General features: G+C 44.7%; 4 protein-coding genes across 7 annotated transcripts; 3 read left to right on the top strand and 1 right to left on the bottom strand.

The window, feature by feature from the left end:
• The first annotated feature begins 27,075 nt into the window (after window positions 1–27,075).
• Window positions 27,076–31,958, top strand: LOC123071257 (sorting nexin 2A). Its single transcript, XM_044494787.1, has 6 exons — window positions 27,076–28,072; window positions 28,365–28,574; window positions 28,683–28,943; window positions 30,062–30,148; window positions 31,471–31,569; window positions 31,668–31,958. The coding sequence occupies exons 1-5, from the start codon at window positions 27,176–27,178 to the stop codon at window positions 31,549–31,551; spliced, it is 1,536 nt and encodes a 511-aa protein (XP_044350722.1). The 5' UTR covers window positions 27,076–27,175; the 3' UTR covers window positions 31,552–31,569; window positions 31,668–31,958.
• A 427-nt stretch (window positions 31,959–32,385) lies between these two features.
• On the top strand, window positions 32,386–38,725 carry LOC123071256 (protein RETICULATA-RELATED 6, chloroplastic). The gene is made up of 7 exons (XM_044494786.1): window positions 32,386–33,197; window positions 33,709–33,838; window positions 34,170–34,700; window positions 34,924–35,031; window positions 35,435–35,977; window positions 36,352–36,474; window positions 38,100–38,725. Exons 1-7 carry the CDS (start codon window positions 32,632–32,634, stop codon window positions 38,262–38,264), a joined length of 2,166 nt encoding a protein of 721 aa, XP_044350721.1. The 5' UTR covers window positions 32,386–32,631; the 3' UTR covers window positions 38,265–38,725.
• A 5,315-nt stretch (window positions 38,726–44,040) lies between these two features.
• Window positions 44,041–44,878, top strand: LOC123065862 (uncharacterized). Its single transcript, XM_044489065.1, has one exon. The coding sequence runs from the start codon at window positions 44,136–44,138 to the stop codon at window positions 44,625–44,627; it is 492 nt and encodes a 163-aa protein (XP_044345000.1). The 5' UTR covers window positions 44,041–44,135; the 3' UTR covers window positions 44,628–44,878.
• A 6,229-nt stretch (window positions 44,879–51,107) lies between these two features.
• LOC123071254 (glutamyl-tRNA(Gln) amidotransferase subunit A) lies at window positions 51,108–55,786 on the bottom strand. 4 transcript variants are annotated; one of them, XM_044494783.1, is made up of 13 exons: window positions 55,404–55,786; window positions 54,457–54,558; window positions 54,255–54,362; window positions 53,913–54,137; window positions 53,749–53,831; window positions 53,542–53,642; window positions 53,117–53,240; window positions 52,798–52,952; window positions 52,581–52,717; window positions 52,326–52,496; window positions 51,996–52,220; window positions 51,716–51,917; window positions 51,108–51,547 (listed from the first exon to the last, which is right to left on the bottom strand). In XM_044494783.1, exons 1-13 carry the CDS (start codon window positions 55,569–55,571, stop codon window positions 51,483–51,485), a joined length of 1,866 nt encoding a protein of 621 aa, XP_044350718.1. In that variant the 5' UTR covers window positions 55,572–55,786; the 3' UTR covers window positions 51,108–51,482. The 4 variants fall into 4 exon arrangements, with proteins under 4 accessions (XP_044350718.1, XP_044350717.1, XP_044350719.1 ...); XM_044494782.1 differs by having other exon boundaries at window positions 51,684–51,917; window positions 55,404–55,782; XM_044494784.1 differs by lacking the exon at window positions 54,457–54,558 and having other exon boundaries at window positions 51,684–51,917; window positions 55,404–55,781.
• Window positions 55,787–71,158: the final 15,372 nt, after the last annotated feature.

Here is a 71,158-nt window from a genome sequence, read left to right as displayed (position 1 = left end):
GCCGGCACTCTGCCGAAGGGGGAATCGATCACGGAGGGCTTCTACATCAACATCATAGCCTCTCCGATGAGTTGTGAGTAGTTTACCACAAACCTACGGGTCCATAGTTATTAGCTAGATGGCTTCTTCTCTCTTTTTGGATCTCAATACAATGTTCTCCACCTCTCTTGTGGAGATCTATTCGATGTAATCTCTTTTTGCGGTGTGTTTGTCGAGATCCGATGAATTGTGGGTTTATGATCAAGTTTATCTATGAATAATATTGGAATCTTCTCTGAATTCTTTTATGTATGATTGAGTTGTCTTTACAAGTCTCTTCGAATTATCAGTTTGGTTTGGCCTACTAGATTGATCTTTCTTGCCATGGGAGAAGTGTTTAGCTTTGGGTTCTACCTTGTGGTGATCTGATACGTCTCCAATGTATCTATAATTTTTGATTGTTCCATGCTATTATATTACCTGTTTTAGATGCTTATGGGCTTTATTTTACATATTTATATCATTTTTGGGACTAACCTACTAACCGGAGGCCCAGCCCATATTGCTCTTTTTTTGCCTATTTTAGTATTTCGAAGAAAAGGAATATCAAACGGAGTCCAAACGGAATGAAACCTTCGGGAGCATTATTTTTGGAACAAATATGATCCGGGGAGCCTGGAGTGCAAGTCAAGAAAGCTCCGAGGGCCCCACGAGATAGGAGGGCGCCCCCCCATGTAGGGCGCGCCCCCCTGTCTCGTGGGCCCATCGGGCGTCCACCGACGTACTTCTTCCTCCTATATATACCTACGGACCCCGAAAACATCCAGGGGCACCACGAAACATAATTTCCACCACCATAACCTTTTGTATCCGCGAGATCCCATCTTGGAGCCTTCGCCGGCACTCTGCCGGAGGGGGAATCGACCACGGAGGGCCTCTACATCAACATCCTTGCCCCTCCTATGAGTTGTGAGTAGTTTACCACAGACCTACGGGTCCATACTTGTTAGCTAGATGGCTTCTTCTCTCTTTTTGTATCTCAATACAATGATCTCCCCCTCTCTTGTGGAGATCTATTCGATGTAATCTCTTTTTGCGGTGTGTTTGTCAAGATCCGATGAATTGTGACTTTATGTTCAGATTTATCTATGGTTATTAATTGAATCTTCTCTGAATTCTTTTATGTACGATTGAGTTATCTTTGCAAGTCTCTTCGAATTATCGGTTTGGTTTGGCCTACTAGATTGTTCTTTCTTGCCATGGGAGAAGTGCTTAGCTTTGGGTTCAATCTTGCGGTGATCTTACCCAGTGACAGAAAGGGTTGCAAGACACGTATTATATTGTTGCCATCGAGGATAACAAGATGGGGTTTATATCATATTGCATGAGTTTATCCCTCTACATCATATCATCTTGCTTAATGCATTACTCCGTTCTTATGAACTTAATACTCTAGATGCATGCTGGATAGCGGTCGATGTGTGGAGTAATAGTAGTAGATGCAGGCAGGAGTCGTTCTACTTGTTTTGGATGTGATGACTATATACATGATCATGCCTAGATAACGTCATAATTGTTCTCTTTTCTATCAATTGCTTGACTGTAATTTGTTCACCCACCGTAATACTTATGCTCTCGAGAGAAGCCTCTAGTGAAACCTATGGCCCCCGGGTCTATCTCTTATCATATTTGCTTTCAATCTACTTTTATTTGCATCTTTACTTTTCTTGCATCTATATCATAAAATACCAAAAATATATTTATCTTATCATACTATCTCTATTAGATCTCACTTTCGCAAGTGGCCGTGAAGGGATTGACAACCACTTTATTGTGTTGGCTGCGAGTTCTCAGTTTGTTTGTGTAGGTGCGTGGGACTTTTGAGGAGCCTCCTACTGTATTGATACCTTGGTTCTCAAAAACTGAGGGAAATACTTACTCTACACTTGCTGCATCACCCTCTCCTCTTCGGGGAAAACAAATGCTAGCTCAAGACGTAGCAAGAAGGATTTCTGGCGCCGTTGCCGGGGAGGTCTTCGCTCAAGTCAAGACATACCAAGTACCCATCACAAACTCATCTCCCTCGCATTTACATTATTTTCCATTTGCCTCTCGTTTTCCTCTCCTCCACTTCACCTTTGCCATTTTATTCGCCCTCTCTTTCCCGTTCTCCTCTCCGCCTTTTTGTTTGCCTTCCGTTGCCATGGCCGAATCAAAAATAACTAAGGGATTACTCCCGAGTTCTAGTGCCTTGGATAACCCCTCTATCCTTTCTAAGCTCATAACAATGATGCTATGGAAAGACCCACCGGGATCACCAATGAGAATTTAGATGATTTTGATGATGATGACTCCGGAATCTTTTGCTATTTACTTGATGAATCTTTAAAAGATGCTTGGGATAGGTTATTAAGGATTCGGGCTAGTTATGTGCCATAATATCAAATTGAGGTTTACTTAAAAAGCTTCTATGTTGGCTTGCCCGTTTCTTTCAAACAAGTTCTAGATTCTATTTTTGAAGAAGGTTTTCTTGAAGGGGATGCTATAGATACCTATGAAAAAATGAAACCCATATTCTGGCACCCTTTAAATGATAAAGTTGAATCAACTTCCCTCTTGTGCTTTTATCAAAATGAAATTATCAAAGAAATGAAGTCTAGCTTAGATGCAAATTTCCGTAACGTGCTTAATCTTACTTCATCCATTAATGGCAATGTTCTTAACCTGAATAGAAGGATGAATTCCATAGAAAGGAGATCCTCTCTTGCTACCTATGAATCAAGTGCCAAAGATGGCACTCGTTAGATCTATCCTTGCTTTTATGCCTAGCTAGGGGCGTTAAACGATAGCGCTAGTTGGGAGGCAACCCAATTTTCTTTATGTTCTTTGTTTTTGTTCCTGTTTAGTTTTAAATTTTGTTTCTACTTTCTGTTTATATGTGTTTTTATCTTTTGTTTAGTGTTTGTGCCAAGTAGAACCTATAGGATAAACTATGATGATGGTTGATTTGATTCTGCTGAAAAACAGAAACTATGCGCTCACGAGAAAACATTCAATAAATCACAGAAAAGAGCTTTTGCGTTGATTCTTTTTGCTGCTTATCAATAAACACATTTTCCAGTACGTCCTATTTTTCTAGGATTTTTAGAGTTCTAGAAGTTTGCATTAGTTACAGATTGCTACAGACTGTTCTGTTTTTGACAGATTCTGTTTTTCGTGTGTTGTTTGCTTATTTCAATGCATCTATGGCTAATAAATTAGTTTATAAACCATAAGGAAGTTGGAATACAGTAGGTTTAACACCAAAATAAATAAAGAATGAGTTCATTGCAGTACCTTTTGTGGTGGTTTTGTTTTCTTTCACTAACGGAGCTTATAAGATTTCCTGTTGAGTTTTGTGTTGTGAAGTTTTCAAGTTTTGGGTAAAGTTTTTATGGACTATGGAATAAAGAGTGGCAAGAGACTAAGCTTGGGGATGCTTATGGCACCCCAAGATATTCAAGAATAGCCAAAAGCCTAAGCTTGGGGATGCCCCGGGAAGGCATCCCTCTTTCGTCTTCGCTCATTGGTAACTTTACTTTGAGATATATTTTTATTCGCTACATGATATGTGTTTTGCTTGGAGCGTCGTGTATTATATTTGTCTTTGCTTGTTAGTTTACCACAATCATCCTTGCTGTAACACACCTTTTTGGAGAAGCATATTTGATTAGAATTTGCTAGAATACTCTATGTGCTTCACTTATATCTTTTGAGCTTGATAGTTTTTGCTCTAGTACTTCACTTATATCTTTTAGAGCATGGTGGTGGATTAATTTTATAGAAATTGCTAGTCTCTCATGCTTCACTTATATTATTTTGAGAGTCTCTTATAACAGCATGGTATTTGCTTTTGTTACAAAGTTGGTCCTAGAATGATGAGCATCCAAGTTGGGTATAATAAAAACTATCATAGGAAGTGAATTGGATGCTATGATCAATTTGATGCTTGATAATTGTTTTGAGATATGAAGGTAGTAATATTAAAGTCATGCTAGTTGGGTGATTATGGATTTAAATAATGCTTGAGTTGAAGTTTGTGATTCCCGTAACATGCATGTATAGTGAACCGCTTTGTGATGAAGTTGGAGTTTATTTATTGATTGTCTTCCTTATGAGTGGCAGTCGGGGACGAGCGATGGTCTTTTCCTACCAATCTATCCCCCTAGGAGCATGCGTGTAGTGCTTTGGTTTTTGATGACTTCTAAATTTTTACAACAAGTATATGAGTTCTTTTGATTAATGTTGAGTCCATGGATTATACGCACTCCTTTCACCCCCTCCATTATTGCTAGCCACTCTTGTATCGTGCAACTTTCGCCGGTACCATACACCCAACATACTCCTTCCTCAAAACAGCCACCATACCTACCTATTATGGCATTTCCTTAGCCATTCCGAGATATATTGCCATGCAACTTTCCACCGTTCCGTTCATGTGACACACATTACTTTTGTCATATTGCTTTTTGCATGAACATGTAGTTGACATTGTATTTGTGGCAAAGCCACCGTTCATAATTCTTTCAAACACGTCACTCTTGATTCATTGCATATCCCGGTATATACCGTCGGAGGCATTCATATAGTCATATTTTGTTCTAAGTATCGAGTTGTAATTGTTGAGTTGTAAAAAATAAAAGTGTGATGATCATCATTATTAGAGCATTTTCCCAGTGAGGAAAGGATGATGGAGACTATGATTCCCCCATAAGTCGGGATGAGACTCCGGACGAAATATAAAAAATAAATAAAAAAAGAGGCCATAAAAAATAGAAAAGGCCCAAATAAAAAAAATGAGAGAAAAAGAGAGAAGGGACAATGCTACTATCCTTTTACCACACTTGTGCTTCAAAGTAGCACCATGATCTTCATGATAGAGAGTCTCATATGTTGTCACTTCCATTTACTAGTGGGAATTTTTCATTATAGAACTTGGCTTGTATATTCCAATGATGGGCTTCCTCAAAATGCCCTAGGTCTTCGTGAGCAAGCAAGTTGGATGCACCCCACTAGTTTTCTTTTGTTGAGCTTTCATATATTTATAGCTCTAGTGCATCCGTTGCATGGCAATCCCTACTCACTCCCATTGATATCTATTAATGGGCATCTCCATAGCCCATTGATACGCCTAGTTGATGTGAGACTATCTTCTCCTTTTTTGTCTTCTCCACAACCACCGTTCTACTCCACATATAGTGCTATGTCCATGGCTCACGCTCATGTATTGCATGAAAGTTGAAAAAGTTTGAGATTATTAAAGTATGAAACAATTGCTTGGCTCGTCATCGGGGTTGTGCATGATTAAATACTTTGTGTGATGAAGATAGAGCTTAGCCAGACTATATGATTTTGTAGGGATAACTTTCTTTTGGCCATGCTATTTTGAGAAGACATGATTACTTTCTTAGTATGCTTGAAGTATTATTATTTCTTATGTCAATATGAACTTTTATTTTATATTACTTGGATCTGAACATTCATGCCACAATGAAAGAAAATTACATTATGAATTATGCTAGGTAGCATTCCACATAAAAAATTCTCTTTTTATCATTTACCTACTCGAGAACGAGCAAGAATTAAGCTTGGGGATGCTTGATACGTCTCCAACGTATCTATAATTTTTTATTGTTCCATGCTATTATATTACCTGTTTTGGATGCTTATGGGCTTTATTTTACATATTTATATCATTTTTGGGACTAACGTACTAACCGGAGGCCCAACCCATATTGCTGTTTTTTTGCCTATTTCAGTATTTTGAAGAAAAGGAATATCAAACGGAGTCCAAACAGAATGAAACCTTTGGGAGCGTTATTTTTGGAACAAATCTGATCCGGGAGCCTGGAGTGCAAGTCAAGAAAGCTCTAAGGGCCCCACGAAATAGGAGGGCCCCTCCCCCTGTAGGGCACGCCCCCTGTCTCGTGGGCCCCTCGGGCGTCCACCGACGTACTTCTTCCTCCTATATATACCTACGGACCCCGAAAACATCCAGGGGCACCACGAAACACAATTTCCACCACCGTAACCTTCTGTATCCGCGAGATCCCATCTTGGAGCCTTCGCCGGCACTCTGCCGGAGGGGGAGTCGACCACGGAGGGCCTCTACATCAACATCCTTGCCCCTCCTATTTGTTGTGAGTAGTTTACCACAGACCTACGGGTCCATAGTTATTAGCTAGAGGGCTTCTTCTCTCTTTTTGGATCTCAATACAATGATCTCCCCCTCTCTTGTGGAGATCTATTCGATGTAATCTCTTTTTGCGGTGTGTTTGTCAAGATCCAATGAATTGTGAGTTTATGTTCAAATTTATCTATGGTTATTAATTGAATCTTCTCTGAATTCTTTTATGTATGATTGAGTTATCTTTGCAAGTCTCTTCGAATTATCGGTTTGGTTTGGCCTACTAGATTGATCTTTCTTGCCATGGGAGAAGTGCTTAGCTTTGGGTTCAATCTTGCGGTGATCTTACCCAGTGACAGAAAGGGTTGCAAGACATGTATTGTATTGTTGCCATCGAGGATAACAAGATGGGGTTTATATCATATTGCATGAGTTTACCCCTCTACATCATATCATCTTGCTTAATGCGTTACTCCATTCTTATGAACTTAATACTCTGGATGCATGCTGGATAGCAGTTGATGTGTGGAGTAATAGTAGTAGATGCAGGCAGGAGTCGGTCTACTTGTTTTGGATGTGATGCCTATATACATGATCATGCCTAGATAACGTCATAATTATTCACTTTTCTATCAATTGCTTGACAGTAATTTATTCACCCACCGTAATACTTATGCGCTCGAGAGAAGCCTCTAGTGAAACCTATGGCCCCCGGGTCTATCTCTTATCATATTTGCTTTCAATCTACTTTTATTTGCATCTTTACTTTTCTTGCATCTACATCATAAAATACCAAAAATATATTTATTTTATCATACTATCTCTTTTAGCAGGGACGGAGCCAGGATTTGAACATAGGGGGGGTAAAGAGATAACTTGCACACACTTTAGTATATATATCGTCTCATATAAAATCACATTGTATATTTTGTAATAGCAAAAATATACTAATTTATGTATGAGAAAATAACACATGTCTTGCAACTGTCGGTGTAAATTCAGCTATAGAATTACCTATATAATCATACGATTGGCAAGTTGAATTCTGATTTTTAGTGCAAAGTGTTCAAACTTCAAGGAAATGATTTGAAAAGTGCAATGTGTTTTATTCTTTCTATCTATCACCAAGTAAACACATGTAACTACATATGCTACTAACTATAGCATTAGGGATTGCCGTATCAGACCATATTAATAATATGTTAATGTAAAAAAAGTTACTGCATTTATACCTCAAGAAACGATCCATTGCTGCCATCGAAGATGGCGCGCGCTTATGGCAAGCCGGCAACAGAGATCAACAACGGCCATCACAGTATCATCATTTGCTCGAGCTTGGATGCAGAGGAGATAGAACGATCACAAATAATAGTGTTTCCTGGTGGTGGTTGATGGCAACAATGGGGCAGCGGTGGCGATATTAGGAATTTGAGACCAGATCATGTGAGCTAATTGACACCTTCTACGGTTTGAAAGACAACCTAATCTAATTCTAAAAAATAAAGACTAACCTTTTTCCCAGTTTGGTTGCTCATCCGTGCGCCCAGCCAGCAAGATTGCGTTGTTGGATCGATTACGCCGCTTTACTGTCATCTTCCCTTCTCGAATGAGAGATTTGGTAGAAGATCTAGCAGATGGCCGGCGGCAGGTTCATCGCAGGAGCAGTTTCGTTTTTTTAGCAGGTTGGAACTAAGCAATTAGGTTTAGATTAGAGGAGACATGAGCGGTTGATCCATGCGTACTGCTTCCTAGCGTGACTCTTCCATGGTGGGCTACTTTCCTTTTTCTCTCTTCCTGGGATTTGGGCCTTTGGCCTGCAATCACATGTGACAACAGTACATGGGCTTTGGCATAGGGGGGCGAAGCACGTCACGGGCAGTTGCCTAGCGAGAAAAAATAGCAACAGACTAATCGCTATTAAGGTAACACGCGATCGTTAGGGGGGGTCTCGCCCCCCCCTCGTCCCCCCTGAATCCGTCCCTGTCTATTAGATCTCACTTTCGCAAGTGGCCGTGAAGGGATTGACAACCCCTTTATTGCATTGGTTGCGAATTCTCAGTTTGTTTGTGTAGGTGCGTGGGACTTTTGAGGAGCCTCCTACTGGATTGATACCTTGGTTCTCAAAAACTGAGGGAAATACTTATGCTACACTTGCTGCATCACCCTCTCCTCTTCGGGGAAAACCAACGCTAGCTCAAGACATAGCATGATCTTACCCAGTGACAGGAAGGGTTGCAAGACACGTATTGTATTGTTGCCATCGAGGATAACAAGATGGGGTTTATATCATATTGCATGTGTTTATCCCTCTACATCATGTCATGTTGCTTAAGGCGTTACTCTCTTCTTATGAACTTAATACTCTAGATGCAGGCAGGAGTCGGTCGATGTGTGGAGTAATAGTAGTAGATGCAGGCAAGAGTCGGTCTACTTGTTATGGACGTGATGCCTATATACATGATCATGCCTAGATAACGCCATAATTATTCGCTTTTCTATCAATTGCTTGACAGTAATTTGTTCACCCACCGTAATACTTATGCTCTCGAGAGAAGCCTCTAGTGAAACCTATGGCCCCCGGGTCTATCTCTTATCATATTTGCTTTCAATTTACTTTTATTTGCATCTTTATTTTCTGCATCTATATTATAAAATACCAAAATTATATTTATCTTATCATACTATCTCTATCAGATCTCACTTTCGTAAGTGACCGTGAAGGGATTGACAACCCCTTTATTGCGTTGGTTGCGAGTTCTTAGTTTGTTTGTGTAGGTGCGTGGGACTTTTGAGGAGCCTCCTACTGGATTGATACCTTGGTTCTCAAAACCGAGGGAAATACTTACACTACACTTTGCTGCATCACCCTCTCCTCTTCGGGGAAAACCAACGCTAGCTCAAGACGTAGCAAGAAGGATTTCTGGCACCATTGCCGGGGAGGTCTTCGCTCAAGTCAAGACATACCAAGTACCCATCACAAACCCATCTCCCTCGCATTTACATTATTTGCCTCTCCTTTTCCTTTCCCCCCACTTCACCCTTGCCGTTTTATTCGCCCTCTCTTTCCCAATCTCCTCCTCTCTTTTCGCTTGCCGTTTTTCTGTTTGATTGTGTGTTGGATTACTTGTTGCCATGGCACAAGATAATACCAAGTTGTGTGACTTCTCGAATATCAACAATAATGATTTCCTTAGTACTCCGATTGCTCCTCTAAATGATGTTGAGTCTTGTGAAATCAATGCTGCTTTGCTGAATCTTGTTATGAAAGATCAATTCGCCGGCCTTCCTAGTGAAGATGCCGCTACTCATCTAAACAATTTTGTTGATTTGTGTGATATGCAAAAGAAGAAAGATACGGATAACAATATTGTCAAATTGAAGTTATTTCCATTTTCACTTAGAGATTGTGCTAAAATTTGGTTTCCGTCTTTGCCCAAAAATAGTATTGATTCTTGGAACAAGTGCAAAGATGCTTTTATCTCTAAGTATTTTCCTCCCGCTAAGATCATCACTCTTAGGAACGATATTATGAATTTTAAACAACTTGATCATGAGCATGTTGCCCAATCTTGGGAAAGAATGAAATTTATGCTTCACAATTGCCCTACTCATGGTTTGAATTTATGGATGATCATACAAAATTTTTATGCCGGTTTGAACTTTGCCTCTAGAAATCTCTTAGATTCGGCCGTGGGAGGCATGTTTATGGAAATTACGTTAGGAGGCTACAAAATTGCTTGATAATATTATGGCTAATTACTCTCAATGGCACACTGAAAGATCTTCTAGTAAAAAAGTGCATGCTATAGAAGAAATCAATATTTTAAGTGGAAAGATGGATGAACTTATGAAGATGTTTGCTACTAAAAATACTCCTCTTGATCCAAATGATATGCCTTTGTCTTCCTTGATTTAATGAATCTATGGATGTGAATTTTGTTGGTAGGAATAATTTTGGAAACAATGCTTATAGAGGAAATTTTAATACTAGACCGTTCCCTAGTAATCCCTCTAATAGTTATGGAAATTCCTACAATAATTCTTATGGTAATTTTAATAAGATGCCCTCTGATTTTGAGAATAGTGTGAAAGAATTTATGATTTCTCAAAAGAATTTTAATGCCTTGCTCGAAGAAAAATTGCTCAAAGTTGATGATTTGGCTAGGAACGTTGATAGACTTTCGCTTGATGTTAATTCTCTTAAACTTGGATCTTCTTCTCCTAAACATGATATCAATGAGTCTCTCAAAGTAATGAGAATTTCCATTGACGAGTGCAAGGAAAGAACCGCTAGATTGCGTGCAAAAAAGGAAAGCATTATAAAAGCGTGTTCTTCTAGTCTACATGAAAATAATGATGAGGATCTTAAAGTTATTGATGCATCTCCGATTAGATCTATGTTTTGCAAGATGAATTTTGATGATTATGGGAGTGATGATGAATCAACTTTGCCTAGAAGGTGTCCCAAAAATTCGGAATCTTTAGATCGTGATGTTAAATTTGGTAAAAGAGAGATTGGAGAAATCTTCAACTTCTAATATTAAACCTACTATCTCGGATTTCAAGGAATTTGATTATGATAATTGCTCTTTAAAAGGTTGTATTTCCTTGTTGCAATCCGTTGTTAATTCTCCTCATGCTTACAGTCAAAATAAAGCTTTTACCAAACATATCGTTGATGCCTTGTTGCAAACTTATGATGAAAAACTGAATTTGGAAGTTTCTATACCTAGAAAACTTAATGATGAGTGGGAACCTACTATAAAAAATAGAATTAAAGATTATGAGTGTTTTGCTTTGTGTGATTTGGGTGCTAGTGTTTCCACGATTCCAAAAACTTTATGTGATATTCTAGGTTTCCATGATCTTGATGATTGCTCTTTAAATTTGCACCTTGCGGATTCCACCATTAAAAAGCCTATGGGAAGGATCAATGATGTTCTTATTGTTGCTAGATTTTACCGTTCTTGATATAGATTGCAATGTTTCTTGCCCTATTATTCTTGGTAGACCTTTCCTTAGAACGATTGGTGCGATTATTAATATGAAGGAAGGGAATATTAGATTCCAATTTACTTTAAATAAAGGCATGGAGCACTTTCCAAGAAAGAAAGTCAAATTACCTTATGAATCTATCATGCGTGCTACTTATGAATCAAGTGCCAAAGATGGCACTAGTTAGATCTATCCTTGCTTTTATGCCTAGCTAGGGGCGTTAAACGATAGCGCTAGTTGGGAGGCAACCCAATTTTTCTTTATGTTTTTTGTTTTTGCTCCTGTTTAGGAATAAATCTTGCATCTACTCTCTGTTTAGATGTGTTTTTATCTTTTAATTAGTGTTTGTGCCAAGTAGAACCTATAGGATAAACTATGATGATAGTTGATTTGATTCTGCTGAAAAACAGAAACTTTGCACTCACGAGAAAAAGTTCAATAAATCACAGAAACGTTCTTTTGCATTGATTCTTTTTTATGCTGATCAATAGACAAAGTTTCCAGTACTTCCTAGTTTGGTAGGATTTTTAGAGTTCCAGAAGTTTGCGTTAGTTACAGATTGCTACAGACTGTTCTGTTTTTGACAGATTCTGTTTTTCGTGTGTTGTTTGCTTATTTCAATGCATCTATGACTAGTAAATTAGTTTATGAACCATAAGGAAGTTGGAATACAGTAGGTTTAACACCAAATAAATAAATAAATAGTTCATTGCAGTACCTTATGTGGTGGTTTTGTTTTCTTTCACTAACGGAGATTATAAGATTTCCTGTTGAGTTTTGTGTTGTGAAGTTTTCAAGTTTTGGGTAAAGCCTTTACGGACTATGGAATAAAGGGTGGCAAGAGTCTAAGCTTGGGGATGCCCATGGCACCCCAAGATATTCAAGAGTATCCAAAAGCCTAAGCTTGGGGATGCCCCGGGAAGGCATCCCCTCTTTCGTCTTCGTTCATTGGTAACTTTACTTGGAGCTATATTTTTATTCGCCACATGATATGTGTTTTGCTTGGAGCATCATGTATTATATTAGTCTTTGCTTGTTAGTTTACCACAATCATACTTGCTGTAACACACCTTTTGGGAGAAGCCTATTTGATTAGAATTTGCTAGAATACTCTATGTGCTTCACTTATATCTTTTGAGCTTGATAGTTTTTGCTCTAGTGCTTCACGTATATCTTTTAGAGCACGACGGTGGTGTCTTAATTTTGAAGAAATTTCTAGTCTCTCATGCTTCACTTATATCATTTTGAGAGTCTTTTAAAACAGCATGGTATTTGCTATTGTTACAAAGTTGGTTCTAGAATGATGAACATCCAAGTTGGGTATAATAAAAACTATCATAGGAAGTGAATTGGATGCTATGATCAACTTGATACTTGATAATTGTTTTGAGATATGGAGGTAGTAATATTAAAGTCATGCTAGTTGGGTGATTATGAATTTAAAGAATGCTTGTGTTGAAGTTTGCGATTCCTGTAGCATGCACGTATGGTGAACCGCTTTGTGATGAAGTTGGAGCACAATTTTATTTATTGATTGTCTTCCTTATGAGTGGCAGTCGGGGATGAGCGATGGTCTTTTCCTACCAATCTATCCCCCAAGGAGCATGCGCGTAGTGCTTTGATTTTTGATGACTTCTAAATTTTTGCAACAAGTATATGAGTTATTTTGATTAATGTTGAGTCCATGGATTATACGCACCCTTTCACCCTTCCACCATTGCTAGCCTCTCTTGTGCCGCACAATTTTCGCCGGTGCCATACACCCACCATACTCCTTCCTCAAAACAGCCACCATACCTACCCATTATGGCATTTCCATAACCATTCCGAGATATATTTCTATGCAACTTTCCACCGTTCCGTTCATATGACACACATTACTTTTGTCATATTGCTCTTTGCATGATCATGTAGTTGACATCGTATTTCTGGCAAGGCCACCTTCATAATTTTCATACATGTCACTCTTGAGTCATTGCATATCCCGGTACACCGCCGGAGGCATTCATATAGAGTCATATTTTGTTCTAGCTTTGAGTTGTAAATCCATAAAAGTGTGATGATCTTCATTATTAGAGCATTGTCCTCGTGAGGAAAGGATGATGAAGGCTATGATTCCCCCACAAGTCGGGATGAGACTTCGGACTTTACAAAAAGAAAAAAAAGAGAAAAAGAAAAAAAAGGCCACAGAAAGAAAAAAAAAGAGAAAAAGAAAAAGGAAAAAAATAAAATGAGAGAAAAAGAGAGAAGGGACAATGCTACTATCTCTTTTTCTACACTTGTGCTTCATAATAGCACCATGATCTTCATGATAGAGAGTCTCATATGTTGTCACTTTCATATACTAGTGGGAATTTTTCATTATAGAACTTGGCTTGTATATTCCAATGATGGGCTTCCTCAAAAGTGCCCTAGGTCTTCGTGAGCAAGCGAGTTGGATGCACACCCACTTAGTTTCTTTTGTTGAGCTTTCATATATTTATAGCTCTAGTGCATCCGTTGCATGGCAATCCCTACTCACTCACATTGATATCTATTAATGGGCATCTCCATAGTCCGTTGATACGCCTAGTTGATGTGAGACTATCTTCCCCTTTTTTGTATTCTCCACAACCACCATTCTATTCCACATATAGTGCTATGTCCATGGCTCACGCTCATGTATTGCGTGAAAGTTGAAAGAATTTGAGATTATTAAAGTATGAAACAATTGCTTGGCTCATCATCGGGGTTGTGCATGATTAAATACTTTGTGTGATGAAGATAGAGCAATAGCCAGACTATATGATTTTGTAGGGATAACTTCCTTTAGCCATGTTATTTTGCGAAGACATGATTACCTTGATTAGTATGCTTGAAGTATTACTATTTCTTATGTCAAGATGAACTTTTATTTTGTATTATTTGGATCTGAACATTCATGCCACAATGAAAGAAAATTACATTATGAATTATGCTAGGTAGCATTCCACATCAAAAATTCTCTTTTTATCATTTACCTACTCGAGGACGAGCAGGAATTAAGCTTGGGGATGCTTGATACGTCTCCAACGTATCTATAATTTTTGATTGTCCAATGCTATTATATTACCCCTTTTGGATGTTTATGGGCTTTATTCTACACATTTATATCATTTTTGGGACTAACCTTAACCGGAGGCCCAACCCATATTGTTGTTTTTTTGCTTATTTCAGTATTTCGAAGAAAAGGAATATCAAACGGAGTCCAAACGGAATGAAACTGTCGGTGTCAAAACCGGCGGATCTCGGGTAGGGGGTCCCGAACTGTGCGTCTAGGAGGATGGTAACAGGAGACAAGGGACACGATGTTTTACCCAGGTTCGGGCCCTCTTGATGGAGGTAAAACCCTACGTCCTGCTTGATTGATATTGATATTGTGGATGTTTACAAGAGTGGATCTACCACGAGATCAAGGAGGCTAAACCCTAGAAGCTAGCCTACGGTATGATTGTAATGGTTGTTGTTGTTGTTCTACGGACTAGAGCCATCCGGTTTATATAGACACTGGAGAGGGCTAGGGTTACATAGAGTCGGTTACAATGGTAGGAGATCTACGTATCCATATCGCCAAGCTTGCCTTCCACGCCAAGGAAAGTCCCATCCGGACACGGGACGAAGTCTTCAATCTTGTATCTTCATAGTCTTGGAGTCCGGTCGATGATGATAGTCCGGCCGATGATAGTTCGGCTGATGATGGCAGTCCGGCTATCCGGACACCCCCTAATCCAGGACTCCCTCAGTAGCCCCTGAACCAGGCTTCAATGACGATAAGTCCGGCGCGTATATTGCTTGGCATTGCAAGGCGGGTTCCTCCTCCGAATGATAGAAGATTGTGAACACCAGGATAGTGTCCGGCTCTGCAAAATAAATTCCACATTCCACCGTAGAGAGAATAATATATACACAAGTTCAATCTGCTGACGTTTTTTGCGGCATGACGTCACGCCACTACCAAGCCATTACTTGAATCGTTTTTTACTCTACCACCTCAGCGCATTTAGCGAAGCGGTTTCCTTGGCACGTCTTGTCGAAGCAGAGATCGTGTTCCCCCTTAATCCGGGATTCTCATCAATATGGACGTGGGTAACCCAACCGCGCCATTGATGGTGACGCTTGGGGGATAAGCGAGTTTTACCAGGCCGGTGGGGGACGCGTAGACTTCGCCCGCCCATATAAGGGATAAGGATTCACCTTTTCACCTACGCCTTCTTCCTCCTTTGCTTATCCATCTCCGCGCACTCGAGCTCCAGCGCCCAAGCCCGCACATCTCGTCTCAACCTTCCCCAGTCATGTCTGGAGCGGGAGGCAAGTGGATGACCTCCTCCGTTACGGAGGAGCACATCGAAAGACTGCGCAGCGCCGGCTACCTGTCCGGCGACATCGCGCACCGGCTGCCCGACGAGGGGCAGCTCATCCCCACCCCCAGGCCCCATGAGAGGGTCGTTTTTCTTCCCCACTTCCTCCGCAGACTGGGCTTTCCACTTCACCCCTTTGTCCGGGGGCTCATGTTCTACTACGGCCTGGATTTCCATGATCTGGCGCCGAACTTCATCCTCAACATCTCGGCGTTTATCGTCGTGTGCGAGGCCTTCCTCTGCATCCAGCCCCACTTCGGCTTGTGGCTCAAGACCTTCAATGTCAAGCCGAAGGTAGTGAAGGGCACTCAAGCGGAGTGCGGAGGCGCCATGTTGGGCAAGATGCCCAACGTCCTTTGGTTCGAAGGGGCCTTCGTGGAATCCGTCAAGGGGTGGCAATCGGGGTGGTTCTATATCACCGAGCCGCGCGACCCTACGTGGGCGGCGGCCCTCGAGTTCAGATCTGGTATCCCCATGCAGCTCACCTCCTGGAAAGAGAAGGGCTTGCTGTGGGGTAGTTCGGAGGAGCTGACGGGACTCCAAGCCTGTATCCAGAAGCTGGTGAAGAAGCTCAGGCTGGTTAACATGGTCCAAGTCATGCTCGTCCGCCGGATTCTCCCATGCCAAGAGCGGGCATTCAATCTGTGGGAGTTCAATCCGGAACAGCACCAGGCGCTGAGCGGGCTCTTCGACACGACGTACGAAGGCGCCTGGAGGGTGCTGTTTAAGGGCGCCGAAGCCCCCGCATCCGCGACTGAAGATCGCGGATTTCGCTCGCAGCGCCAAGCCGACGAGGTAAGTGATTCTACCCCTTTACGGGACACTTGCTTTTCATAGTTTGACTCTATGCGGGTTTTAATTTCCCCTTTTCCTTTGACAGGACTGGATGAGGAAGGCGGAGCAGATTATCTGCCCGGCTCCCATGCCAGAAAACCCAGTAGACGCCCGTCTAGCGAGGCTGCTGGTTCCGGCACCGCACGTGGTGCCGGAGAAGAAGGCCAAGAAGGAGGCCACGGGTGCTCGAAAGAGTTCCCGTTTTCAGGTGTCCGACGACTCCGGGGCGGACTCCTCCCCCGAAAACGAGGAGGAGAAAGAGGACTCTCTCCCAGAGGAGGGAGAGAGGAAGAGGAAGGCTTCCCCAACAGGGGAGGCCGAAGGGTCCAAGAGGGGAAGGACTATTCCCCCGGACAGCTCCGCCAACATCAACGTTGGCGAGGAAGAATGGCCTTCAAGGGCCAGGCCTCCGGCGAGATCGTAAGTATCCGGATTCCTGAATGATTTATAATTTCTTTTTCTGTGTCACATAGTGTCATTCTGATGCCGCATGCTGCCTGTAGTCCGGCCAATGATGATCTCCCCGCTTCATCGAGCGGGTCGTTGGCTCCGTCGGATGTAGACTCCATCCCGACCGCCTCCACCCCTCGCGACACCGAGGACGCCGAGGTGGGATCCCAAGAAGGGACCCATCAGGGGGAGGCTCCGGAGGCGCCACAAGGCGTCCTCCCGGACTTTGCGCCGGACTCCATATCAGAACCCGCAGTGGTTCCGGAGTCCGGCCGGCGGCCCCTTCGCACGAAGGGCAAGACCGTGACGCCGGCGGCTTCCGTCCAACCGGAGGCGCCGGACAATTTGTTGGAGGCGCTCCAGAGCGCTTCCATCGAGGAAGAACACCGCACTATTATGAGTGCGGTGGTTCAAAAGGTACAGCTTGCCAAGAGCGGGCTGACCGAAGCCTGCAGTAGCCTTCTATCAGGCTTTGAGGTAAGAAGTTAAAAATATGCAATGTAATACCGCATAGACAGTAGCCCCTGATGCTCGGTTCGGTGTTCAGAAAGAAAAGCCGGACTGAGGATCTGAAAAAAAGAAGATATACGCAGGGTTGCTAAAAAATTATGTCAATATGGGTTGCAGGCTGCGCTGCTGACCTCTACCGCACTGACTGCGGAGGTCGGTGCTTTGAAGCAGGAGCTCGAGCGGTCCGAGCAAGAGCTCGGCCACGCCAAGAAGCAGCTCCAGGACAAAGAAGGTGAGTAACACCACTTTGACCTTGTACCTTACAGAAAAGGATTTAGGTTGCAACAAAAAATAACAAGGATAACATGGGTACTGCAGGGGCCACGAATGAGGTGGCGACCCTGAAGGAGGCCGTGTCTGCGGCCAAACGCAATGCGGCCGCGGAACGGGCAGAGCGAGAAAAGCAGGAGGCGCGGGTGGCGGTGGTTCGGCAAGAGCTCCAGGCTTTCATGGAAAAGCATGAGAGTTTGGAGCGTGACTCGAAGACTCGAGAGTCCGAGGTTGCCTCGGCTCTCGAAAGTGCCAAGACTGCCAAGGCCGATGCCCATAAGTCCCTTCAGGAGATTGAGTTGGTGAGGAAGATAGCGGCGGGTAAGGCATTTTTCATGCAAAGCAAGCATGTGAATGTAAATTACGTGTTACTTACCCGAATTCGGAGCTCTCCAGGGGCGTTTGCAGATCTGCCTTGCAGCGTGTCTGATGCCGCCGCATTCTACCGAGTCGAGGAGGGGAGCTCAACGGAGAAGGTCTTCTGGTCTCAGTATGCTAAGGCCGGCTATCCGGTGCCCCCTAGTGACCAGCTGAAGCAGTTGGTCGAGCTCCACAAGGTGGCCGAGCAGGCCATGAAGGGCCTCATAGTCCGGCTGTGGCCTGGAGAGGCCATGCCTGGGAGCTACTTCGGCCTCGTGCGACGGTTGGTGGATGCGTGCCCCTGGGTGGAGGTTATCAAGCGCTCCGCCTGTATTGAAGGTGCTCGTCGGGCCCTTGCCCGCGCAAAGGTGCATTGGGGCAAGCTGGATGCGGAGAAGCTAATTACTGACGCGCCACCAGCGGGCAAGGAATATCGTACGCCCGAAATGTACTATAAGACTGTCCTGAAGGGTGCCCACAAGATTGCGGATGAGTGCCCCAAGGATGTAATTATTGAGTAAATTCGCAATGTGTTATCCTGTGCGCTGAAAACTTTGTTCATATGCGCTAAGCAACACTTGTTAATTTAAAATATTACCTTCTGTGCGGCCGTTTATTAAATCTGAGAGATGGCAAGTCGTCGGCTTCAGCCCCCATGCCACGAGTGCTGGGGTGTTCGGGATAAACTTGAGCACTCTTGTTCCCATTTTTGGGTCCATCTAGGGAGGCGCTCAACACAACGAACAAGGCAACCGGACTAATAGTGCTTGAACACTCTCACTTAGCCATAGAATTCTATAATTTTAAATTTCGGCGAAGCCCCTAGTATTCGGAAGACCGAATTCGGGGCGCTATCCACGCCTTCGTCGGACATTATCCGGAACTTTGCTCGAAGCGGCGTAGGTCTTTAAGGACCCGAAAGGACCTCTCGAACAGCGACCAGTCTCTCGCCTTATCATGACAGTCAGTTTTAGCTTTCTCCACTGAGGCGTTAACCCGGCTCAACCGGGGCGCAATCGCAGTGGTTCTCCCAGTGCTACCTTAGCCGATAGAACGGAACGTAAGGTGCCAAACATGGGAGCCGGGCAAACCCAACTATTGACCCAAGACATGATTCGGAGCCGATTCATATAATGCTATAAGTTCGGGGTGCCGCACTTGTGAAAGTGTTTGGACTTTATCACACCATAATGCGGGGAACATAAGCCCCTGGTGTATTTGGCCGTACCAAGATGTACGGATGCAGCATGTCGTAAATGAACATATATATATATATATATATATATGGAAATGCAATTATGGGCAAAAAGTGCTGCATTTTATTCAAGAAGATCTGCTATGAGTGCGGAATGATACAAATAGTGCGGAAAGCAAGGGATTGGACGAATTAAAGGCGTCTCCCTCCAGGGGTAGGCCGCGGAATGGTGTATTTAACAAATTTAATGCTCGTAATAGAGACCACCTGAGTGTTCGTCGCGGCCTTTGTCCCTCCCTGGCTGTTGCATCATGAGTTCGGCAGGTTCGCCGCCGGACAGAATTCTGTATAAAAAAGAGAGAAATAAAAGATAAAAGGGCGACACACTTGGGAGCCCCTGGTGTGGTCGAACCGCACTCTGGGTCTGTTGTGGTTGTGCCTCTCCCCCTATGCCCATGATATCTCCAGGGCGTAATTATGTACGCGGAGAGTTTGTCTTACAATTGTGCGAGGGCTGGGGTTGAGGCCGCATTGCTACGCATGCTCGGAACGTGCCAGGTGGTCTTGGTTGATGTTGCTCCGGGCGCGTTTGGCCGTGTCCGGTCGTTTAACGGCCGGACTCGAAAATTGCCTTAAAAGGCTGCTCTGTACTTCTGCCGCGAGAGCCGCTGTATGTTCCTCCGTTCGGAGGGAGCGTTCCGTGTTTCCATTGACCGTGATGACTCCACGAGGGCCTGGCATCTTGAGCTTAAGGTATGCATAATGCGGCACCGCGTTGAATTTTGCGAATGCGGTTCGTCCGAGCAGAGCGTGATAGCCACTGCGGAACGGGACTATGTCGAAGATTAACTCCTCGCTTCGGAAATTATCCGGGGATCCGAAGACCACTTCCAGTGTGACTGAGCCTGTACAACTGGCCTCGACACCTGGTATGACGCCTTTGAAGGTTGTCTTTGTAGGTTTAATCCTTGAAGGGTCTATGCCCATCTTGCGCACTGTATCCTGATAAAGCAGGTTCAGGCTACTGCCGCCGTCCATCAGGACTCTCGTGAGGTGAAATCCATCGACGATTGGGTCTAAAACCAATGCGGCGAATCCGCCATGGCGGATACTGGTCGGATGGTCTCTTCGATCGAAAGTGATCGGGCAAGAGGACCATGGGTTGAATTTTGGGGCGACTGGCTCCATCGCGTATACGTCCCTTAGTGCACGCTTCCACTCCCTCTTGGGTATATGCGTTGCGTATATCATGTTTACAGTCCGAACTTGGGGGGGAATCCCTTTTGTCCTCTGTTGTTCGGTGGCCGGGTCTCTTCCTCGTTATCACTGTGTAGCCCCTTGTCATTGTTTTCGGTGATTAATTTGCTTGCCTGCTTGAATACCCAACAATCTCTATTGGTGTGGTTAGCTGGCTTTTCGGGGGTTCCATGTATTTGACAAGAGCGGTCGAGTATTCGGTCCAAATTGGACGGGCCCGGAGTGGTTCTTTTGAATGGCTTCTTCCGTTGACCGGGCTTGGAGCCTCGAAATCCGGCATTGACTGCCGTATCCTCATTGTTGTCGCCGTTAATGCGGCGTTTGTTTTTGTTTCGACGTGACCTGCCATTGCGGTCCTTGGTATCCGGACTGCCAACGTTTTTGCTGAGGTTGTTGCTGCGAGCTAGCCAGCTATCCTCTCCCGCACAAAAGCGGGTCATGAGTGATGTGAGGGCTGCCATGGATTTCGGCTTTTCCTGTCCTAGGTGTCGGGCCGGCCACTTGTAGCGGATGTTATGTTTGAAGGCAGCAAGGGCCTCTGCATCCGGACAATCGACGATTTCATTTTTCCTTGTTAAGAACCGTGTCCAGAATTGCCTGGACGATTCGTCTGGCTGCTGGATTATGTGGCTTAGGTCATCTGCGTCCGGTGGTCGCACATACGTGCCCTGGAAGTTGTCGAGGAATGCGGCTTCCAGGTCTTCCCAGCATCCAATTGACTCTGCGGGCAGGCTGTTAAGCCAATGCTGAGCTGGTCCTTTAAGCTTGAGCGGGAGATATTTGATGGTGTGAAGATCGTCGCCGCGGGCCATATGTATATGGAGGAGATAATCCTCAATCCAAACCGCGGGGTCTGTTGTGCCATCGTAGGATTCGATATTAACGGGTTTAAACCCTTCAGGGATTTGATGATCCATTACTTCGTCAGTGAAGCATAGTGGGTGTGCGGCGCCTCTGTATTGAGCAATATCACGACGTAGCTCGAGAGAGCGTTGTCTGCTGTGTTTGGCCCGGACGGAGTGGTTGTATCCGGCGCGACGGTATTCGTCGTGGGTCTTGGGGCGCCCACGTGATCCATAGATAGATCTGGATTGTCTTGCCTTGTCCTCCAATATATCCTGCAAGTCCGGTGCGTTCACCCGTGGTTTCATGCTTTTTGAGTGATGCCGGGGTACGGTTTTGGTGGAGGGCTTGCATGCCTCTCTGTCGCGGCCACGAGGTGGTCGGTCTGCCGTATTGTGCGCTGGTGATGTAGGTTTGTACGCTTCCTCCTCTAGTCGAGGGAGCAACTTGCGTTTTGGGTAACTTTTGGAGGGGCGTTCGAGTTCATACTCTTCGGCCGCGAGGACCTCGGTCCATCTGTCGGCCAGTAGGTCTTGATCAGCTTGAAGCTGTTGCTGCTTTTTCTTTAGGCTGTTTGCCGTGGTCATTAGCCTGCGTCTGAAACGCTCTTGTTCGACGGGATCCTCAGGCACGACGAATTCGTCGTCGTCGAGGCTTGCCTCGTCTCCGGAGGGAGGTAAGTAATTATCATCCTCGGCCTCTTCGTCTGCCGCCTTCTCGTGAGGGCTTGCTTCTGCCTCCTCCTGCGCTGGATCGTGCTGGAGGGGGTTGTCTTCGACACTTTCTGGGGTGTTATTATCTCCTGTGCTGGAATCTCTATTCTTGCTGTGGCGGGATTTAGAGCGGCGCCGCTGATGCCGGCGCTTGGGCTGTTTCTTTAAGGAATCGGCCTCCGTTGCTTCTTCGCCGTCCCCATCTTTTGGGGTGTCCACCATATATATGTCGTATGATGAGGTGGTCTTCCAGTGTCCTGTAGGCACTGGTTCTTGATAGTCTCCGGCATCGTCGTCCATACCGTCGATGTCTTCGGAGTCATAGTCGAGTACGTCGGTTAGATCGTCGATGGTGGCTACAAAGTGGGTGGTGGGTGGGCCCTGAATTTCTTCGTCGTCCGCATCCCAACCATCCTGGCCGTAGTTCGGCCAGGGCTCTCCGGATAGCGAGAGATGCTTCCACGAATTTAAGATATCGCCGAAGGGTGAGTGCTGAAAGATGTCCGCAGCGGTGAATTCCATGATCGGCGCCCAGTCGGATTCGACCGGCAGGGGCGCAGGAGGTTCGGAGTCCGACAAAGAGTCCGGCGCCTTGGAGTCATGAGCTTTATGCGGGACAAGGTAAGTGTTCGGCTCCATCGCCGTAGAAGTTGCAGCTCCCGAGGCGGTGTCCAGCCATCCGTCCTCGATCTGAGCGATCGGCTCCGGACTATGGGTCGGAGCGGATTCATGTGCGGCCTCCAAGGTGTTGTCCGGCGGCAGAGTTAGGTCGTGCCCATCGTGACAGCGCGACACGCTCGGCTGTGGCTCAGATCCATCGAAGATCAAGTCCCCGCGGATATCGGCCGTGAAGTTTAGGCTTTCAAACCTGACCTGACGGCCAGGGGCGTAGCTTTCGATCTGCTCCAGATGGCCAAGTGAGTTGGCCCGCAGTTCGAAGCCGCCGAATACGAAGATCTGTCCGGGGAGAAAAGTCTCACCCGGGACTGCGTCGTTGTCGATTGAAGAGGCCATCAAGCCTATCGGTGACGACACAGAGGAACTCTCAATGAAAGCACCAATGTCGGTTCAATATCGGCGGATCTCGGGTAGGGGGTCCCGAACTGTGCGTCTAGGCGGATGGTAACAGGAGACAAGGGACACGATGTTTTACCCAGGTTCGGGCCCTCTTGATGGAGGTAAAACCCTACGTCCTGCTTGATTGATATTGATATTGTGGATGTTTACAAGAGTGGATCTACCACGAGATCAAGGAGGCTAAACCCTAGAAGCTAGCCTACAGTATGATTGTAATGGTTGTTGTTGTTGTTCTACGGACTAGAGCCATCCGGTTTATATAGACACCGGAGAGGGCTAGGGTTACATAGAGTCGGTTACAATGGTAGGAGATCTACGTATCCTTATCGCCAAGCTTGCCTTCCACGCCAAGGAAAGTCCCATCCGGACACGGGACGAAGTCTTCAATCTTGTATCTTCATAGTCTTGGAGTCCGGTCGATGATGATAGTCCGGCCGATGATAGTTCGGCTGATGATGATAGTCCGGCAGGAGTCGGTCTGCTTGTTATGGACGTGATGCCTATATACATGATCATGCCTAGATAACGTCATAATTATTTGCTTTTCTATCAATTGCTCGACAGTAATTTGTTCACCCACCGTAATACTTATGCTCTCGAGAGAAGCCTCTAGTGAAACCTATGGCCCCGGGGTCTATCTCTTATCATATTTGCTTTCAATTTACTTTTGTTTGCATCTTTATTTTCTGCATCTATATTATAAAATACCAAAAAGATATTTATCTTATCATACTATCTCTATCAGATCTCACTTTCGTAAGTGACCGTGAAGGGATTGACAACCCCTTTATTGCGTTGGTTGCGAGTTCTCAGTTTGTTTGTGTAGGTGCGTGGGACTTTTGAGGAGCCTCCTACTGGATTGATACCTTGGTTCTCAAAACTGAGGGAAATACTTACGCTACACTTTGCTGCATCACCCTCTCCTCTTCGGGGAAAACCAACACTAGGTCAAGACATAGCAGGCATTGGTACCGGTTGGTGGCACCAACCGGTACCAATGCCCCCCTTTAGTCCCGGCTGGTGCCACGAAGCGGTACCAAAGGTCACTTTTTCAGCAGCCCAAAGGGCGGGAAGCAGAGGCCTTTGGTCCCGGTTAGTGGCACCAACCGGGACTAAAGGGGGGCATTGGTACCGGTTGGTGCCACCAACCGGTACCAAAGCAACCATTTCGTCCTGGTTGTTGCCACCAACCAGGACCAATGGCCTTGCACAACGGGGTGGTGATGGGAGTTTAGTCCCACCTCGCTAGTTGGGAGCGCCGATGACCTATTTATAAGCTCCGCTACCTCCTCTCTTTCGAACTCCTCCGAACTGTAGGCCTATGGGCCTAATCCGAAACTACTTTGCTTGTGGGCCTGCTAGGCCTTCTGCGGGCCTGAATCCTGGCCCAACTAGCTGGGTTTCTAGTCGTATTCAGGTCGTGGTAGCCCAGTAGGTGGCATTTTTTTTTCCAGTTTTTTGTTTTCTTTTTTGCTTTATTTATTTTGTTTTGTTTCTACTTACAACAAGATAATTATTTATTTTATTTTATTTTGTTTATAATTACTTATTTATTTTATTTTATGATAATTCTTTTTGCTATTAAAGTTTCTAACAAAAAAAGTTCTTTATGAAAATTCTTTTTTCTTTTAATGATTTTGAACAGAAAATACTTTGATAGTTTTAGTTTCATAAATTTTATTTATGTTATTAAAGTTTATTTTATTTTATTTTATTTTGTTTCTGCTTATATATTTTATTAAAGTTTATATTATTTTGTTTCAAATTACTTATTTATTTTATTTTATGATAATTCTTTTTGCTATTAAAGTTTGTAATAGAAAAGTTATTTATGAACTCTGAAACAAAGGGATTTCATACGGAAACTCGTCTGTTACAAAGGGATTTTCATTTTTGTTATCAGGGTTTCATACAGAAACTCGTCTGTTACAAAGGGGTTTCTTTTTTCTGAACTTATTTGAACTCCATAGTTTTTCTATGTTCAAAATGCACCATTCAAAGCCACATCATCAATTTTCAACCCTTTCTGACTACATTTGTTATTTTTTCATGCATTTACTGATTATTTTGAGCTATAAGACCATGAAATTGAAAAGCATTTGAAATGAACTCTAAAAAGGTTAAAAGTTGGCACGGTATCATCATTTCGCCCACATAGCATGTGCAAGAAAGTAGAGAGGGTTACGGCAAAAACTGGATGCACTTCGTGTACAAAACAGACAATCTCTTTCGAAGTATTAGGGTTTCATACGGAAACTCGTCTGTTACAAAGGGATTTCATTTTTTTGAACTTATTTGAACTCCATAGTTTTTCTGTGTTCAAAATGCACACATCATCAATTTTCAACCCTTCCTGACTTCATTTGTTATTTTTCATGCATTTACTGATTATTTTGAGCTATAAGACCATGAAATTGAAAAGCATTTGAAATGAACTCTGAAAAGGTTGAAAGTTGGCATGTTGTCATCATTTCACCCACATAGCATGTGCAAGAAAGTAGAGAGGGTTACGACAAAAACTGGATGCACTTCGTGTACAAAACGGACAATCTCTCTTCGAAGTATCAGGGTTTCATACGGAAACTCATCTATTACAAAGGGATTTCATTTTTTTGAATTTATTTGAACTTCATAGTTTTTCTATGTTCAAAATGTACCATTCAAAGACACATCATCAATTTTCAATCCTTTGTGACTTCATTTGTTATTTTCCATGCATTTACTGATTATTTTGAGCTATAAGACCATGAAATTGAAAAGCATTTGAAATGAACTCTGCAAAAGTTGAAAGTTGGCATGGTATCATCATTTCACCCACATAGCATGTGCATGAAAGTAGAGAGGGTTACAACAAAAACTGGATGCACTTTGTGTACAAAACCGACAATCTCTTTCGAAGTATCAGGGTTTCATACGGAAACTCGTCTGTTACAAATGGATTTTATTTTTTTGAACTTATTTGAACTCCATAGTTTTTCTGTGTTGAAAATGCACCATCCAAAGAAACATCATCAATTTTCAACCCTTTCTGACTTCATTTGTTATTTTTCATGCATTTACTGATTATTTTGAGCTATAAGACCATGAAATCAAAAAGCATTTGAAATGAACTCTGAAAAGTTTGAAAGTTGGCATGGTATCATCATTTCACCCACATAGCATGAGCAAGAAAGTAGAGAGGGTTACAACAAAAACTAGATGCACTTCGTGTACAAAACGAATAATCTCGTTCGAATTATGGAAATGGAAATGGAGATTCGAAAATGAGGACTATGGTTGCAATGGCTAAGATATGAGGGGTGACTGGGCACTGTCCGTGGACGTATAGGGCTCACATTTGTGAACTGTGGTTGTAGATGTTCTAAGTTCCCCTCAAGTCTCCCATCTCGACGGTGTGGTCTGCGGCAGTGGCGATGGCTCGATGGCATATTTTTCTGGCCGACTGTTCTAGCCTACGAGGTTATGGTCTGTAGGGTTTGTTGGTGGAGTGTCAACTTCTTTTTGCAGTTTGGTCCTCTAGCTTCGTCTTCGTCGCGCCGGTGCGGCCTCCAATGATGGCGTGCGGACCATGAGGAGTTTTCCATTGGATTTAAGCGATGATAATTCGTTCTCCAAGGTGTTCGGTGGGTATGACTAGTCTTGATACTGGCTTCAACTATGAAGCTACATGCGTATGTCCTTTCGGGAGGATGACCAGGTGGCTTTAGCAATGAAGCGACATGCGACGACATAACACAACATCGACTCGTGCGGAAGGATGAAGACGGTCGATCCAGGGACTTTGATGTAACTTGTTTATTTTTCAAGGGTGTTCATGCTTCTGATTTGATTAATACTAAATCTGAGTGTTTTTGGAAGAGACATTTTTTTCTCGTTTTAATTAATTAACGGTCCTGTCTTTTTCTAGGATATATCTGCAGTCCCGTCGCAACTGACACTGCAGTATGGAAATAGAAGTCAAAGAAAAGGGGTAGATGCGCGCCCTGGACCCACACGGCAGTGGGCGTAGGGTACGAAAGGGAGGTAGGCTTGCCTTACACGTATCACGGCGCTCGCCTTTCTCCCTCCCTCACCCGACTTGACTCGTCGCCGGCTTTCCCCGCCAGATCTCGCTTTCCCCCCAACCCCCACCTAACCGCCGGCGGCCGCCATGATGGCCGCCGAGTCCCCGGCGACGGTGAACCACCCCGCCGACCAACACCTCGAGACCCTCGCCCTCGATTCTTCATCTGCCGCATCGGCCGCTGCTTCTACCGACCCTCTGCTCCACCCTCCTCCCTCCCCTTCGCCCCCCTCCGCTCGCGCCGCAGCCGCGAACGGCGACCCGTTCGTCGAAGAGAACGGCGAGGATGAATCCCCTCCGATCCTCCCCACCCCCGACTCCCCGGTCGTTTCCCGCGAGCCGTCACCGTTGTCCTACCAGATCACCGTTACCGACCCCAAGAAGCACGATGAGGCCGCCACCGGAGCGGCGGGCGTCATCCCTGGCTCCGGCAGCTACTTCTCCTACCTCGTCACCACCCGGACCGCCGACGGCAGCGAGTTCCGCGTGCGGCGGCGCTTCCGCGACGTGGTGACCCTCGCCGACCGCCTCGCGGCCACCCACCGCGGCCTCTTCGTCCCGGCGCGCCCCGACAAGAGCATCGTGGAAGGGCAGGTCATGCAGCGGCATGAATTCGTGAACCAGCGCTGCGTCGCGGTCCAGCGCTACCTCTGCCGCATCGCCGCGCACCCCACCGTTGCCCGGAGCGATGACTTCCGTACCTTCCTCACTGATCCTAGCGGTATCCCGACCTCCGAGGGCGAGTCGCCCAGGTTCAACCCCTCGATTACTGCCGCCTCGCCGACGGCTGTTACCACACCAACGACGCCTACAAAGGGCGGGCGAGACTTTTTTGGTATGTTCAAGGACCTGAAGCAGACGGTTGCGAATGGGTTGATGGCGGTGAGGCCGCCTCCAGTGGAGGAGGAGACTGACGCAAAGTTCCTCTTCCACAAGGCCAAGCTCGAGCAACTGGAGCAGCAACTCGCAGCGACATCTCAGCAGGTAGCTGTGTGTGTTGTTGTTGTCTGGTTTTTTAGAGCACTCATGTTACTCTCATTCTGATGGTTACTCTTAATTTCTTATGCATAATTAGTGTAGTTTTGACAGAGGCAACATGTACTACATTAACATGTACCCAAATGTAGGAATTAAATTATGCATGCTTGTTAAGTACATGTACTACATTTGCATTTTGCAACTTGATCAAGAAATTAATATCATATCAGGTTTCCGGTACCATGCGGCAGTGTACAAAAGAACACCAGCTAAGTCTATTCTTCTACATAATTTGTAGGCAGAGGCGTTTGCTAAAGCTCATGAGGATTTTAGAACAACTACAGCTCACTTGGGAATGACATTCGTTAAGCTGGCAAAGTTTGAAAAGGACCAATCTACATGCAGTTCTCACAGAACTCGAGCTATTAATATTAACAATTTTGCAAATGCTGTTGTCAAAGTCAGCAGGTCTCAGACAAAACTGGATGCTGAAATTGTGAAACATCTGGTATGTGGGAAGTTGGAATGAGAGTAACATTATCTTGGATACAGTCATACAGATCTTCTTGATTATTTTTGTTCCTTGATCTGTAACGGTGTTTATGCTTTTTTACAGGACACTATCCATAAATACCTGGAGACGATGACTTCTGTTCACAATGCATTTACTGATCGCTCTAATGCTTTGCTTCATATCCAAAGTCTATCATCTGACTTATTTGCTTTGCACAACCGGGTGGCGAAACTTGAATCTGTGTCATCAAGAGGAATAGATCAGGAGAGGACGAGGTATCAGAAGGTTGAAGAACTGAAAGAAACAATAAGAACATCAGAAGACGCGAAAAGTCATGCACGCAAAGAGTATGAACTTATCAAGGTAAATCACCTAAACCTTTGAATTAAGAGTACAACGTGCGTGTTGGACTTGATAGTGGCATTCTGAGATATGAGTTGCTATTTATTTTTAAATTGCACAATTCAAGGTTGTTATGCCATAAGGTCAGATGACAATGTTTCCTAGTTTATGGTTAATATTCTTGCAATGGTTACACAAGCACAATTAAGTATTTGGGGAGAGCAATAGCTTCATACTGCAGTTTACATTTTATCGAAAACTATCAGCCAAAATCAAAATAAAAACACCGAACTTCAAAACGTTACCTGGCACTAGTTAAATGTCATGAACACTATAACGAACTCCGTATATATGCATCGTTTGACTTTGTCAGTCAGTCTGAACTAATGTTATTAATTTACTATAGTGATGTCTGAGGTGTACTATTATTAGCAAACAGTGTTATGCACGCTAAAAAAATTATGTCCGAGTTAAGCTCTCAGAAGTTGGAACGAACTTGTAGCTTCTTTTGCTGCAGCAGGCGGATATTTGTTTTGCTAAAAATTCACGAGTCAAGATCATTAGTTCAGTATGGTTATATGAGTTGTGGAAAGTATTCCGAGTACATTAACTGTCAGTGAAGTAACTGAAGTCTCTATATAGTACATACGGATTGACCATTAGTTTTCAAGACAGATTCCTACTATTTAAATGATGACAATGCCAGGTATGACTGAGATATACTACGTTATGTATTGACCTACTGGGACAGGTTTCTCTCAGTAAGTCAGTACATAAACTTGAATATGTAGGCTGTATTTGTCCTGTGGGATTTGTTTGTGTTGACAATATTAGAGAGTCTTTAAGCCTGTCGTTCAACCCAGATAGCATGTTTTGAGTTGACTGAGAAATATTACGAGGCACGTCTATGTAATAAAACACTCTCTTTCAAGTCAAGTAAAGTGCTTCATGTTTCTCTTTTCTTTTTTCTTTCTTGGTGTGGGAAGTGCCGCATCCCTCTGTAGCTTGTAGGTTATCAAACCACATGTTAGAATTTTGGTAACACTTGGGACATGACTATGCTGTTGATTTTAAGTTCCCATTTTGTTGTTTGGCATGGACTATTTGGGGTTTCTCTGAAATAAGCTTCTCTAATGCAGGAAAACAACATGAATGAAATTAAGAGATTTAATAAAGAGATACGCCAGGATTTGGTGGAGATGATGAAAGGCTTTGTAACAAGTCAGGTATAAATTTCAAACTTCAATTCTGAATCATTATTTTGGTTGCCGGTTGTACGATCCTTTGAATTTTTGTAATGCAAAATCAAAAGATAAATACATCGGTTGAGTATCTGTCTACCGTATTACCTATTGCGATTTGCTGTAAATATATCTTCATAGCCCCATTATTTTTAAATTCAGTATCCCATATTAACCCAAAATGTTACCCAATACCATTGCATAGTATTGCCCAGTTTGAAAGCAGAAGTTAGTAATGATGCCCACTGTGGCTACTGGCCTACTGCACAGTTGGTCGCTTTTCTGCAAAAGTGCAAAATGAACACTTGGAAATTGGTATGTGGTGACCATGGCTGTGTGAATTTTGTGCTGCACAACTTTGGATTGTATATTTGTATGCATGAAGCAGAAGTGAGTTGTCGGTCCACTTGATGTTTGCAGTCTCACCTTTTTTTTTGGATTAGTTTGAATTGCTTACCACATATGTCACGTGGTTTGCAGTCTCACCTTTCTTATCTTGCATCGTTATATCGACCTAAGAGCATGTGAAGCATGTTCCTTTTTCATGTTTCTGCTCGTTGGTTACCTAGAGCTTGAGCAACACATAAAGAAACACTTCCAAGGCTTGCAGAAAGTAGAAACCATGTCGACCTAGAGACTGGTAGGGGTGTCCAATTGCAACTATCTCGAACCAGCAAAGCCCCTGTAGTGTTCTTAGTTTGTAGGAGTACATGGTATAGACTGTAAAATATAAATGATATGGTATATTGTTGTTTGTTGTGTTTATTTCTCTATAGCAAAAGGAAAGGATAAACTCTGATTAAGAGGAGCAAACCAATGTCCATATGTCAAACATTTATGCTTCATGGTAATTTGGTAGTGATGTGAAAATCTACACTGTGTATGACATCGTTTTGGAAGACATAACTTGTTCTGTATGTATGGATAGCGAAGTAGCGTTTGATTGGATAGTATAGATAACATCTGAAATGTATTTTGGTCCACTGTAGCGCATTGGCAGTCTATGTCTGTCGCCTTTTTGGCCAAGAAAAAGTTCATCGCGCATGGAAACTACTTTAGCTTTCCAACGCCGTGAATAAATAAATTTCTAAAGTTCACATCAGGCAACCTAGATGGCGTTGTGTGAAACTCAAAATTATATAATACCAGCAGGTGCATAGAGCTTATTGTTGGGACACTGTCTTGTTTTCAACACCTACGAGCTCTCTACAACTCTTTGAAAATAAACATTGCATTTCACAGTACCAATAATTTGGTCGTTGCCAAAGCGAACTAAATTGACATCCTTGCATTTTGTCAATGTGCAGGTTGAACAGTCAGATAATATTGCTAGTATATGGGCAAAGTTAGCAGAAGACACAAAAGGATATGCAGAAAGGCGCAGCTGAAGTAGGATGTAAATATAGGTGTGAATTTTGAGCCATTCATCTGCAGCATCAACATTGGTGTTACCGCATTGAGATTCATGTCATCACTCGCTCGGTGATTTCGGCGATATGTGCAGATACAGTTTCCACTCCTCAAGGGGCACCGCACCGGGTCAAGGATTTTCTTGGATGTAGCTATCTCCGGATGTGTACCTGAAAATTTGTCAGGAAAGAAAGAACAAATCCTTGATCGCAAAACCGACACATCTGCTTCCCCCCCCCCCCCCCCCCCCCCCCCCCAGTTTTTCCCCACCCTGGGTTTAGCTGTAATGCTGAGTTTTCTCTGTACAATTACGCGGCACTAGCTGGCTGGAGCTCCATGCTTCCTGAAAGAACCGTATACATGAGAAATATTCTTTTCAGCCCTTCGGAAGAGTTGCAGGTTTGCATTTGTTTGATGTTCTGCTGCGCATCCTCAGGTTTGTGCTTAAGGTGAGCCACTCACTCGTCTCCGACGACGAGGCTGACTGGTTGGATGTGCTCGCGGAGGCGCGAGCCAGTGGTATGGTCGGCAGCTAGTAGCCATTCCTATCACGCAATCAGGCACCAGGCATACGGGTGACCCTTTCCGAGCTCCCTGAGACGCCGCGTACACATGCTCAAGTTCCCGCCACAAAACCGGTAGAACGAGGGCTACTTGCCATGAAAATTTTTTCCGCCCGGACGAATTACGCCAAAAAATCCACTGCTGTCCCTGTCTTCTCCTTCTCTCCCAAACAAATATGGTACGATCTGCGGCGTGGTGCCTCTTTGTCCGCTACTTGCACGCAGTGTCGACTAGCTTCAAGCACTTCGAACGCGTGGTGGACGGGAAATGCTTCCAAGTTCTTGATTTTTTTACAGGGCATGTCTTAGAGAGGTGAGAAGGCGTACTTCTGCGGTACAAACAGTTGTACAATTCTACTGCTGTGCTGCTGTGCTGTACCAGCAAGGGATAGTTAGCCAACGGCCACGGGCTACAGGCTACTCCATATCTTGTTGCCTCGCTCCGCTTCCCCCTCGCCGCCGGCGCGCCTCCGGCGACGTCTCCGCCCGGGGAGAATGCTGCCCCACGCGCCATCCCGGCACCTGGGCGCCGCCAAGTTCAAACCCCTCCTCCCCGCCAAACCGCCACTCTCTCCCGCGTCCTCCTCCCGCGGCACCCTCTGCGCCGCGGCCGCCTCCCGCCGCGACTTCCTCCTGCTCGTCCCGTCCCTGGCCGCGGCGTCCACGGCCCTCCAGTACCTCCCGCTCGCGGCCTCCGCCGCGGACGACGAGAAGCCGGCCCCGACACCGCCGCCCGTTCCGGCCGCAGCACCGGCCCCGACACCTGCTGCGGAGTCCGAAGGGGAGGCGCTGTCGAGGATGTACGACGCCACGGTCATCGGCGAGCCGCAGGCCGTGGGGAAGGACGCGCGCGGGAGGGTGTGGGAGAAGCTCATGGCCGCGCGGGTCGTCTACCTCGGGGAGGCCGAGCTCGTGCCCGACCGCGACGACCGGGTGCTCGAGCTCGAGATCGTCAGGAAGCTGGCCGCTCGCTGCGCGGACGCCGGCAGGACCCTCTCGCTCTCGCTCGAGGCCTTCCCCTGCGACCTCCAGGAGCAGCTCAACCAGTTCATGGATGGGAGGTTTGCTACTGCCCTTTTTGTTGATTGGAACGGATTTTACCTGTTCCTAGTTGCCATAATTCATAATTCTAACCGAGATACGTACAGTACAGGTAGAATTTTCTACATGCTCAGAGCTTTGTGAACCAGTTCATTGATATTGTGGTTTCATTTTGATAGATCTATATTACTGGGAAGTTAAGAGTAGTTTCGACTCAGGATTTAGAATATCGATAACAGAAAATTCTAAGACCCCGTGGAAATATTTTGAATTTCCAAAAAAATGGAATTATTCCAATCAAAGTTCACTGAATTAGACCCAGTTTAAATTTGATTTGAATTAATTTGAATCTCGTCTGAAATTTTGCGATAACAAACATTTCAGGGCCCACCGAATTTAAGAAAACATGTTGAATTTTTTAATCCTTGTTCACCTTTATGGGGAAATAGTGTATTTCTATGAGAGCGATTGTGATTTGTCAGCCTTGCAATACTTCCTCGACGAACTTCTAACAGGCCTATCTTAATTCAGAATTGACGGCAACAACTTAAGGTTGTACACATCTCAATGGGCACCGGAGCGCTGGCAGGAGTATGAACCTCTTTTAAACTACTGCCGTGATAATGGAATCAAGCTTATTGCATGTGGAACTCCGCTTGAGGTAATTCATCATTGTCACACACATCATCCAGCAAAACTGCATCTGCATGTGTTTGTTTATGCATATTTTTATCATCACGATCTTGTTCATTAGTACTTCTGACTTTCTAAGGCTGACTAGACTTGAGAATTGTAGTTATTCAGTGTTGATTTTTACATTATTCCAGCTGGCAAGCCTTTTCCTGCCTTGCGTCATCAAGTGCTTTTACTCGATGCGTAAGCACCTATTCTACATCCTCATTGGCCCTTGTCTGAGAAGTATTCTTATATGCAGCATACAGACAGCTTAGTTTTCTCTGTGGTGAAAAGTACTTAATACATTTCTTGACTAGGTGGTAAGAACTGTCCAAGCAGAAGGAATCAAAGGCCTTTCAAAAGAGCAGAGGAAGTTGTATGCTCCTCCAGCTGGCTCAGGCTTCATTTCTGGCTTTACATCCATCTCAGGCCGATCATTGATAGACAAGACGTCATCCTCTCGTGTCTCTCCTTTTGGTCCTAGCTCATATCTATCTGCACAGGCAAGAGTAGTTGATGATTATACCATGTCCCAAATAATAATGAAGGAAATTAGTACTGGAGATCCTTCAGGGATGCTCGTTGTTGTAACTGGTGCAAGCCATGTTATGTATGGGTCACGAGGAATTGGTGTTCCTGCCAGAATATCTAAAAAGATGCAAAAGAAAAAGCAAGTTGTGATCCTTCTTGATCCTGAGAGGCAAGGTATAAGGCGAGAAGGTGAAATCCCCGTAGCGGATTTATTGTGGTATTCTGCTGCCAAGCCATGCAGTCGAAATTGCTTTGACCGTGCTGAAATCGCTAGAGTTATGAATGCAGCTGGTAGGAGGCGTGAAGCTCTGCCCCAGGTTATCACTTGCTCTGTCAGCATATCTTTTGTACTCCTTTGCATTATATCTCTTACTAACTGTAACATGCCGTAAATGATGTTACTCTAGAAAACCAGTAATGGGCTCTTTAAAAAGTTAACGCAGCTAAAAACTTGCTATGTCAGGCAGTTATGATTTCTAATAACATTGCATTTTCTTATGTTTGAGATAATGTAATTTTTTTGCATTTATTTCATTACAGGATATTCAGAAAGGAATAGATCTTGGTGTAGTTTCTCCTGAGATATTGCAGAACTTTTTTGACCTTGAGAAATATCCTGTTGTGGATGAATTGATTCACCGATTCCAAGTAGGCACCTGCTTTACTCTTTCACTCCTTTCCCTTGTAGTTATCTATTTATGGGTTAGTGCTTGACCATACGGCTGCATACTACTGCTTCAATAATATATTCCTTCCTTGATTATATTTTTTAAAAAATCTATCAGAACTGTTTATGGACAGCTCAGCCCTGTCAGATTTTATCCAGGATCAGCCCCGCCTGGCATCCCAAAAGGAAAGAACTGCCAGAAATAATCAATATTTACTAGTGATATTATGTGAAAGATGTGAAAAATATTTTGGGAAACTGAAAGTTCAAGGCTGGGTTTACAAGGGCTGGGCCAGTCCTTGAGCGGTCTAATTGATTCTGCTTCTTTATAGCTAGGAGAACTTACTGCATGTTGATGATGTTGAAAATGGTCATTTTGTGCAGGGTTTCCGTGAAAGGTTACTGGCAGATCCCCAATTCTTGAATAGATTAGCTATCGAAGAGGGTATATCAATAACTACAGCTGTCCTGGCACAATATGAAAAACGGAAAGGACGGTTTTTTGAAGAGATCGACTATGTCCTTACTGATACAATTAGAGGTTCTGTTGTTGACTTTTTTACAGTCTGGCTTCCTGCTCCTACTATTTCGCTCTTATCTATTGCTGACAATGGTTCTGGTGAGAGCTTGGAGCTTGTCAGAGGATTGTTAGGGTCACTGCCAGATAATGCATTTCAAAAGGGTATCGTGGGCCAGAATTGGGACATGAATCAGAGATTTGCATCGGTACTAGTGGGTGGTTTGAAACTTGCTGGTGTTGGATTTGTTTCCAGTATTGGAGCTGGAGTTGCTTCGGATGTTTTGTATGCTGCTCGTCGATTTTTGAGTCCTACAAGTATAGAGGCAGAACGCCCAAGAGCTCCCATTTGGAAAGCAGCGTCTGTGTATAGTGGCTTCCTTGGAACATCAGCGAATCTGCGGTATCAGGTGCTTCCTTGTTATCCTCTTTCTAATTTCAAATGAAGGGTCAAGAATTTAGATGTATATATGTGATGAAGTTCTAATACTAAAAAATTGTTCACAAGTGATTCTGGCTGATCATGTGGATATGTTTTGTCTGTCGAGTTGCACATGTGAGGGCACATGATAGGAAATTTAGCAATGGTTAAAATGATCTGTAGTATAACATACCGTGGATGAATGAGTTAGTCTAAGGGCATACTGAGGCCTTGCAGCTGCAACTGTATGCTATCAAGCAGCCTGTCTAGTGATTTATGATCATATAAGCACAACTTATAATTTTGCCTTCCATTTCTGACTTATTCTGCGATATCTAACATTTCCCCGACAAATATGTTAAGGTCATTGCTGGTCTAGTGGAGCATCGGCTTGGAGAGTATCTTGTGTCATACTATAATCAGCCATTTCTTGCTAATGTGCTGTCCTTTGTTGCACGGATAATCAATTCATACTTTGGAACACAGGTTTGCCACTTCTGCATTTTGTACTCCTGTTATTAAGTGTTTTTTTTTCTGGTTAAGGTGTTCCATCAAGCTGGTTGAACTAAACAAACAAATATCGGGATATCCTTCCAAAGAAAAAAACGTGTGATTCAGAGAGCAGGTTAGCTATTGATGAATAGGGGCTAATTTAATCATTTTCAATTAGCATGATATGGGAGACCTCTTAAGGTTATGGCTACAACATGTGGTCTCCTCTCTCCATACAAAGCAGATATGGGATACAAGTGTACGACTCCAACACTAACACCATGCCCTGGCCACACACTTTGTAGTACATATTACATTACTACAAGATCCAAATCTAACTTGTAAGTTATAACCTACAAGTACACATTCGCCACAAACTCAGTACTCAACACATGTCATCTCGCATGTGTGTCCTGTACATGTGCTAAGAAAATATTGGAGGCTCCACTGGTCACACTTAGGCCCTGTTCGGGATGTAGGTGCTCAAAACAGAGGAATAGAAAAAAGTGTAGGAACAGGGTGAAGGACAAAGTCAAAACCTACAGGCTTGAAATTGGAGGAATTTTTTTAACTAGTGGTGCTCGGAACGCAGGAAGCCAGTGTAGCTGTACTCGAGATAGAATGCGCTAATGGCTGGACTAAAAAAATCAAGGGCAACCTGCTGTGCATGCGACGGGGCGCATCGTTGTTACATGTGAACATAGACCACATGCACCACCACCGTTTTAGCAACACAGGTCCATGCATGGTCCATGTAAACCAGGTCTACCCCACTTCTGGAGCCAGACATGTCAAATCCAGTACTCCTGCACTGCGTCAGTTTGCCTCGGGCCTACGCGAAAAATGAGCTTCCGGTGGATGTTTCAGTTCCCGTGAAAAGCGCAGGCTAAGAAGCCTTTCCTTTGGAATCGGTTGGGCTGTTTCCTTTGTACCGAACGCTCCTAAAGAAAAAAATACTCAAGGAAAGGAAACCACCACAATTCCCGTAAAATTCCTTCGTCCCGAACAGGGCCTTAACGGGTGCATGTGTGTCACTCCGTTTTAATAGAGCGCGCCATGTCAATCCTAGGAATTATACCTAAATAATCAAATAATCAATATCCGTCACTAGAACCAAAGGTTCATCTGTCAACACGCACATTGTTGCATTGATGAATGTCTAAATATATGTGCATGAAGAGCATATTAGTGCATGCACACAAAGTCAATTGCATCTAACACGGTCGATTCACTTCATCCTACGGGTCAAATGCTCCGCACCATTTAGATGCAACTGGATGCACAACAGTGCAGATCATTTGACCCATAGGATTAGCTATTAATGCAGAATTGGATACACTAATTCTTTTGGATCAAGCCGCTAGCCCGTTCAACCACTATCCGCGGTGCAGATCACTCATCCATTGGATGAAATGAAATGATCCACCCCAACCCCTAAGTTTGTGTCTGGTAGAACCGTTGCTAAATATCTCCAGGGACAGAAATAAAACTCCTACAACGGCAAGGATTCATTTGTGCAGTCTATTACTCCACTACTCAGCTTCATACATATATTTATGCATGATAATACTTGCATTCCAGGTTTCTCTAGTCGTTACTGACAGCTATGTTTGATGCAGCAATGGATTGATCTTGCACGATCTACAGGCATCCAAACTAGCGAGGAAGAGCCACCTTCTCCTGGCACTCTCATCTCATCAGAAATACCAGTGTTAGAATGTGGCACGGCAGAAGTACCAAGTACAGACGATATTAATAAGAACCAATCAGGTGAGCAGACATAGCCAAAAGGCTATTGGCTGTGGGCATCCAACTCAAGGAACAGTCTCCATCTTATGTTACATCACATACAGTACAGGCATATAGACACACAAGGTGTTCGTACAGCAAGACTGAATCCCAACCACATTGCATTGTTTTTCGGGAAGGAAAACATGAAATTTTGAAGAGCAGAGTTTTTATTTGAGCATTCTTTTCTTGCGGCTAAAAGGACTTCTTCTACACATCTCTGGAGTGAGTAAATATATTGTGTACATCATCAGGAAACAGTCAGATTCTGAAACACACACACACCCCATTTAGACTCTTGATATAATCTTGGATTGGCATTTGGTAACATAAGTTGAGTTTCCATGAGAAAAAATTTCCCACCTTGTTTGGCAGCCATGAGTTGTATTTGATCAAATGAGTTGAATTCAAGTACAATTTTTACCATAACTGGAACTGGTAGAAATTGGTATCTCCATTTTTTGTGTTTAGTGTCATCTGGAACTGTCGATACTTGTTTACACCAGTGACTGGTGAGAGATGGACGCCTCTGTGCGCTGGCCCAGCATGTTCATCCAAATGCAGTGCAGGCATACATCGGGCTCCTGTCCTTTCGATATGTCGTAATCGTACAATTAATCGAACAAATCTAGCCCGCTGTTGCTATTGCCAGAGGAATCCAGTTCCAAGTCACGCCCATCCAACGCGGCGATATTCATCTTCTTTTTCCAAGGACCCAAATATGCGTCCTCACCGACCGATCTCTGGACCATCGAGGAAGAGGACATATCCGAAGTCTAAATAACTGATGCTATTATGAGAGGCAAGTCTGAAGTGCCCAAGGAGGACCGGATCCGGATTCTGAGTAAGGCTGTGGCAAATAATAATAATCATTTCAGCTGCAGCTGAAATATCCATGTGGCAGCAAAATCAGCAACAGTAAAGTTCTAGCACGCTGAAGCATTTGCTGCAGCGGTTGCGGTCTGGCTCTTGATCTGAACCGTTCGACACGGTGGGTACATCCTCCCAGCACTTCAGGTTGGGATTTCATCTCTGACGCTGAAAAACATTTCTCAGTTCCCAGGGGACGGACTTCATCACTTCAGAGGATCAACACTGGGGGGATATTTGACGGATCATATTCATTACGAGTGTTCATCTAGTCTTAGATTTCAAAACCCTTATTAATAAGTCCAGGTGCAGAGCAAGTACAGAGTGTGCACACATACGGTGGATACTCCCATCACGTGACATGGCACGGCGCAGCCAGAGGGCAGCAGACGGGGTCAGACGCCGGCGCATGCTTCCGAGCCTGGCATCTGGCTTGCCAGGTTGGCCGCCACATGCAGCGGCGCGGCACGAGCAGTTCGCTCCGGGAATGCCGGGCTGCCTACCCCAATATCTGAACGGGAAGAGTATCCATCTTGGACCGACGGACGGATGCCGAGGCGGTCGGTGCAGGTACGGTACGGCGCGGCCGGATAGAGTATACCTGATGCGAGCGCGCACGAAGCTTCCCCGCTCCTTCCTTCCTCTCCAGGGCTCCAGCTACGAGGAGCCGAACCACCGCTGCACGCACGTGCGCCTCTGCGCGCCCATCTGTCGCTCACGCGCTCGCCTGCGCCGGCCTGACAGGCAGGAAATCCAAGCGGCGACGAACTGGCCACTGCCTCGGTGGCATAGTTAAGGGCTTCGCGCTCGTGTGTCGTGTGTGACTGGATGCCGGACGTGACCGCGTACTTGCACACACACCGGCAGACCCAGCGAACGGACCGGACGCGCTTGTTCACCCGAACCACTGACCGTACAGCGCAGCGTACCGTTGGTGGATCGGCAGTGGAGGGCAATTCGTCGGCAACCGAGTTGATCTTTCTTTATTTTCGGAACATGGAGGCTACACGCACGGGCGCCGGTCCGCCGTCGTGCGACGCACGACGTCGCGGGGGCAGCGGCAGACGTGCGGCCCAACACGGGAGAGAAAACAGACCCCGCTCCCCATAGATCCGCTGCTCCCCGCCGGCGCGCCAGATATCTTCTTCGGCCCTGCGACGCTGCGACGTACGCCCGACGCGACCGTGCAGCGGCGCAAAGTTCCCGCGCCCGGTCCAGTACGCCCCCGGCAGCGGCGCCAACTTGTTCAAGCTTGTATACAACGCCGGAGTGCAGCGGCCTCGGCCCCCGGGCGGCGGCGGATTTGGGCGGTTCGACGAGGGGATTTGGAATGTTGGGTGCGCCTGATGTGGTCACCGTGCCGTGCCGTGTGAAGCGCTGGCGCCGGGCAGCTTCCGGGCCGGACGCCCAACGTTTTCTACGAGCCTCCCTCGGATCGATCACACGGTGGCTTCCCAGAGCACGGGAAATGTCATTCTCATGGCGGTGACATCTTTTCATCGTAGGTTCCTCACTTCGCCACTCGTGACAAGCATGTCTCGGATTATTCTTCCGTGTGTGCATGCATGTAACGCTTTCATTTCATGCCGTCCGCCACTCACAAGTGATAGATAAACATACCATGTTTATTGAGCGCCATTTTTGTTCTCCCGTAAAAGGCTGGGCGTGGGTGATGCTAGTACACGATTATCAAAATTAATAATACACTAGTATAAGACAAGAACCTAATGACATCCAAATACTCTAGTACTACAAGACATGTTCAGTCTACTTGCGCAATGTGATCCGTACTTCGTACTACGTACCAAGGGGAGTGCATTCAACGATTTGGTTGGTGTATATGAGATTTCCAGATCTCTGGTAATCAAGATGTGTTCGTTTAGCATACGACAGGTGTGGCTAATTAGTGGTTTCCTAAGTGACGAGAGTTAAGCTTAAATTCGCTCATAAGCTGAACTTAAAAAACACTTTCAAGTCCAACGTTTTTTTTTACAATATACAAAGTCGATTTGCAAAAAGAAGATTTATCTTATCTTTTCGAGTGCGGCAGTGGAGATTTCTTCTCCTTCTTCTTCTTAAAAGCATTCTCACCAAGGGCGTACGTCGGCAAAAACGTGTAGCTAAAATTTCTAGATATTTTAAGATGGAACAATATTTGCAAAGTAAATCCTGGCATATATGTGTGGAAGTTCCATTGTGAAGTTTAAAGGGCAAACCAGCATGTTTATCACAAGAGCATCTGGTTCCATTGTGCATTTTAGGCCTTAGCCACCCCCGTCTACTCTACGCCATTAGCCATTAGGGTTTAGGAATGTTCCCCGTGAGAATCACAACAGATAATGCAGGTAAGATCACCCCTAATCATTGCATGCGATCGGCTGCTTCGTGGCAACTTCTGCTCAAGAACACAAGCTGGCTAGGCCATGACCACCATCCTTATACCATAACAGTCTCAAACTATTGGCCTAATCATAATAATAATCTAGCTGCCATCTCGGTTTTTGGATGCTAGTGAAAAACTAATAGGGATGCCTCCAAAGGAATCTATGGGAAAGCAGAGAACACGTATCCAGTGAGGCAAAGCATTTTTAAAATACAAGCCTTGAACGAACTTGCATGGCCCCGAGAACATGGTGCACGGTGCCTTTCTTTGTCCTACAGCCTAGATATCGTTTTCTTCTGTGGAGTATATCTAGATATAGTTGGTATAAAAAGGCTGGCCATATTTCATTCCATCAATAATGCTGGAGACACACTTACATGGGAATAGCCAGGGAGAAAGGGACACTCCTGCATACAATTCTGTATTGGTCGATCTTGCAGATAAAGGAGCAACGAAGAGAGGTAATGGAGTTGGACACAAAGCTGCTAGAACGGATAGCAAATGAGGTCTACAGAGCTTCGCAAGGCTGGAGATACAATGTTGTGCGTTTGGAAGGATAAAAAGTCTCCTCCTGAAGCTTCTGCTGAATCTCTTTTGTTGTTTTTGTTCCTAGTAGTGTCTTTTGGGATGTAAAATATGATGCTTAGGCCTCCTGCTGAGGTTTTCCTTTCGAACTGTAATAAGGTAGATTTGGATATGTGATACTATTTGGTGTTGCTCTGCCCTTCTGATGTGAAGGATGGAAGGTTGGTTTAGTTTCTAGTAGCTAGGTATGGTCGAGGGTACGCTGGATAATGTAGTAGTTTGAACTGCTTTGGTTTTCTTAATGAGAATCGGAAGGGGGAGCCCTTCTTTTATTAAAAAAAAAGAACTCTACTGTCATTTAGATTCGCTTGAAAAATATGTAGTCAGCTAGATAAGATTGTAAGTCGAACTTTTGCAACAAAAAAGGCGCAAGTCAAAATCTTTATTTTCAAAACTATAGGATTCACTAAATAAGGCTTCAAGCAACTAGACTCAATTTAAGACTCAGATATGTAGTAGGGTACAAAGCTAAACAACCTACCTAACAATAGATACTGGCCTACTCCCAATTACATTTCTATTTTGGATTTTAGTACAAAAACATTCTGTGTGCATTCCAACTGCCGATTCTCACATACAAATAGCTTAAAATTACCAATTCTGCACTGCAAGAATTTTGAAGTTCATATATTCTACGCAAGAGCTCCTATTCTCATGAAACCCCCTTGATTGACATTGAACACTCGTGTAATATTAAGGAGAATTGGGTCCTTTCAAACATATCATGTAAATAATCTTTTGATTACTCGTAAACATATGGTAGGGGCCTCCCCTGACGTTTCTCAATAACAAGTCTTTGGAGAAAACTTGAAAATTGAGTTTCATTTAATCTCTAAAACACATAAAGTTTTTGGGAAAATCCTGCCAGGGGCACTCTCTATTAACTAAGAACGAGAGAAAATCAAGTATTTATAAGAGTTATGTACAAACCACATGAGGACTACTACCACTCAATATCATTGCTAGACTCGCGTGGCAAACGGGCACTGACGATGCGTTGGATATCCTGGAATGGTAACTGGGACACTTTCATGTATCTGAGGTGCACTCCTTTGAAGATATGTACTCGGTCCCATTCATTTCACCCGCTCCACAATGCATATAGTAGACAACTACTACGAATTGTGTGGGTTTCCTTGGATGTGGCGCCTATGATCACATTCAACCTCGTGTTGACCGATTGACTATCGTGCACGAGGGTGTTGGAAGGATCCCCTAGCCAACCCTTAAGAAGGCCCAAACTGCGAGACTGCAATGACATTCTACTGCGGAGGTGGACGAAATTCTCCAGGTTGTTGAGGCAGAGCTAATATATGACGTTATGAGGCTAGGAACACACCATTGGAAGGTCTGCCGGGAGAATTGTGCTATGATGGACTAGCCATGGAAATAACTTAGCACCTTGACACAACCCTGGCGTATCAAATTTTGTTGGCCTCAAATTTAACAGCATCCATGAAACTAAATGCCATATGTGGAACTTGCAAGAGTATTCTCCACTTATGAGCAATAATACAGGTGAATAATAACAAAAAGTTTTGGAAAGCGGAGGTTCCACTTACTAAACTTAAAATTTTCAAGCAGTATCTTTGTAGGGGAGTTGTGCTAACCAAAGACAATCTCACCGACGTAACTGGCCAGGAAGTAAGAAGTGTCGTTTTTGTACTCATGATGAGACAATCAAACACCTCTTTTTTTCAGGTTGTCAAGTCTCGGTCGACTTAGACTAGCAAGATTGTAAATTTTAGTCTTAAAGCAATCAAATATGGCCTAAAAAGGAAATGGATGGGGTAATACTTAGGTGTGGCTTTAGCTGTACACATTTTAATAGCCACCAAAGATAGTTATGACTTGAGCTGGCACCCCGCAAACTCCACTTGGCGCGCTATATAAACCCCTTTGCCAGTTGCCACTGCCATCACAACCCACAAGCAAACAAACAGCAGCCAATTAAACAAGCCAGGCTAGCGGTCGATCGATCGATCTCATCGCCGTCGACTCGAGCTCCAGCGCCGGCGGCGACGACGACATGGGCAACAGCCTGCGGTGCTGCCTGACCTGCATGCTCCCCTGCGGCTCCTTCGACGTGGTCCGCATCGTCCACCTCAGCGGCCGCGTCGACGAGTTCAGCTGCCCGATCACGGGCGGCGCCGTCCTCGCCGAGCACCCCAACCACACCATCGCCACGGCGTGGTCCTCCGCCGGCGTCGGGTGCCCCACCAAGAAGCTCGTCATCGTGTCGCCGGACACCGAGCTCAAGCGCGGCCGCATCTACTTCCTCATCCCGTCCGCGACGGTGCCGGCGGCCGACAGGAGGAAGAAGAGCCGGCCGGGCTCCAAGAAGAGCAAGCGGCCGAGCAGCCGGGGCAAGAGCGGCGGCACCGCGGAGCAGGACAACTACCTGACGGAGCTGCTGTCCGAGAAGACCGCGTCGGGCGCCCACCGGAGGCGGCGGAGCGGCTGCAGGGTCGGCGTGTGGCGGCCGGAGCTCGAGAGCATAGTGGAGGAGGCCTCGGAGTAGAGAGCTCGAAGAGTTCTCTCGCCTTTCTTTACCCCCTCCTCCTCCTATTATTCTTGCTTCCTCTCTGTCTTCCGATGTGAATACCACGATGGAGAACGTATTTCCAGTTCTCAATACCCTGACACATGTATGTATAGTGACGTACAGAGGGTTTAGTGGTTCATAGATCGGAGACGAGAGGAAAAATTATTGTAACTCCCCCAACCTGTACAGAGATATTTAGCTGAGCTGATTGAACTTTTCTGGGAAAATCTTTCGTAGTGTGTGATATCGCCAAAAAGAAAGATATGGTTGAGTCGATTCAAGTTTCTACAAAAATCTTTCATAACATGGAGTATTCTCGAAACAGAAGACAATGTGTGATTCAACGATTTCATCTTTATATTAGTCACCTGCTGCAAGCACTAAAGGCACATTTAATTCAGTGTATGCCGGGTTTTCGACAAAATCCCTAGGAGAATCTTACAAGCACTGCTCATAAAAGTAAAAAGAACACAACCAAAGTGGCAGGGCAAGGTAGGCTATCCATTTGGATTACAATGCCTATTGTCAGCAAATCGACTTAAGATCTCCCCATTGCCGAGGAACTATTGAAGGAAATGATAAGTACCAACATGAATTGGATACTACACGAAAGGAAAGGGAAGTGGAAAAAGGTACCCAACCCCAATTATTGTCCGAAATGCTTAGAAAAGTTCTAATAAGAAAAAAAGAGAGGATATAGAAGTAACGTTTATGTACCATACCACACACAAGAAAAAAAACTAAAGTTTAAACCACTACTTGAGAAACACAAAATGATAAATCTTGTTGCGAATAGTGGCTAATCCAAATTAAACTGAAAATTTCAAATCCAAAACTCAAAACATATCTCCAATAACAGAAAAAGAAGAAGGGAAATTCCAGTTGAGAATACAAGCTAATCTAATTTGGGTTGTTATCTGGTCCTAGTGTCAATTATCTACACTGTGATTTATTTTGTTCTTGAGTCGCCCTTGGAATTTTGGCAAATTGTGTGGTATGCTAAATAAGAAGTACTGTATTGTTTATGTGTTTTATATGTTCCAAAAAAAATTCTAGATAGCACAATCAGTGTCTGATGCACCTCAACCCCGGTGTTGTAGATACATTGTGGTGGGCCAATTCACTAACACCGGTGCCATAAACCTCTTTTTCATGTCATGACTAATGAGTGCATATGGACACAATCAATGTCAACAATCTGACAATGCACGATAAACTTGTACGTAATGCACCACGGTGTACGTACTACACACGTACCTAGAAGGCTAGAACATTTGAAGATAACAAGGATAGAATTCATAAATTTAACGCAATGGGCTAAATCACACGACAACACTTCATAGATTGCAACACCATTATTTTCAGTTTGGTATTCGCATTTCGAATGTTGTATTTCAATTGCACAGAACTTTGCATTAATTAGAGCGAAAAGTTCTTGCACATGTTTGCCGTACAGAATCCATGTGAAATTGCGAATGAGCAGCTGTCACTTGAGAGAAATTGCAAGTCAACTCAGTCTGAGAGCACTCCGGCTATTAGCGTTATGTTAAGTCAAGTCAAGATCCTCTCACCATTAGATCAATATAGCTGGCATTCCTTAGATTAGGCCTTAGATTAGGCATGTTAAGTAGGCTAAGTACGCACTAACATGTGTCGCCAGTCGTGCAAGTGATGCCCCACCATCTAAAAATCATACATCGCCCTTTCAGCCAGCTTATTCTGTCAAATAAAATGCTCTCAAGCCCAGCTGATTAACCAACGATCAGCCCAAGCAAATGCTCAAAACTCGATTCATAGTGTTGTATAGAGTGAAGTGCACTGTAGGTCCCTAAACTATTCGAGGGGTGTCAACCAGGTCCTCGAACTATGAAAATCGACATGTGGGTCCTCGAACTATTGTAAGTGTCTCAGTCACGTCCAAAACCTGCCCGACCCAGTCTGACCTACCGTTGACTGTTGCCACGTCGGACAGGGGTAACGGAGGTGGATGGATATTTACAAAAAACACGCCGAATTGTTTCAGATCTTCATTCCCCAGTCCTTGCCTCTTCTTCTCCTTCTCTCCCGATCTCTCTCACGGCGATTTGGGGGCGGCGGCGCCTTGGCGATTTGGTGTGGCCGCACGGAGACGGCGGCGCCTGCCTAGGCGTCGATGGCTCCGGTACGGCGGCTCCCTGGAGATCCTCCTCCACAGTACGGTATGTTCCTCTCTGTCCCCCCAATCGATTTGTGACTAGGGTTAGGATTTGATCCGAATTGGTTAGGGTTAGGTTTGTGCGCAGCTTCCTGATGCTCGATTCCCTCTCTTTGCACGTAGGACCGAACGACGACCTCTTTTCAGTAGAGATTCATCACAGTGGGTTCTTTTGTGGTGACGGCCCAAACAAGACATATGTAGATGAGCGTATTGACACATTTGATTGTTGTGAAGTGGACACATGGTCTCTGCTTTGGATAGAAGATTTTGTTAGGCAGTGTGGCTATGCAGATGTCACAAGGTTGGAAGTGTATTGGTTGCTGCCAGGGAAATCATTGTTTGGTGGTCTGCGAGTGCTCGGGTGTGATGCTGACACAAATTATATGATGTCTGTGGTCAGCAAGATCAAAACTTTTGAGCTATATGTGAATGATAAAGATCTGGAGAGATCAATCTTCAGTGATAATGACATTCCAATGACTGGAGGCCCTGAGCTGCCTAAGGTTTTTACTCCTACAAAGAGAAAGCCACTGGATATTCCACCCTTCTATGATAATGTCATCAGCCCCAAACAGAGAGCAAAACTTCAGAGAAATTTTGTCAGGAGAGAGGCTGAGGCATGGAACAGTAATGCAGGGCATCAGTTCACATATGAGAGGAGAAGCAATAGGAGGAGGGCTCAGTTTGAACCAGAAGTTGAAGAGGACAGTTCTGGGGGTGAAGACAGTAGTAGTGGATCAGAGTTTGTGGACTCCGATAATGAGTTCGATAAAGATGATGACAACCTATATGAGAAGTATGTTGATGCAGATGCAGAGGAGGAGGAGCAGAGCAAGGACAAGGACAAGGACAAGGATATTGGAAGCTCAAAGGAAAAGGGAAATGCAAGTAAGGGCAAGAATTTGGTGGAAGAAGAGGAGGAGCTAGACCTCCCAGATTCAGATGAAGAAGGAGGTGAGAACAGTTTGAAGTTCAAAAGTTTTAGGCCTGAAGACATGAAAAATCCTGTGTTCAAAGTTGGAATGGTCTTTTCATCAATTGTAGAGGTTAGGACAACTTTGGCAGAGTATGCTGTTAAGAACAGGGTAGCTATAAAGACACCAAAAAACGACAAAATTAGAGTGAAAGCTCATTGTGTCCCAGGTTGCAGTAGTTGAGGTTGAAAACACCATCACCTGGACATGGTTTCTCAAGACCTTGAAAGAGGATCTGTTAATTCAGAACACTAAACCATGGACAATCATGAGTGATAGGCAGAAAGGCTTGATTAATGCTGTGGACGATATGTTCCCTGATTCGGAGCATAGGATTTGTGTACGACACTTATACCAGAACTTCCATGCCAATTGGAAGGGTGAAACATTAAAGAACCAGTTGTGGGCAATAGCAAGAAGCAACAATATGGCTACATGGAAAAAGAACATGGACAAGATGAAGGAGATGAATCTAGAAGCATGGGCATATTTGGATGGCCTTGCCCCTAACACATGGTGTAGGGCATTTTTTGAAGAATTACCTAAATGTGATCTACTCCTCAACAACAGTTGTGAGGTCTTCAACAAATGGATACTTGATGCAAGGGAGTTACCAATTCTAAGCATGTTGAGGAAGATCAAGGCGCAGTTGATGACAAGATGGTATACAAATAGAAAGCAATGTGAGGATGACTGGTCTCAACTACCATTATGCACAAAGATCAAGAAAAAACTTGACAAAAACATTGAATGGGCAAAAAGTTGCCATGAACGTCCTGCTGGCAAAGGCGTGTTCAAGGTAATGAGCCGTGAAAATGAATATGTTGTTGGTATTCTCAAGAACAAATGTAGTTGCAGAAGGTGGTAGCTGACAGGGATTCCTTGTAGCCATAGTATTGCTTGTTTGAGGTTTGAGAGAATTAAACCAGAGGACAAAGTGGCTGCTTGCTATAGTATTGAGGCATATAGGTTGGCATATGGACATGTCATCATGCCTTGCAGAGATCCAGCTGAGTGGCAGAAAACAAATGGTCCTCCGGTAGAACCTCCAAAGTATGAGAAGAAGGCAGGCAGGAAAAAGAAGAAGAGAATAGTTCACCCTTCAGAGAAGGATGAAGGCACTAGGTTTAGCAAGCATGGAGTAATAATGCATTGCAGTGTCTGCAACTCCACAGAACACAATAGAAGAAAATGCACTGTACTACATCCATCTGATAGAGTGCCTGCACTAGAAAAACTACCTGTGAGAAGAAATTTGCTTCAAGCACCTACTGCACAGGACTCCCAATGCACTGAGATGACCATCACACAGGTACTGAACTAACCATGCTTGAATGCCTACTTGTATTGTATCCAAATGCAATGAATTGACATGGTTTTACATTTGAAATTAGATACCTGGTGAGGATAGTTCACACACATGTTCGGTGCTGTCAACATTATTCCAAGAGGTTAGCATTTGTTCCAAGGAAATGTTGTTTACATATTTATCTGTCCGGAAATACTTGTCGCTCAAACGGATGTATCCGTGGTGTCAATTGTGTAGGTTGAAGCACCTCAAGTAACACCTGATGCACCACCAGGACCACTTCCTGAGTGCTCTTTCATTGCATCGAGGAGAGATGAGCTGCCAGTGCCCAGGGCTACAACCAGTGCACAATTTCTGAAGAAAAAGCTACAAACTAAGAAGAAAAAGACAACTCCTAAAGCGGCTGTTAGGCAAGCCTTTGTGCCTCCTAGAGCAGCCACTCAAGCCTCCCAAACAGATGCTGCTGTTGGTGTAACTGAAGCAGCAAAACAGGCCAGAAGAACAAAGGCAAAGAAAGTGCATAAAGATTAATGCATAGAGAGAAAAGCTCCTTGAGGTGTTGAAGGAAACCTGAGCTCATGCCCATGTCTTGGCTGTAGGTTTTGATCCACACCTTGTAATAGCGTATGGAGTGCATATGTGTCCTTTGTGAACAACCTGCTATGATAGATGCTACTGTCCCTCTCTTTTGGATGCACTCCTCTTTTGTGACAAAACTTGTTATGCATTCAGCTAATCAATGATGATTGATTTCATGCCAATTATGTATGTCTTTTGTGAACAACCTGTTATGATAGTGCTTGTTAAAAATGTGATGAAATGCTTGCCAAAATTTGTCATGCTTACACATTCTGGGAATATTGCAAAGCACATTCTGGAAATATTTCATAATGTCATCGCTACATGCACCATACATTGTTCACTGCCAATGTTTCTTGCACATTTGGCAACTAAAAACACATTTCAGCTCCTACTTCATTACAACAGCATACAAGTTCACGGCAAGAATCATGGTACAAACAAGCAGAATCTTCCAACCTATGCCTACAACAAGATCCAACTGAAGCTTGATATCTTCAGCAATCTGGCTCATCTGATTTCCAGGAATGTTGCTAATCTTCTTGACCACACTTTCTACCCTGCTATCTTTCTCTATGAAACTAGCACGAATGTTTGGCTTCGTTCCTTTGGTTGTCATCTCCCTGTCCAGATAGGGCTTGGAAATCATTGCAATGTACTCCACCTCCTCTTCAGGAATATTATAACCATGGCACAAAACAAGATCCAAATATTCATCTATCCAGTGATAGCAGTCACAAGATCCATGTGACCCTCTCTGCCAAATAAAAAAAACAAAAAAAAACAAGCAAACAAAGAGCAGAAAATTTGAGAAATCTTATTGATTCGAAAGTGAAGACTAACTCAAACAACGAAAGTGACCTTGTGATTAGGGCATTTGAAGAAAACCCGTCCTGGATTCCTGTCAGATTTGGAAACCAGACGAATCACTTGCCTCCAGCCGCACGTGCAGCACTTAAGTAGAGGGAGAGATGCACCAGCCTCAGGGTCAGAGGAAGGCGGCCAGGAAGAGCTCGCTGACGCGCTCCAGCTCCGAACCATGGCGCCGCCGCCCCCAAATCGCCGTGAGAGAGATCGGGAGAGAAGGAGAAGAAGAGGCAAGGACTGGGGAATGGAGATCTGAAACGATTCGGGGTGTTTTTTGTAAATATCCATCCACCTCCGTTACCCCTGTCCGACGTGGCAACAGTCAACGGTAGGTCAGACTGGGTCGGGCAGGTTTTGGACGTGACTGAGACACTTACAATAGTTCGAGGACCCACATGTCGATTTTCATAGTTCGAGGACCTGGTTGACACCCCTCGAATAGTTTAGGGACCTACAGTGCACTTCACTCTGTTGTATATGAATTGTGGATAAAAGATATCCTGCCAATATTTTGGCCATGACAAAAAAACTTGGTCTTTGCAGAGACGGATCTGCATAGAGCTCAACAAGGGCCAGGGCCCCCACCAAAGTTTACAAATCTCACGAGAGTTTGCTTGCATTTTTCAAGGAAAAATGCTTAAAGTTTTCAGATCTACTATTACACAAGAAGTACCATCACTCCACTGATTTGCCCCCACTCCAGTTTGCACTTCTCTCCAATCAATGGCAGAATTTGTGGCCTGTCGCTCCAGCGAGGATCCATGCATCCCCCCGATGTAACTCACAATCTATGGCCCTCTGCCGCCGTAGAAATATCTTATTTGTCTCAAGGGAAACAGCACACGGAGCTTTCTTCTCAATACTTTCATCAGCCGGCTAATTACTTGTGTATTTTCTAATTTGCGTCAATCGGTGGCCGTTGTTTGTGGTGATCGGTGACAGACTGGTACGCCATCGCCAGCGCTAGAGCCTGCGATCAAATTCAAAACACACAAACATGGCCAGCATCATCACCGTTCCTCGTGTCAACAAGTTTCTTGCTGTCAACTCTAGTAGTGCCGTTGCTCAAGATAAGTAAGATGTCCTGGGACAAGAAAAAAGCTTACAATGTGGTCATGGTCAGGGGGAGCATATATACCCGTCGTCACTGTGGTTCGTCTCCTTGTGTTGCCTTTTGGTGGGTGTTCGATGCTCTTGAAGCCCGTAGGCACCACGACGATGGGCAACCCCACGAGGTTTCCCAGACAAACGAGCTCCCAGTCGGTCACATTACCGATGAACGCGTCAACCGTGAAGCTCTCCCGGACCTCCCTGATCAGCCTACCCCGCGCTCTCTGTGCCTGTTTGTCACAACTCCTTAATCGTTCGGGTACAGTGAATAGGTATTGTCATTGTGTTTGGTTTCCTTGGTATATCACCTGTACATAGTCGACTGCTGGGACTAATCGTGCACGACGAAGCTCCACCGGCCATTGATCTTGAGCTTCATAGTCATCGTCGTGTCCTTCGCGTTGCCAGTTGTCAAAATGTGCAAGCATATCGACGTCCATCGTGATGTTTAGAATGGATTGAACTGATTCGACAGTGTAGTTCAACTTGAAAGGCACAAACTTAGCGCCCTTGGCGGAAAGGACCTTGACAACCTGGTATTATGAAATCAAGAACAAAGTTTATCCCAGGATCAGATCAGGAACGAGCAATCTCATTGCATGAACCAGATTGCCGAACACATTTAGGATCCCAGTTACCTCCATCTCAGCGCTGTCAAGATATCCAACAGTGAGTTTTGTGATGTCGACATGAAATGGGTCCTCTAAAGCAATTTCACGAGACGAGGGATCACCAGGATCTGAGCCACGGATTGCATCTAATACAATAGCACAGTCTGCTGCGCTTCTGCAGAAAGGACCGAGTTTGTCCTGCCATTTTACGATAATAAACTCATCATTTACAAGACTGAATCCAATCTGGAAGGGAAAAATGAATAATTTGCATGAACATACCAGACTCTCAGAAAGGCTCATGACACCGGTCCGTGCAACTGTTCCGAATGATGGGCGCAAAGCAGTTACTCCACATCTAGCTGCAGGATATGTTATGGATCCTGCTGTTTCCGAACCAATTGCAAAGGGAACCATTCCTAGGAGAGCGAAAAGAAGTTTCATTTAGTATAACATATTATTCGTCTGGTTACAGGTGCAAATATGTTTACAAGTAAACCTGCACTGGTGCTAGCAGTTGGCCCTGCTGATGAACCAGTAGAAAATTCCTCAATGTTCCATGGGTTTCGTGTTCTCCCCCCAAACCATATATCATCATAGGCGAGTGAACCTGTCACAAGCTTCGCTACAAGGACTGCCCCAGCGGACTTCAATCTGTGAAAGGATGATACACATGGCACTCAGAACACCGCTTAAACACAGAAGTGACCATAGGACGTGAATTTGGGCGCCTGTTCATACTGTAGGGGTCTCCCTCGCAGTTTTATTTCAAAAACAAACATTGCTTAAACACTATGCTGCAGGAGAAATGAACAAACCTTTTGTATACAAAAGCTTCCATATCAATAACTTGATTCTTGAATGTCTTTGAGCCCCAAGTTGTATTGTATTGTGGCACTGCAATTATATCTTTCAGGCCATATGGAATGCCATGCAAGGGACCTAGTATGAGAAGTTGTCAGTACAACATTTATGTATTAGCATAGTACTGACAGTGGATGGCCTTGCTTGCAACTAATTTCACATAATCGAGAGACTTCCCCCTTTGGAGTTTTAAAACACTTGTAAAAGGTTGAACTAGCGCAAGATACTACTGAACATCATTTTGTTCCACACCTCCTCAATAAAGCGAGAATCAATCTCAACAGGAAGCTATGTATACCGAAAAATGTTATCGATGGAACAAAAGATTTAGGAAAAATCAAATAGCCATATTATAATTCCAAGAAGATTTCTCATATACCAAGGTATTTTCCTTGCTCCAGCAAGTCATCTGCCTCTTTTGCTTGCTTGTATGCTAATTCTTCAGTGTATGTAATAACAGATTCAAGAACAGCACCATACCTAATGAAAATATCAAACCACTACATGATTAAGAAATAATTCTCAGTCTAATGTCATACTCATATAAGTCCATGTGAAAAATGTGAGGAAGAAAATAAAGCCAAACCTTTTTAATCTCCTTAAAAATACGTCAGTAAGTTCATGTGATGTTATTTTCTTTGTCCTAAAAAGCTCCCCGAGCTCAATTATCTGACATGGAGATTGTCGAATCAAAAGAAACTCATTTGAAGTCCATAACCAATGTATGATAAAATGGTTAATAAAACTGACCGACATAAAGGCAATATCTTCATCATTACTAGGACGCTGTGTCATAGAGGTTTGAGGACAGTCGAACATTTCACTCTCCTTGACTTTGCTTTTGCTACTCCATGATGATTTGAAGACTAGAACAGAAGGGTCATGCAATCCACCATCCTTCATAGCCACCAACCTTCGGTTTTCTCTAAATGCAGGCACATTAAATTCTTTTGCGCCGTTTTCCATCTCACGTAGCTGGCAGAACCAAGCAGAGTATAGGTGGATAAAACAACAATGTTAACACCATAATCATTGGAAAAAAATATTAACACATCAGGACATGAAAACTATAAGGGAACCCTTCGTAATTACTTTTGAATCGTTGAAAAAATCAGCATCGAAGTACTTCATGGACTCCTTCAAGGCAATCACACCGCCTACCGGTTCTTTTCTCGAAATATCTTTTGCAGAAATAGCATCCTTCGTGTCATGAAAATATAGAGGTAAATCGATAGGCCCAGTAATCAAAAATTGAGAAGAACATTGCTATATTTAACAGAAGAGAAGTCCATGCCTTCCAAATCTTGTGGTATTTGGATACAAGAGTATATGAGTGACTCTTCCCACTCATTCGCAAGGGTAACCATGCGCATTTTGGTGGCCACGTGGCCCATGTCTGTTTCCACAATATAATAAACCATAAGAAAGCTTTGCTAAGAGTGAATTGTACATGAATCAATTCTGACCTTATGGTTCGACACTAGACAATCACGGAAAAAACATAAATCTGGAAGAGAAAAAGTGACTCCGTGAGAGCAACGCCTAGTTAGTAGTGGCATGTGGCATGTACACCATTAAACCTGATCACTTCTTATCCTCAAAAGAACACATTTTTTTAGCAAACTCAAAAGAACACATTTTTTTTAGCAAACTCAAAAGAACACATGTAGTCAGAAATTTGAGCACACCGTTTCCAACTAATCTAATGAAGAAATCCAACAGTAGGCCCAGCTATATTTATTGCCCATATTGCCACAGTCCAAACTAAAAAAAAAACTGAAGTGCCTGCATAATACAGTGGTAAGGCCGGAGTCAGCTGTGAAATGCCAAAAACACTACAACAAATGCGTGTTCCTGTCGCGCAATCTCATCATTCATCCGCAATTTGGCACCCCCACCACCTGAAAGAAAAAATAGCAGCCGGCCTTGACGGCTTAACTGCAGTAGGGCACTCCAGGAAGCCGACAGTTCGCTGGTGCCAACTGCCAACCAGAGAGGCAAGGTCACGACATGAACAGTAGCATAGTACGAAGCCAAGCTAGTAGCGTACTACGCAGTTCGCTAATCGCCGAGCAATCACTATCGTTCACGAAAGGCCACTTGCTGGTCTATCAATGAGCTCGCTCGCCATCTGATTCTTTTTCAATCGACGACGAGACCATTTCGTTGGTCTCAACTCAATCGCCACGCTGCGCCACTATGCTGCTGAATCGAATGGAAGTACTAAAGAAATCGGCGTACCATGATGCTGCCGGTGACGCTGGCGATGCCGCCTCCTCCTTCTCCGGTGCCTCCTGTACTGGGAGCGGCGGCGGCGGTTTTCAGGGCAGCGAAACAGAGGGCGACGAGGAGGAGGAGGAGGTGGTGGAGACACGGCGGCGGGCGGCGGTGTCCACGTGGAATCCGCATGGCCGACACCTGGCGGGCGCCCGCGCGCGCCAGCCGGGGGGGCGAGAGAGAGAGGGAGGGGAATTAATGGAACAGGGGATCTCTATCCGCTGCTTGAGAGAGAAGATCCTGTGTTAGATTTAAGTAAGGCCTCCGCTGAAATCAGTGGGTCTCCTTCTCGCGCTTGTCGTCCGCCAGTGATGATTAAATATGAAGGGAAACTTTAACAAACCACCAACTGCCGATTGCTTCTGCGCTTCGGCCGCCTCCTCCCCCTACAAGTCTACAACCAAGAAACCGTTCACACATTTTTTCTTCTTCCTGCCCCTTTTCTTTTATATACATTAGCACGTATGCCCGTGCGTTGCAACGCGAAAAAAAACTTTATTTGTTTTTTTTTCTCTTGGAAGAACGGCATCCTTGTCGACGAGCAAGAAGAAGAGGTGGACCTTGATGAGATCTTCCCAAGGTTTCACTATGCCGCCAACTGGGTGGCATCCTTCGTTGACTTCGATAACTTCCTGGAGCCGACTGATATTGACCCTAAGTCTGAGCAGTGAGTTTAAAAAATAGTTTAAATTTGCCTCGGTATGCCGAGTGGAAGTGTAAAATTTAATTTAAGTCCGACCGGTGGTGGTGATGCTACAGTTTTAACTTTATATCGTAACTACTTTTGTTGCACTTGAAATTGCTTTTTCTGACTCTTTTCCTTTTAAATCTTTCACAATTGATCGTCCTATTACTCGGTTTTCCTTGGCTTTTTGCTTGCCAACTAGGCAGACGAATTGTGGGCTAGCTGGTGACAAGAGGTACCACAGTCTTCCGAGTTGCCTTGGATTTCTTTGCTAAGATAGAAAGGAGAACAGGTCGAGGGACACTCTCCAAGGAGTGCAACCTAAAGGTGGACTTAGTTCTAAATTAGACTGCTGGCCAGATTGAGCCCTTTTAGTGGTCTAGCCCTTGAGTGTGGCCAGCTCCCGAGTGTGATGAAGCCACTAAGTTCATTGCAACCTTTGCCAAGTTAGAACAGTCGAAAACACTCAAAGTAGTTATTGGGAATGCAAATTTTATTTCATCGTGTCGGACTCGGAAATGTTATTATGCTACAAAGCGAAGAAGAAACTTAGGCTGTGTTCGGTAATACTCCGCTCCTTTGCCAGGGAGCGGAGTGGGCGGAGCGCCCATTTTGCCGCTCGCCAAAACTGTACTGGACGCCGCTCCGTGAAAGTGCGTTATGTCGACTAGAGGAGGGATGAATAGGCAATTTTTATGAATTCTTCACTGAGGAATTTGCCGGTGAGGAAATTCCTTAGCGAAGAACTATTAGCAGCGGAATAAGTACTCAGAAGTAAGCATAACAGAATACAAGCATGGTCATCATGATGAAATGAAGACTAGCACAGAGTACAGAAAGCGTAATCACAGGATAACACAAGATGAAGACAAACAGACTGAAGAAATTGAACTAAGGAAATTGAGAAAGTCTTCAGTCAAAGTCTTCAAACACAGATATGAACAAACATTCAACACAATAATGAGGAAATAGAAGGGTTGAGGAAATAGAACCATTAGGTTGGTGAAGACAATGATTTGGTAGACCAGTTCCAACTGCTGTCTCAGTTGTACGTCTGGTTGGAGCGGCTGAGTATTTAAACTCGAGGACACGCAGTCCCGGACACCCAGTCTCTGAGCCGCAACTCAGGACACCCAGTCCTCACCGTATTCTCCTTGAACTAAGACCACGCAGGCCTCGTCCAATCACTCGTGGTAAGTCTTCAGGTGACTTCCAAACCTTCACAGACTTGGTCACTCGGCAATCCACAATTCCTCTTGGATACTCTATACCTTGACGCCTAACCGTCTGGAAGAAGCACAGTCTTCAAAGGTAACAAGCGTCGGATCCACGCAGGATCAATTTCTTCAGTGATGCTCAATCACTTTGGGTTTAGAGGTGTTTGGGTTTTTGGGATTTTCCTCACTCGATGATTTTCGCTCAAAGTCCTCGGAGGATGGGTTGCTCTCAAATGACAAGTGTCAAGTTCTCTCGGAGCAGCCAACCAGCTAGTGGTTGTAGGGGGCGGCTATTTATAGCCTAGGGAGCAGCCTGACATGATAAGACATAAATGCCCCTTAATGATATGACCGTTAGGTGGATAAGATATTTTGGGACAGCTGGCGCGTAGCACAGCAACGGTCAGAAATTTGACTCTCAAATTCCTCAGGGCTATCATGTTCCTCATTGTGTAGGTAATTCGCACTGACGAATTCCTAACTCCTCAGTCAGAACAAATTCATCAGTGACCAGAAGAACTTCGTCTCTGTCACTGAAGAAAGTGACTGAACTGTATGAGATTTCCAAAGGCTTCACTCGAAGGGATTGGTAGGTGTAGGATTTTGAGTTGAGCATCACATGGAAATTTTTCCTTAGTATTTCCTCGACCCCCTTTAACAGTACGGTGTTTCCTATGACTCAAGAAAGAGAAAATGAAACTACGAAAACAAAAGTCTTCACGCTTCATGTTCCACAAATGAATACCAAGTCTTCAAGGTCACACCAATTTCTTCACTTTCAAAGTCTTCAGAAAGTCTTTAGAATATCAAAGTTTTCAGTTGAAGAACTTCATTTTTAGGGGTCGACTTTCTCTGTAAATATCAAACTCCTCATAGACTTATAGACCTGTGTATACTCACAAACGCATTAGTCCCTTAACCTATAAGTCTTCAATACACCAAAATCACTAAGGGGCACTAGATGCACTTACAATCTCCCCCTTTTTGGTGACTGATGACAACATAGGTTAAGTTTTCAACGGGGATAAACATATGAAGTGTATACACTGATATTGAGGAATTTGATTATAAGATATAGTAGAACTCCCCCTGAAGATGTGCATAGTGAAGAATTTGCTTTTGAAGCAATGCACACTTGAAGAGTTAAATCATGGAGATCTCCCCCTATATCTTGTAATTCATACACGCATTTGATATATAATATGAAGAATTTGAAATGCATGATGAAATATGATGCCTGATGAGATTTAGCATGCGTGCAATGTCATTAACGAGGAATAAGCATGCAAAGCATAATGCAACAAAAGTATCAGCGCACCATCGGGTTTAAGATTACAACTCGATCCAAATAAAAGTTTCTGAAGAACGAGAGTTGTAACTTAAAAAAATGCCCTTAATATAAACCCGCTTGAAGACTAACTCAGATTTCTCCCCCTTTGTCATCAAATGACCAAAAGGATTGAAACTGAGGACTAACGCCCCTGAAAAATTTCAAGTCGATGGAGGAGCGCCAGCGTTGTCGGGATTGTTTGTTGTAGTAGGGCCTGCCGCAGTGTCGTCCAAATCTTCATACTCATCAGTCTCGCGTGATGAAGAATAGGAGCTGGCCACCAAGGAAGGAACTTTGACCTTCTTGAATTTCTTCGGATCTGCAGCGCTGTAGACATGAGAGAGAACAACCCAGGTACGGTTGAAGGTTTCATGGAGGTAGTATTGGTTTTTCTTCACTGCATTGTGTGTTGAGGTCATGTTGTGAAGAATTGAACCAAACTGATGCTTGACCCATTTGTGATTGCGATCAACCTTCTGATGAAGACTGAGGAGTAACTCATGATCACTCATCACCCTGGTAGCTGTGGCTTGAGGATTTTGCTTGGCTGAGGTATTTGCGGCAGAGTCATGTGTGGCAGAATCGTCATTGGTAGAGTATGATGCTGCCTTGCGAAATTGACCATCCAATGGACGAATGCCTTCGTCGATCACAGCAGCGGCCTTGCCTTTATCATCAGCTGATGAAACTGTCCGTTTGAGGACTTCAATGGGAAGCAAGTAGCTACCGTGGTTCAGAGTGTCAGCTTTGTAATTCAGTGAAGATCTTGCCCGGATGAATCTCATAATCCAAGGAGCATAGGGCTTTAGCTCGAATGGTGACATAGCAATATTGGCCAGAGTCCTCATGAAGAAATCATGGAAGTTGACTGGAACGCCATGAATGATGTTGAAGAGCATATTCTTCATGATGCCAACGACTTCTTCATCATTTGAGTCGTGGCCTTTGATAGGACTCATTGTCTTCGTCAGAATTCGATAGACAGTCCGAGGCACATAGAGTAATTCCTTGACGAGGAATTTGGTTCGTGGGGCCTGCCTTGGCTTCAAAGGCTTCATCAGTACTTGCATATAGTGATCTGACAGTTCTGGTTCATTATAGATGCAACGAGCACCATGAAGTGGAGGACTGAGAGGAAGGACACGAAGCAATTCAGTTGCTGGTGCCTTGTAGTGAGTGTTTTCAGACATCCAGTCCAACACCCATGAATTGACATCTTCAGCGTCTCCGGTGATATGCAGTGTGGCGTAGAACTGAATAATGAGTTCTTCATTCCAATCACAGATGTCAGTGCAGAAATTGAGTAATCCTGCATCGTGAAGAACACTGAGGACTGGCTCGAAGCATGGCAGAGATTCCATATCCACATGAGGAATATGTTCATGATCGAAGATTTTGTCCTTGTCAAACAACACTGAGGAATAGAAGTTGGCTTGACTAGCAGTCCAGAAACGCCTCTTCCTTATGCGAGCAGAGTCATAGGGGTTGTAATCAGTGAAGAATACATGCTCGGAAAAGAAGTCTTCAGCCTTGAACTTTTGCTTGCTTGAGAACGGATTCTTCGGCTTGGGCAGAGGAGTGTCAGTGATTTGTAGCACAACCTCAGGAATCGCGAGCTCAGGTTCTTCAGGCTGAGGAATTTCTGGTTCCTCTTCTTGTGCAGCTTGGGGATCAGCAGCAGCAGGTTCTTCAGCACTAGCGGCTGGAATATCTTCATGAACAAATGGAGGGGGATGAGTTTCTTCAGAGCCCATCTGAACTGTTGTTGCCGGGGACTGAGGAATTTGTTGGATAGGTGTGAACAGAGGAGTATTGGGATGCTGACTTTCCCAAAAGTAATCATTCATCACAGGAGTGGTGCATCCAATATCCACATCTTCATTTTCATTTTCAATTTCCTCAACACCAGCCTCTTCAGCTGTGAACTGAGGCATAGGTGAGGAAATGACTGGCGTTGAAGGGATTGCGTCCACTTCAATTTCTTCATCAATCTGCTCTGACGAAGCAGCAGAATGATTTTCTTCATCAGATCCGCTTGGGATCTTATAGTCTTCTCCAAAAGGAACGATTTCCTTCAATGACATGGAGGAAATTGGAACAACATCAATAGGATTTTCAAAAGAGCTGGTCATTGGCTTCATTCTCTTCGTAGCCGAAGAATTTGACGCAGCTGATGCCTTCCTTTTCTTCACTGCAGCTCGCTCTGCAGCCTTGGTCTTCTTCACCTCATAGGCAGAAGGAAGAATTGGAGTTGGTGTAGGCGCGGGAGGAGCTGAGGAATTTGGTTGATTTTCCTCGGGCGCAACTGATGCAGTTGCCCTGATCTCTTCAATTTCTTCAGGCGCACCACTAGTGGATGCCCTGGCAATTTCTTCAGCGACTGGAATGGAGTCATCAGCCCTGGAACTTACATTTTCTTCAGCAGGCTGAAAGTCATCAGCGGTGCTGGCATGTTCTTCAGCAGGCTGAGCAGAGTCTGCAGCCTGAGGGTTTTCTTGTTGCGATGAGGCTGCAACAGATGTCATTTTCTTCGTCAGGTTGACGAATCTCACTTTGGCTCCTTGCCAATCAGCATAGTATGCATCGAAGTCTTTGCTGAGGGCTTGAATTTCAGACTGAGCCTGGAGAAGTTCCTCAGGTGTCATTCTGACAATGTTTTTCTTCAGGAGCTTCTCCTTTCTGTATTGAGATTTCTTGATCTCTCTTGCCTTTTCAAATTTCCATTTCTCTTCAGTGATGAAATGGGACAACATATGATTCTGTCCAGGAGTCAGATGAAAGTCAGGCATTGGTGTGTTCGGATCCTTGTGCCAGAGATCAATGTAATCGAGGATTTTCCTTGGATCCAAAAGCAGTGGCACAGATGTGCCTTTGGCTCTAGCGGCCTTCACTTGTCTGTCTCTGATGATTTCCGCGAGTTCATCATCAGAAGCTTCATCATCAGAGGGCACATGGAATGCGACCTGTTTCTTCCTTGGACTTGGCCGAGGACCGCGTCCAGCTGTTGCTTTAGTCTTCAACAGTGTGGGGCCTGATGAGGACATTGGTGCAGCTGAGGAACTTGCTGATACACCAGATGCAATCGAGAAACCAGCAGTCCTTTGACATGTAGCTAGATGCACAAGAGCTGAGGACTTTGAAGGAGCTGTTGAGGACTTTGGTGGAGCTGTGGCAGTGTGAGGAATTTGCCGTGAGGGCATTGCTGAGGAACTTGGCCGTGAGGGCGCTGTTGGTGAAGCACTAGGCTTACGAGCAGGCTTCTTTGGCATTGATTTCCTTGGTCTGTCCGAGGTCTCAGCAGCAGCAGCAGTGACAAAATCCTCATTGAATTTCTTCACTGCCTCCTTGGCTTGCCTTGCCAGTTTTGCTTGGCGCTTAGCCCATTCATCAGGAAAGTCCTCACCACACTTGATGCTAGTAGGATTAGTTACTTGGCCAGGTGCCAATGGAGCTCTTGGGCATGGAGGATTGAGGGCAAATTTCTTCATATACTTTGGAGTAACATATCTGTACTCCCTCCACTCTCTTGCCCATCTCCGTTCAATCTTCTGTATGCGCACCTTGCGCTGATTTTTAGTTTCTTTGCCAAATTTTGCTTCATCAGGTGTGCAATAGCCAGCATATATTTCATCAGGGATCTCAAAAGCAGTCATGACCTCAGGCTTCTTTCCTCCTTTCTGCGGTCTCTTACCATTTGCCATATTCTTCAGAAGAGGAATTTGAACAATTGAACACTCTGAAGAAGTATGCAGTTTTTCTTCGAGGAACGCTGCAAATGAGTTAAGTTGATGAGAACCTAGTGATTCAGCAGCGGACATGAGTACCCGAAGTGAAGAACACGACGAACTGAGAAGAACAGATGGGAAGTTCGTCAGGTTAGATCTTCCTTGCCCTAACTCGGCGGAGGAAGACAGCTACGGCGGCAGAGGAGTGAAGATTTCCGCGGTCAGCGCGAGTACGACGGCGACGAGGTCAAGGCAGCGAAGCTCTTCCTCACCGATGACGATGGAGTAGCGGCGGCGCTAGGGTTTGAGGAGCTCGAGCGAGAGACAGCGACCGACCGGAGTAAATGAAGTGAGGAAGGGGAGAGGGGTATTTATAGCCACGGTGAAAAACTGTTCGCCCGAAGATTTTGGGACGAACATGCCCCTGCCCTTTCTCCTTCACGCGACATGTGTCACCCACGCACTGTGTAGATGAGATCATGTAAGATCGTGGGTGAATATAATAATGCATCGTGGGATGCGGAATGGTTTGAGCGGTAAAACCGAAAATCTGGATAAGATTTGTTTTAAAGTTTCGTTCGCAATTTCTTCAGTTGACAAGGACACAATGAAGATTTTGAACGAGTTTCAAATAGAACGCACATGAAGAATTTGTGAATAGATTGGATTGAGTATAGCATAGAGAGGGAAGGGTCCGATCACATTCACTTAGCAGAAAAAGCAACATGAAGAAATAGCTATAAGTGAATGCTGTAGAGGACATAAACTCATATATATATATATATATATATATATATATATATATATAGCCAATGAAGAAAAACGACGGAAACAGTGAAGATTTTGCAAAGTTGAAGAATTTGAAAAACTGAAGAATTTTCAACTTTTTGTGGTGGCGTGACCCACCGTATAAGAATGATGATTTCAGACACCGCGTACAATTATCATAGGGTTCTGAGAATCAAATTGTCAGGACCCCGACTCAATGCCACATCGATCTAGCATGTAACACCTCATATCACTTTGCGGCCTCACGCACGGTATTCCCACGGGTGTCGCCTTACCTTTGCCCGGGACCGTTTGCGCCTTTTGGCACACGTATATGACAGTGTCGCTAGCATCCATATGATAAGGAGCCCGGGCTGACATGGCTAGTTGTAAACCCAAAGTGGCACAAACTTACAGGGACAGGCATCCATGACCCAACATCGAACGTGTCGGTCATCAGCGAGTGAATCCAGGCTGTAGCACTGGGCTAGCAGGACTCCGGTGAACCGGGCTGTAGCGGGCTAACAGGACTCCGGTATTCATCGCGTGACATTTCCCCGAAGGGACAGACACAGGAACGAAGAAGGACACATGCCGGCCAGCCTAAGTGTTCCGGAGCAGTAGCAAGCTACCATGGCTCGGTGGAAAACACTAGGAGACATTTCCCGGTAAGAGAGGCTACTAAAGATAAACAACTAGATGGTCAGATCCCACACATACCAAGCATTTCAAAACATACACACAATATGCTCGATATGTGCAAATACAACATGGCATCACAACATGACTCTACGACTCAAGTATTTTATTCATTAGGCTCCGAGGAGCGAGATATTACAAACATGAGTCTCATGACCCAACAATCAGAGCATACAAGTCAAAGCACATGCGGAAGCTTAACATGTCTGAGTACAGACAACTATAAATGAAAAAGGCTGAGAAGCCTGACTATCTACCAGATCCTGCCGAGGGCACAAGATCGTAGCTGAGGTAACAAGCTAAACGTCGAAGACCACGCGGAATTACTAGTGAGACTGAAGTCTCTCTGCAAAAAACATAAAATAGGCAAACGTGAGTACAAATGTACCCAGCAAGACTTACATCAGAACTATCTACATATGCATCATTATCAACAAGGGGATGGTGGGGTTTAACTGCAGCAAGCCAGCTTTGACTCGGTGGCTATCCTGAACTACGACTGCAAGTAACTCTTTTGAGGTGGCGCACACGAGTCCACATATTCACCATATCAATACACCACTATGGATCCCCTCCCGTCTCCCTACGAGAACGCCATCCATAGCACTCACGCTTATCTTGCGTGTTTTAGAGTATCCACTTTCACTTGTCTATGAACTGTACAAGGGGTCCAAGTTTCCATATCCGAGGAATCCGGCTATTCGAATAGATGATGTTAACCCTGCAGGGGTGTACTTCTTCACACACGCTCTCGCCACTTACTGCCCTGTACACGTCATGTACCTCGGCAACCTTCAAGCGGAAGCCGGGCGAGGGAGTCGGCCACGACCTGACTAACCGAACAAGTCTCTAGTCCAGGTTTATCGCCTATTCGGGTTCCATCCGCAAGGAGATCCGGCCGGGGTGTCGCTTACGGCCCCAAACGATGTGTGCAGGGTTCCCAAGCCCACCAACCGGGTGCCACTTGGTACACCGGGCCACTGTGCCTAGTCTGTCCCAAGCCCACCTGTACCGGGTGCCACTTGGTAGACTACTAACACTACCTACAAACACCAGAAACTAGTTGCAACTCCTGGACAGAGATCATGTTGATTAATAAGTCGAGAGGGGCACTTAAGCATTCCAATGTGTGGTAGTAGCTGGTCATGGATCACAAACACAGAACTCAGTTCCTGAGGACGGCTGCAATGAGACAACCCACCATGTACTCCTACATGGCCTCTCACCGCTACCTTTACCAAATCGTGTTCACACACTTAGCTCACACACATTGGGACATGTTCACACGCCTCTGATTCATCCCCGATGAATCAGACCTGACACAACTCTAAGCAGTAGCAGGCATGACAAACAAGCATGAATGAGTAGGCACATCAGGGCTCAAACAACTCCTACTCATGCTAGTGGGTTTCATCTATTTACTGTGGCAATGACAGGTCATGCAAAGGATAAAGGGGTTCAGCTACCGCAGCAAGTAACAAATATGTCGTTGTTGTCCTAATGCAGTAAAAGAGAGCAGGAGCGAGAGAGTGGGATTTTATCGGAATGAACAAGGGGGTTTTGCTTGCCTGGCACTTCTGAAGATAATATGAGTCTTCATCAGTGTCATCGATCACATCGTCGGTACACGTCTATCGAGAGGGGACAATACCGGCAAATACAGAAGAAACACGATCAATGCAATGCACAATATGATGCATGCTATGACATGGCAATATGAATGTGTTTTGGGCTAATGCACCTAAAACCAGATTAAATGAAGTTGGTTTGAATCCAAGATTTAAATTCAAACTCCATATGTGGTTATTTAAATGTCATTCACTTCATTTGCCCTAAACAGTAGTGATAAGTTGTTCTAACATGCATGAAAATGGTACAGATGGATTCCTTGAATTTTTCTGATAATTTTACATATATAAATTATTTAATTTGGAGTTACGGTTGAATTTCTATGATTTATTGAAGTTTTAGCTATTTTCTGGAATTATTAAATCATTTAAGATTTATTTAAATTCCAGAAAGGAATTATTGCGTCAGCATGACGTTGGCATGACGTCACAGGTCAACAGGGGCTGGTCCGGTCAAACCTGACGTGTGGGGACCACACGTCAGTGACACAGTTAACTAACCTAAGTTTAATTAGAGCCTGGGCCCACATGTCAGTGTCAGCAGGGGGGGGGGGTAATTAGTTTAACTAATTCGATTAGTGCTAATCCTAATTAGCTAACAGGGCTGGGCCCACCTGTCATTGAGTCAGGGCGTCCAGCTGGGGTCAAACTCGCCGGACTTGGTCCACGGCTCGTCGCCGGTGAAGCCCGAGACGGCGGAGGGGGTCGGAATTCCTCCTCCGGCGACCAAATGGCCGGCGGAGGGCAGCTACGTGACGCTGAAGATCCCGCGCGTCAAGTGGTGCGGTCAGTTAGGCCGGGGGCGACCTATATCGACGGCGGCGAGCTCAAAGGCGGCGGCCGGAGTTCGGACCTCTATGGAAACGAGGCTACGGTTGACGAGAGGACGAACAGATGCATGTTCTGGGCTCCTGGGACCACGCTGAGCGCAGACACGTGCTCAAACACGGGCGTCAGCAACTGTGGCCGCGGCGGCGCCATGGCCGTCGGCGAAGAGCTCTCGGCTCATTGTGAACGGCGGCTAGAGAGGGAGATAGGGCACGGGGAGAGGGGGAATCGGGTCAAGGGCTCACCGCGGAGCTGCAGGGAGGGTTAGTGGGCTCGGGGACGCGCCGGAGTGGCCGAATCGACGGAGAAGGGCGCCGGGGCCGAAGCTTGGAGATGATGACGATGGCGGCTGCTCGGGGCCCTTCTGGTCGCGTGAGACGTCGAGGAGGTCGAGGGAGGCACTGCGGAGCTCGGGAGCGCGTCGGGGAGGAGAGGGGGTGGTGGTGGCCGCGGCGAACGGCGTCGGTGGCGACGGGGCTCCGCTCGGTGGAGGAGAGAGGGAGCCAGAGAAAGGGGGGAGAAGGCACGGGGAGAGTGCGAGGCCTGGGAGGGTGCGTGGCGTCGCGGACGGGGTCCAGGGCGACGAGAGGAAGCAGGAGGTGGCCAGGGGGAAGCAGGAGGTGGCCGAGAAGCAGGAGGTGGCCGAGGCCTCTCGGGCGCGCGCCACACCTCGCCTCTGTTCGTCCTCCTGGCAGAGGAGGAAGAGGACAAGGGGGAGGTGGTGGGCTGGGCCGGCCAGATGGAGCTGGGCCAGGTAAGTGGCGCCAGGTAAGTGGCCCAGGTGGCTTTCTGCTCTGTTTTATTTTTTCTTCTGTTTTGTTTTATTTAATTTATTTTGCCACTGTTTTGAATTTAAAAAAATTCAAACAATGCCAAAAACTCCTCTGAATATTTTATATTGCTAGATGGACTTTTCCAAAAGCTTATAAAATATTTCAGGGGTATTTGAAATTATATTCTAATTATATGAATATAATTCAAATTCAAATAGCTAATGAATTAAATCCAAAGTCCCAAAAATAAATCCTTAAAAATGTTCAATATTTTGGTTGGGACCAGAACCCTTACCAAAAATTATCAAACATTTAAGAAGAGCACTTTGGAGCAATGAATGAGATTTCTAGGGTTTTTGCCCCTCTTTTATTTAAGTTTTTGAGGCTTCCAGAATTCCTCAGTTCAAGTTTCGAAAATATAGACATGATGCACACATGAAGCTAGCCTAGAGCACTACCAGCAGCTAGGGATGTGACACAAATTCTTCATTAATTTCTTCACACTTAGAGTGTTATTCTTCATTGATTGAAGAAAAACGTTTCTTCATATGTTGCACATCTAAGTCATCAATTTTGCATAAGTGTTAGGATGTGTGTCCTTTTCAAAGAACATTCGAAGATTCTAAGATATTTAGCTCACACCGCAACTTGCTAAATCTCTTCTCATCCAAGGGCTTAGTGAAGATATCAGCTAGCTGTTCTTCAGTCTTCACGTGCTCGATGGAGATGTCGCCCTTCAACACATGATCACGAAGAAAATGATGACGAATTTGAATGTGCTTTGTCTTCGAGTGCTGAACTGGGTTGTGAGCAATCTTGATGGCACTCTCATTGTCGCAGAGGAGAGGCACATTCTTCACGTTGATGCCATAGTCCTTCAGTGTTTGCTTCATCCAAAGCAGTTGAGCACAGCAAGAGTCAGCAGCAATGTATTCAGCTTCCGTAGTGGACAGTGATACGCAGTTCTGTTTCTTCGAGGACCAACAGACCAAAGATCGTCCGAGGAAATGACAAGTGCCAGAAGTTGACTTGCGGTCCACATGATCACCAGCATAGTCAGAGTCAGAATATCCAATGAGATCGAAAGCAGAGCCCTTGGGGTACCATAATCCTAGTGTTGGTGTGTGAGCTAGATATCGAAGAATATGCTTCACAGCCTTATGGTGTGATTCCTTCGATGCAGCTTGAAATCGGGCACACATGCAAACACTAAGCATTATATCTGGCCTAGATGCACATAAGTACAGTAAAGAACCAATCATGGAGCGGTATACCTTGTGATCGAAGTCAATACCATTTTCATCAGTGCATGGATGGCCATTTGTGGGCATAGGAATTTTGACGCCTTTGCAATCTTGCATGCCGAATTTCCTCAGTACATCTTTGAGGTATTTCTCCTGAGATATGAATATGCCATTGCGCTGTTGACGAATTTGAAGACCTAAGAAGAATTTCAACTCTCCCATCATAGACATTTGATATTCTTCACTCATCATATATGCAAATTCATCACACGCCCGAGGGGCTTGCTTGAGGCCATAGAGGGCCTTATTAAGTTTGAAGACTTTGTTAGGATTCTTTGGATCTTCAAAACCTGGGGGTTGAGCAACATATACTTCTTTCTCAAGCTTACCATTGAGGAATGCACTTTTCACATCCATTTGATATAAGATGATATCATGATGGTTAGCATAAGCAAGTAATATGCGAATAGCCTCAAGTCTAGCAACAGGTGCAAAAGTTTCATCGAAATCAATTCCTTCAACCTGTGTGTAGCCTTGAGCTACCAGTCGTGCCTTATTCCTCACCACAAGGCCATTTTCATCTTGCTTGTTGCGGTAGATCCACTTTGTGCCAATGATATTATGCTTGCAAGGATCTGGACGTTTGACCGGTTCCCAGACATTGTTGAGCTCGAACTGATGTAATTCTTCTTGCATAGCCTGAATCCACCCCGGCTCCAGAAATGCTTCATCTACCTTAGTGGGCTCTGTGATAGAGACAAAAGCATAGTGCCCACAAAAGTTAGATAAATGTGAAGCTTTTGAGCGTGTGAGAGGACCTGGCGCTTCAATGTCATCGATGATCTTGTCAACTTGTACTTCTTTTGCAACGCGGGGATGAGCTGGCTGTCGCTGAGGAATTTGATCAGCATTTTCTTCAGCATTATCTTCAGGTGCATCAGCTCGACGTTCTTCACGTACTGGAATGAATTCTTCAGCAAGTTCTTCAGTAGGAATGACATCCTCAGTTGCCTTGAACTTGATAGAATCCTCAGGTGCTGGTTCATCTAACACAGAAGGTAGGTGCTCTCTTTGCGAGCCATTAGTTTCATCGAACTGCACATCTACAGTTTCAACAACCTTGTGAAGATCATTGTGGAAGACTTTGTAGGTGTGTGAATCCTTTCCGTAACCAAGCATAAAACCTTCATGTGCTTTCGGTGCAAATTTAGAATTGTGGTGAGGATCTCTAATCCAACATTTTGCACCGAAGACTTTGAAATAACTCACATTGGGTTTCTTGTCAGTGAGGAGTTCATAGGCCGTCTTCTTGAAGAATTTGTGAAGATATACTCTATTGATGATGTGGCACGCAGTATCAATTGCATCAATCCAAAAATGATGAGGCGTTTTGTATTCATCAAGCATAGTGCGAGCCATCTCAACAAGAGTTCTGTTCTTACGCTCCACGACGCCATTCTGCTGAGGAGTATAGGGAGCAGATAACTCATGAGTAATACCAAGTTCATCAAGATAGTTATCAAGACCGGAATTCTTGAACTCAGTTCCATTGTCACTCCTGATGTGCTTGATCTTCACACCAAAGTTGGTTGAAGCCCTCAAGGAAAATCGTTTGAAGACTTCCTGCACTTCATGTTTGTAAGTAACAATGTGTACCCATGTATATCGAGAGTAATCATCAACAATGACAAAACCATATAGAGATGCAGCATTAGTGACAGCTGAGTAATGATTAGGTCCGAAGAGGTCCATGTGAAGCAATTTGAATGGACGAGTAGTGGTCATGATAGTCTTCGCTGGATGCTTGGCCTTGGTCATTTTTCCAGCTTCACAGGCTCCGCATAAGTGATCCTTGAGGAATTTGACATTCTCAATGCCAATGACATGCTTCTTCTTCGCAAGCGTGTGCAAATTCCTCATGCCTGCGTGACCAAGTCATCGATGCCATAGCCAGCCTTCTGAAGCTTTAGCAAGTAGACACACGGCTGGTTGTGGTCCTGTAGAGAAATCAACAATATACAAGTCTCCTCTCCTAAAGCCTTCGAAGACTTTGGAATTGTCAGCTTCCATAATCACAACACAGCGATACTTGCCAAAGACAACAACCATATCAAGATCACAAAGCATTGAGACTGACATGAGGTTGTATCCTAAGGACTCAACAAGCATGACTTTGTCCATGTGTTTATCCTTAGAGATCGCAACCTTACCAAGACCCAATACCTGACTTTTGCCTTTGTCAGCAAAGATGATGTGCTTCAGATGTGACGGTGATAAGGGAGCATCCATCAAAAGATTCTTGTCACCAGTCATGTGATTTGTACATCCACTATCGAGGACCCATTCAGTGGTTTTGGGTTGATCATCCTGCAGATGAATTAGTGTAACTTACAATCTCATATGCTTCATCAATGAAGAATATGATATCAAGTTCATCAGATGAATTTCATCAAGTAGTAAGCAGATATAGCAGTATGAGGACGTGTGAAATGAAAGTTCATTTCATCATGATTAGCCTGCATCCTTTCAGGCAAATTTGTCAGGTCCCCAGCAAATTCTTCAGACGTTAAAGCACGTCTGGAGACCTGACCCTGCAAAAGAGATTAGTTCTTTTTCTTCACCACCCACATCTGAAGGGGTGGCAAAGAGTTCATCACTCTGCGAGCACCATAAGAGAATGGTGGCATAGAGACCAAACCATTTCGTTTCACATAAGAGGGGTTAGAGTAAGCATATGAATAAGCAGAGAAATTCTTCAAGGACTTATGAACATAATGATTTGAAGAATAATGTGCATATTCATAGCCCTTAGCTCTACCCTG

The sequence above is a fragment of the Triticum aestivum genome, chromosome 3B (assembly GCF_018294505.1).
Source record: "Triticum aestivum cultivar Chinese Spring chromosome 3B, IWGSC CS RefSeq v2.1, whole genome shotgun sequence".
NCBI lineage: Eukaryota > Viridiplantae > Streptophyta > Magnoliopsida > Poales > Poaceae > Triticum > Triticum aestivum.
The sequence above is the reverse complement of the archived record's forward strand: the minus strand, read 5'-3'. Positions and strand labels throughout refer to the sequence as shown.

Coding starts and splice junctions, on each gene's coding strand:
- LOC123065862 (XM_044489065.1), top strand. CDS start 44,136: ATGGGCAACAGCCTGCGGTGCTGCCTGACCTGCATGCTCCCCTGCGGC.
- LOC123071257 (XM_044494787.1), top strand. CDS start 27,176: ATGATGGCCGCCGAGTCCCCGGCGACGGTGAACCACCCCGCCGACCAA. Junction 28,944..30,061: donor AAGAGTATGAACTTATCAAG/GTAAATCACCTA, acceptor TCTCTAATGCAG/GAAAACAACATGAATGAAAT. Junction 30,149..31,470: donor AAGGCTTTGTAACAAGTCAG/GTATAAATTTCA, acceptor GTCAATGTGCAG/GTTGAACAGTCAGATAATAT.
- LOC123071254 (XM_044494782.1), bottom strand. CDS start 55,571: ATGCGGATTCCACGTGGACACCGCCGCCCGCCGCCGTGTCTCCACCAC. Junction 54,138..54,254: donor ATTTTTTCAACGATTCAAAA/GTAATTACGAAG, acceptor TGGTTCTGCCAG/CTACGTGAGATGGAAAACGG. Junction 52,953..53,116: donor GAAGCTTTTGTATACAAAAG/GTTTGTTCATTT, acceptor ATCCTTTCACAG/ATTGAAGTCCGCTGGGGCAG.
- LOC123071256 (XM_044494786.1), top strand. CDS start 32,632: ATGCTGCCCCACGCGCCATCCCGGCACCTGGGCGCCGCCAAGTTCAAA. Junction 35,978..36,351: donor CAGCGAATCTGCGGTATCAG/GTGCTTCCTTGT, acceptor AAATATGTTAAG/GTCATTGCTGGTCTAGTGGA. Junction 36,475..38,099: donor ATTCATACTTTGGAACACAG/GTTTGCCACTTC, acceptor TGTTTGATGCAG/CAATGGATTGATCTTGCACG.